The sequence below is a fragment of the Citrus sinensis genome, chromosome 9, assembly GCF_022201045.2.
Source record: "Citrus sinensis cultivar Valencia sweet orange chromosome 9, DVS_A1.0, whole genome shotgun sequence".
Lineage (NCBI taxonomy): Eukaryota > Viridiplantae > Streptophyta > Magnoliopsida > Sapindales > Rutaceae > Citrus > Citrus sinensis.
In genome coordinates, this window is record NC_068564.1 from 22678283 (window position 1) to 22741010 (window position 62728).

At 34.5% G+C, this 62728-nt stretch overlaps 5 protein-coding genes and 1 non-coding gene across 21 annotated transcripts; 2 read left to right on the forward strand and 4 right to left on the reverse strand.

The window, feature by feature from the left end:
• Nucleotides 1–540: 540 nt before the first annotated feature.
• Nucleotides 541–7022, reverse strand: LOC102627009 (protein SPA1-RELATED 3). Of its 11 annotated transcripts, none has more exons than XM_052433511.1 (10): nucleotides 6855–7021; nucleotides 6315–6493; nucleotides 6133–6195; nucleotides 4765–5827; nucleotides 4409–4566; nucleotides 2742–3720; nucleotides 2518–2664; nucleotides 2074–2385; nucleotides 1336–1395; nucleotides 541–1090 (listed from the first exon to the last, which is right to left on the reverse strand). In XM_052433511.1, the coding sequence occupies exons 4-10, from the start codon at nucleotides 5671–5673 to the stop codon at nucleotides 899–901; spliced, it is 2757 nt and encodes a 918-aa protein (XP_052289471.1). In that variant the 5' UTR covers nucleotides 5674–5827; nucleotides 6133–6195; nucleotides 6315–6493; nucleotides 6855–7021; the 3' UTR covers nucleotides 541–898. The 11 variants fall into 11 exon arrangements, with proteins under 11 accessions (XP_052289471.1, XP_024951381.2, XP_006464755.2 ...); XM_025095613.2 differs by having other exon boundaries at nucleotides 4765–5830; XM_006464692.4 differs by having other exon boundaries at nucleotides 4765–5830; nucleotides 6816–7008.
• Nucleotides 7023–10864: 3842 nt separating this feature from the next.
• Nucleotides 10865–11969, reverse strand: LOC107175847 (lectin-like protein LEC). Its single transcript, XM_015527626.3, has 2 exons — nucleotides 11441–11969; nucleotides 10865–11297 (listed from the first exon to the last, which is right to left on the reverse strand). The coding sequence occupies exons 1-2, from the start codon at nucleotides 11817–11819 to the stop codon at nucleotides 11284–11286; spliced, it is 393 nt and encodes a 130-aa protein (XP_015383112.1). The 5' UTR covers nucleotides 11820–11969; the 3' UTR covers nucleotides 10865–11283.
• Nucleotides 11970–12941: 972 nt separating this feature from the next.
• On the reverse strand, nucleotides 12942–20794 carry LOC102628272 (lectin-like protein). Its single transcript, XM_052434091.1, has 6 exons — nucleotides 20100–20794; nucleotides 15384–15492; nucleotides 14196–14319; nucleotides 14019–14120; nucleotides 13521–13600; nucleotides 12942–13028 (listed from the first exon to the last, which is right to left on the reverse strand). The coding sequence occupies exons 1-6, from the start codon at nucleotides 20792–20794 to the stop codon at nucleotides 12942–12944; spliced, it is 1197 nt and encodes a 398-aa protein (XP_052290051.1).
• LOC102626724 (probable serine/threonine-protein kinase At1g54610) lies at nucleotides 15384–29104 on the reverse strand. Of its 4 annotated transcripts, none has more exons than XM_025095598.2 (10): nucleotides 28874–29104; nucleotides 28003–28762; nucleotides 26751–27035; nucleotides 26257–26574; nucleotides 25079–25306; nucleotides 23704–23804; nucleotides 23322–23430; nucleotides 21787–22257; nucleotides 19076–21597; nucleotides 15384–15492 (listed from the first exon to the last, which is right to left on the reverse strand). In XM_025095598.2, the coding sequence occupies exons 2-9, from the start codon at nucleotides 28411–28413 to the stop codon at nucleotides 21391–21393; spliced, it is 2130 nt and encodes a 709-aa protein (XP_024951366.2). In that variant the 5' UTR covers nucleotides 28414–28762; nucleotides 28874–29104; the 3' UTR covers nucleotides 15384–15492; nucleotides 19076–21390. The 4 variants fall into 4 exon arrangements, with proteins under 4 accessions (XP_024951366.2, XP_052290440.1, XP_052290439.1 ...); XM_052434480.1 differs by adding an exon at nucleotides 16823–16847 and having other exon boundaries at nucleotides 28003–29104; XM_052434479.1 differs by adding an exon at nucleotides 16728–16847 and having other exon boundaries at nucleotides 28003–29104.
• A 7380-nt stretch (nucleotides 29105–36484) lies between these two features.
• On the forward strand, nucleotides 36485–41739 carry LOC102625940 (probable hexosyltransferase MUCI70). Of its 3 annotated transcripts, none has more exons than XM_025101724.2 (10): nucleotides 36485–36645; nucleotides 36817–37621; nucleotides 38026–38301; nucleotides 38645–38858; nucleotides 39040–39149; nucleotides 39230–39429; nucleotides 39987–40090; nucleotides 40641–40828; nucleotides 40907–41009; nucleotides 41277–41739. In XM_025101724.2, exons 2-10 carry the CDS (start codon nucleotides 37354–37356, stop codon nucleotides 41362–41364), a joined length of 1551 nt encoding a protein of 516 aa, XP_024957492.2. In that variant the 5' UTR covers nucleotides 36485–36645; nucleotides 36817–37353; the 3' UTR covers nucleotides 41365–41739. The 3 variants fall into 3 exon arrangements, with proteins under 3 accessions (XP_024957492.2, XP_006464750.2, XP_024957490.2); XM_006464687.4 differs by having other exon boundaries at nucleotides 36486–36645; nucleotides 40907–41106; XM_025101722.2 differs by having other exon boundaries at nucleotides 36486–36645; nucleotides 38059–38301; nucleotides 40907–41106.
• Nucleotides 41740–60690: 18951 nt separating this feature from the next.
• LOC127900175 (small nucleolar RNA R71) lies at nucleotides 60691–60794 on the forward strand. Its single transcript, XR_008052191.1, has one exon. It is a non-coding gene; the product is annotated as a small nucleolar RNA R71 (small nucleolar RNA).
• Nucleotides 60795–62728: the final 1934 nt, after the last annotated feature.

Sequence of the window (62728 nt, forward strand, 5' to 3'; positions counted from 1 at the left end):
CTGACATGATATGTCAGAATAACTTTGATAATAAAATCATTATATCCCTATTATTCATACCACTATTAAGTGTCAAAAATTATTACTTATAAAAGATACTATTATTCTTCATAAACTACTGCGTGTAACAATTTCACATTTTATTCAATCCAACCTATCAATGCATCAAATGCATAATAGTCGCAGTCTGCTTATTGCCTAGCAAAGAGCTACATAAGTTGCTGCCTGATGGAGATTTCTAATTCACTTTGGCTCATCTATATTATCCACTAGCTTATTTATCCAATCCAGTAATCATTGACCCTAGCCATTACTAAAAACTGACCCAGAAATCAAAAACTTTACTTGCAGGCTTGCAGCTGCAGATTCCTCGTCCATGTTTCCATTAACTACAAAATATAACATCAAAAGCTCGCACCCAGATTTGCCATCATATAAGTTTTTATCATGGAAACCTAACCTAACTTGAAATAGACTCGTTGAATCTTCTCAAACTAGACTGATGGAATTTTCATCAAAGACACTAATGATAGACAGATATTTCCATAACAGCAAGTGTTTTCACTTCAAGCTTAGCATGAAATGCATGTTACACGATATACAATATAAGTGATTTAACTTCTTTTATTTTTTTTTTTCCGCCCCCCTCATTCGCAGTAAGTAATATCTACATACATCTTGTTCAAGATCATTTTCTCTTTTCATTGTTTGCATCCGCTATTTAACTAGTACAAAAAAATTGTTTTGTTGCGATCCCTATACCCGTAAACCTATATCATTAGCCAAACAAATCTTCTTCGGTTTCAGACTCTGTCCTCATTCCGTTTTCATGACCCAATACCAATATCTTCTATTATCCTTGCTAAAATCAAGAATAATTTGGAGAACACAGGTAAAATTAAACCATCTCCAAAATTTTTATATTCCCAGAGGAATTTGCAGCAACTAAAGTGTTGGAGGACTGGCCACACCAACAGACAGATGAGATAAACTGCGCAGCATCATCCGTTTCGGGGCCAGACAACGGGTCCGCATGGTTAAAGTTGAATGATAAAGCTGGCATGGGGAAGGCTTTGTGATACACAAAAACCTGTTCCAAGGAGAATATTTAACATCAATATTTGAATGAAATCAGCTGACACAAAAAGTGGGAAGCATATAGGGAACTGATGTTTTGATTAGTTCAGCTCCACATCAATTTGTGAATTCTACTACTTATCCCACAGATTTTGCAAAACAAGTTTCTGAGCCTAACAAATTGTTATCTCAAATCAGCCGCAACTACCGCTCCAGAGGATGTATGTTAAGTGGACAACTGAGATGATACAGACATACCTCATTAGTTTCTGAGCCTGTAGCTACGTAACCATCCCATACTGACAAACCGACAAAGTTCTGCAACAGAAAGAACATGCATATCATCAAAAAGTACTCAACTATAGTTTCCTTTTCCACTAGCAGCTAATATAATACATGAACGTTGGGTTAGGATAAATGTCACATGGATTAATCACCTAATCCGACACAACAAATTTATCATAAAGATGGTTCATTATGTAATTATGAGGAAGTAGAAGGAAGTCATTTACAAAGGGGAGTGAACCCTGCCGCAGGGCAAAAATTCCAAAGTACAAGGAAAAGATCGAATTATAACATATGAAAATCATTCTTCCTTCTATAAGCTTATTTTGAAGCTATTTTCAATAACTAAATGGCCAGTGACAGGTATCAAAAATTTATCTTTAAGCATTAAAGAATGAGATTAAACCCTTCAATGATTGCATGATAACCATTCTCTCCAAATCCATGTCCATCTTGAAGGCATTCAGGCATTTCCAACCAAGCACATATGTTTTTACCATCATTTGACTGGTTTATGTTCTTTTATGTTCAACAAATTCTTATTTTCTCCTTAAAGAAAAAATAAAAAATAAATTAACAACTTAGTAATACACCCAGTTTAAAAGAAATACATCAATACAATGTAAAGACAAATAAATATTTACACTAAATAAACTTCATTAATAAAGTTCAATTTTACGCATTAAAACAATCAGCAAAAAGTAAATGTACCTTTACATTTGTGTGACCTGTGAATGAATGAAGTGGAGTATCAATAACCCGAGACGTGCACATTGACAAATCCCAAAGCTTCAGTGTGTTATCTGTGGATGCAGAAACAAGAGTAGTTGCGTCTACAAACTTGACATAACTCACAGTTTTGTTGTGTCCAATCAATGTGCACAGGGGAATTTTTGAATTACGGAGATCATAGTAATAAATTCTATGATCTGCTGAACCAAATGCAAGGGAACGACCAGAATCCAAGGGAAACTGAACACAGCAAACATTGGCCTTTGTTTTGATGGTACCGATACTTACGCCCTGCAGTAGCAACCCATGTAAGAGGAAAACCTTATTACACATCCAGAATTAAATATACGTGGTAAGAAATTAGATGACTGTAGTACGTTTAGTTTCAAAGCTGACATCCACCAAGTGCAAAAGTAGAATTGCCTGATTGATACTCCATAGCTTAACGGAACCATCATCGCTCCCACTAGCAAGCAATGTTGGATCTGCTGATGAAAAGTCAATGGACCAAACACGCCTCTCGTGCTCTCTCATTTCTGTAAGTACTTGACTTCTTGAAACATCCCATACCTGAAAATAATGAGTAACTTGTTTAAAACAATGCAGTATAAAGCTGAAAAGTAAATCAAATGTAAGACTTGACCTACCTGCACCACACCTTCAAAGTTACTTGAAGCAATCTGGCTTTTGATATAACTGTTCCAACATATACTGCTTAGTTTTGACCTACTAGCCATTTCCACCACCGGATAGTGGATATCACGATTTTCATTTATGATTGCATCACATTCAAATACTTTAATCTTCTTATTTACACCAGCAGCAGCAAATAATTCTCCATCACGATCAAAGCTGAGAGAGCATACTAGGTTGGAAGAGTTTAATAAATCTCCTTGGTTCAGGTCTGCCTTGACCCTCAACTTACTGAAAGACAGATACTTGCACAAACCCTCAAGAAATGGATTTATCCATCCACTTCTTCGACCTTCACTATACCCCTCTTTTGATCCTAAATTGTTTATGGAACTTCTTTCATTTACAAGTGGTTTAGATGTTCTACCATCACTACTTAATTGAGAATGTCTAACCAGTGGTCTCCCTGATGGCTTGACTGGTCTACATCTTGTCAAAAAATATGCTGACTCCAACTTTTTGAAGTTCTTCATCAATCGAGAGCTTTTAAAAAGACTTCTTTCTTCATTTCCAGTGAGGTTGTGTTTCTGATTGTCATCAAGATTATCATCACATTCCTCTAAGTGATGGAGCTGAAGTTCCGGTCTAAATCGTTTTCTCGAACCCATGGTAGCAGAACAATCGTTATCAATAATATTTAAAGAAGGGATGTTTAAACCAGAGAGATCATCATTCGCCAACTCTGCAAATGAACCTAAGCCTCCTTTTTTCCTAAGAATTGCTTGCTGCTTTGATACTTCTTCAATATCTGAACATATAAAAGAAACAATGTCCTGCAACTTTTTAGCGGATTCCTGTTTTCTTTGTTGTACCAGCAACAGGAACTCCAGCAGCAACTCCTCCTCATCTATTTGCTCCCTGAGTTCTATTGCCGCTTCACGCTCTTCCATACTATCTCTTGGTTCGTTAAGAAACTCGCTCTGTAACAACTCACTGGTATGCACGGCACAAAAATGTAAGTTTCCCATGACTGAAAGTAACAGGGCATTCTTAAGTGCAATATCATCACACGTGAAGATAATGTGGACAAAGATCTTGTAATTTAATACTACTTCAAGGAGAAAAGAATTCAATGCGGAAACAGAATTAATCAATCACACCGGAAATACAAATAAATCAACATCAAAACCAATTATGACTGATCAGTTGGTGTGTTCCAGGATTCCTTCGCTCGCATACCAAGTCATTTGCACAGCAGTCGAAAAACTGTTGATGTCATGTAACTAAAATAGAAAGATGTTTAAATGTAAATCATCACATATTTGATTTTTGTATTCTAAGTTAAAACAAAATTTACTTTTGTGATTTGGACCATTTTCACATTGCCACCCTAAGACTTTCTCATTTGATACAGTGATCATTTGTGGTTAGATAGGTATGGAAAACAAATTTCTTAAATGGAAAATATAGAGGTGTAAAGCACTATTCTTTAAGTAATGGTTCAGACTATAAAGCAATGTAATGAATGCCAAACGAGGGTGATAGGTGGCAGAACTAAATTTCAAAAAGATAGATATGTTGGGCAATGAATGCAACGAAGATAAAAATAGACATGCCAGACAATGGATCCAATGAAGATAAAAGCTAGAAATTATAGAGGTGTGTTGTTAGGAGGAATCACCCCATCTTTGGACGACCACTAGGCTCGGGGTGCAGCAACCATAAGCAAAAAGAAGCTTCCTTGGGAAACTTCAGCAGCAATTGAGGAGGAAGAACTCGATGTCTCAAACTAGACATAGTTCTGGTCTTCTCTTCTCCAGTGCTAAACGGGCAGAATAACTATTAGGAAAACAGAATAGATCTATCAGTGCACTAAGACAACCAAGCATACAGTTTTTTTTTTTGGGGGGGGGGGGGGGGGGGGGGAATGATGCAGCTTCATGAATTGTAAGGAAAACAAGATACTTCAAGAATATAACAAAGAAAACCCAACTCAAGTTATGATGAATCAATGAATTGTTGCATAAAGTTACAAACCTCAAAAAGTAGAACGCCCAGTCGATAAATGTCCGAAGCACAGGAGACGGGAGCACCAGCTAATTCTTCAGGACTGGCATACCAGTTTGTCTCCATTAGCAATATCTGTTTCATTGGAAATGGCTGCTTCTTTTCTTCAACTTGTTCGACATTCACTCTATTATCTAAAATTTTATGTTCTTGCATCCCTTCTACCAACACGACATGTGTTCCATAAGCTGAGCTTGATTGCATACAACTAGCTTCTGATAAATCATTTGTTGGAGCTGTCACTAGTTGGAGATCTTCCCTTCTCAACCTAGTTCTCCGCTGAAGCATGTCAAGGGGCAAGGGAGAAGATAAATCCTTAGTCTCCATGTTTTGGGTATTTAATCCTTCTTCATGAGAATCAGACCCAGAATCCGAACAAGAGGCAGATTCAATAAAGGAAACATGGTTAAATGAGGACATGACAAAGCAAGATGGCCGAACATTATGAACAACAATTCCTTGTGAATGTGCTGCATATACAATCTCCACTATTTGCCTAAATATGTGCAAGCATTCATAGACATCTACAGAACGTTTTGGCTTATCCAACCACTGCCTCAAGCTAACATCGCCCCATTCTATGGCATGAACAAAAGGGTCAATTGCTGCCTCATTCTCACAAACCCCAGATAAACCTCCTTGGTTTCTAAGGTGATCACCATGAGTCAGCTCAACCCCGTCACTATGCTTTCTCAACTCAAAATCATTTGAATCATCACCACGAACCCCGAATCTTTCACCGCGAAGAAGTCTAGGGTTCCTGTCAGAGACACCAGAAATATTCAAAGCCCTAGAACTATCGGAATCTTGCCAAGCAGAATCAGAAGAACCTTCCATTATTATCCGCCTAGTGCTGCATGAAGACCAGAACACGCACATCCAGAAAATGGAGGAAATCTCTGGCTTTGATCGCACTCCCTCACTTCCACCATCACCACTTTATCTCAAGAAGTCATTCCAAAAACACAAATGAAAACACCATAACTTCTCATCGAGGGAAAATTATCGGCTTCACGAACAGAAAAATATAATCCTGCTGGTTACACACAGGAGCAAACAACATGAGATTTGAGTGTCTTATTATTATTATTATTTTTTCAAAAAAAAAGGGAGACAACAGCAACAGCAAACAACATGAGGCTTGCAGCTACAACATGCAAAACAGTAAAAGCACCACCAATCACAGAAAAGTTAACAAAAACCCCAACAAGTAAATAGCCTCCAACACTTGCATGCAATTTTCAAAACCAAACATCAAAAGCATCACCACCATCAAAATCCCATCAACATAATAAAATAATACTAAGATAGGTTCTAAAGAAGGAGAGAGACAAATACCAGCACAAAGAAGAACGGATCTTTAATTGTGTTCTTAGGATCATGTGACCTTGCTAAGGCAACCTAGAAACATAACCACACAGCCAAAATTACTAACAGGTTTTTTAGTTTACACTCTACACACCAAAAGCTTCACAGCCTCATAATAAAATCCAACAATAAAACAAAAACGAAAAAATTACCCATAAAGAAACCCAACCGTCCGTTGAATAAAAAAAAACAGTATCTTGATTGTAAAACAGCAACTCATTATTTAACATTTCTTTTTGGAACATAAGCCACTTCTTTAGCACCTCTTCGTTATCTTCCCGCTTTATTCCAAATGAGCAACGTGGCACAATTACAACCTGTAGGTAGTTTCCTGGGAATTGGCAAAAAACATAAATTAAGAAAAGCTGTGGGCCACGAAATGCAAAATGTAAAAAATATGATATCAGTTGGACTAATAAAAATATTAAAATAGCTACCACTGCGAATTTTTTTTTTTTTTAAAAAAAGAATCTTGGGGTGATTATTAAAATAATTAACGTGTGTTTAAGAAAATGATTAAGTTAGCTAATGACAAAAGATTCAGTGAAAGAATATTATTAAATTAAATTTATGATGATGAACTGAATATGAACAACTTAAAAGGAAACAAAGAAGAGAATATAAAGCCAACAAGAACTTAAATTTTTTCTTACAAAGATTGATTTCAAGACGCACAGATGATGGGAACCCACCTTGGAATCATCTTCAAGATTTGATCTTTGTGATGAATCATGAACAGGTATTAACAAACAAGAGTACCCAGTTCAGCCTTTTTTGGGTTTGGAGGATATCTTCTCAAACTTGGCTCGTCAATTCATTAGGGAAAGAAAGCGATATTTTTTATTTGAAAAAAGTTAACTTTCATCATGTAAATTCAAAAGTGAATAGTGTTTAATTGTCAATTGATTGAACAGAGCTGTGAGTCAGCTAAATTACTCAAAATTTCCATTGCAATGATTATTAATTTATTAATATTTGTATATGGGCAGTTGTGAGGAATCTAGAAGTAAACAAACAAAGAACAAATACATAAAAACTTTTGGGCATGAAATTAAATTTTTCAAAATAAATGAAGCAAGCAATGTGTAAAATAGGCCCCCCAAGCATTTATGAAAGAAATCTAACATTTGGAGAAAAGATGGAACGTTCAAAAGGGTTCCACGGTTTGTCTCAATTTCTAGTCACATGATTCAAACAACTTAGGGCCACACATTTGAGCAACTGCACCATTTGTTTCCCTTCCCACCTATTAATTTTGATTTTGATTTTTTTTTTTGGGTAATATGAACTCCATTCATGGTGTTGGTGTTGGTAGTTGATCCTGGGGATCATTAACTAATACGTCATTGCAGAATTGTAGTTTGGAAATGTAATGCCTCTGTACTTTGAACATTGTCTTATTTTTTTATTATTAAAATCTACTTATATATTACAACTAGAAAATAGAACCGCACTTCGTGCAGCTTTAAAAAAAGAATTTAGTATTATTTTTTTATTACTTTACACTTGATAAAACTGATAAAAAATATAAATTAATTTTTTTTAAAGATGACGCAGCCTTAAAAAACTAATGTTATTTATGAAAGTTAATTATTTTTTTGTTAATTTTAAAAATATATATTAATGTGTATAGTTAAGTGTACACAACTTTTTCATCAATAAAAATTATGTTCACACTAATCAACTCTCCATTCTTCTTGGTATTAACAGACTCCCACATTTTACAAAGTCTAACACTTATCATCTAACTATCTTTATTATTGTTTAACTCATGAAGAAAAGAATACTTCATGAAGCACACAATACAAAAAATTTAAATAAGTCAAAAAATAAAAACACAAGAACATTTATAAAGAAGATGTTAGTTAAATAATAAAAAAAAAAACCAAACATAACAAATCTTAAATACTTAATATTTATATAGTTTGAAGAAGCCAAAAGACACTAAATAAAATATTGTATAATTAAATATGAAATTATGACATTAAAATTAGGTCCTAGTGGTATTGGTGAGGGAAGATGAAAGAACATTTCTTCTTATATTAATTAGTTGATGTATTTTAAACCACTAAAGTTTAGTTGTTGGCTTAATAAAATAAATGAATTTTTCAAAACTATAATTAATTTATTATTAATGGTTACATATTGTTGAATTTAAATAGAAAGAAAAAGAGACATGTAATCTTTTATAATCTACTAATTATTTTCTATTTTTAATATTTTGTAATGTAATTATTTTTTAATCTCAACCAATATATTAGATTATAGAGAATATAAAAATATGAGAAATAATAATGCCACAAATCTTAACTACTTAATATTTATAGAGTTTGAAGGAGCCAAAAGGCACTAAAGAAAATGTTGCATAATTAAATATGAGATTATAGCATTAAAATTAGACCCTAATGGCATTGTTGAGGGAAGATGAAGGAACATTTCTTCATATATTAATTAATTGATATATTTAAGCCACTAAAGTTTAATTGTTGGCATAATAAAATAAATTAATATTTGAAGACTTATAATTAATTATTATTAATGGTTACATATTATTGAATTTAAATAGAAAGAGGAAGAGACATATAATCTTTTATAATCTAATAATTATTTTTTATTTTAATATTTTGTAATGTAATTATTTTTTTAATATCAACCAATTTATTAGATAATAGAGAATACAAGAAGATGAGAAATAGTGATGCCACATCACTTCCTCTAGTCCCAACTTTATATATATATATATAGATATAGATTTTTAATATTTTGTAATGTAATTATTTTTTAATCTCAACCAATATATTAGATAATAGAGAATATAAAAATATGAGAAATAATGATGCCACAAATCTTAAATATTTAATATTTATGGAGTTTGAAGAAGCCAAAATGCACTAAACAAAAGATTGAATAATTAAATATGGAATTATGACATTAAAATTAGGCTCTAATGGCATTGTTGAGGAAAGATGAAGGAACATTCCTTCATATATTAATATTAATTAATTGATGTATTTTAAGCAACTAAAATTAATTGTTGGCATAATAAAATAAATGAATGTTTCAAGACTTATAATTAATTATTATTAATGGTTACATATTGTTGAATTTAAATAGAAAGAGGAAAAGACATGTAATCATTTATAATCTAATAATTATTTTCTATTTTAATATTTTGTAATGTAATTATTTTTTAATTTCAACCAATTTATTAGATAATAGAGAATATGAGATGATGAGAAATGGTGATGCCACATCACCTCCTCAAGTCTCAGCTTTATATATATATATATATATAGATACGAAATTTATCAAACATAAGTCAAGAAAATTTACTCTCTCACTAATATTAAGAAGATTATTAAATAATTAACTAATGTTTCGTACTTTTGCGGAGACATAAATAACCCACATGGATCTCAAATTAGTGCCAGATAATAAGCCATCATTAGATTAGATGGAATCAAAAGAGATATTTTTTAGGGAAATTTTTAACATACCCCCAAATAAATTGATATTTTACACCCCGTCCTTAACAAATTTAACTTATTGCATTGCGCCCCCAATTCCATTATTTTCTCAGTTAAGTTTAACGGTGGATGGGTAAAATTGAAAGTTCATTTCTTAAATTAATTTTAATGGGAATTCTCTTTATTGCAATTGAAATAAAAATCTTTAAAAAATTAAAGGAAAAATAATAGTGGTGACAATGTACATGTAACAAGAAATTTTTTTATTGCAATTGAAAAAAAAAAGCCTTAAAAAAATTAAATGAGCTAAAAATTTTGGTTTTTTTCATATAAAGGGGCATTTTTTGTCATTCAATTAAAAGTTAGACGGAGCCGTTAGAAATAACTGAAAAATTAACAGAATTGGGGGCGCGGTGCAACAAGTCAATTTTTTTGAGTGCGCGGTGCAAAATATCAATTTATTTGGGGTAGGTTAAAAATTTTCCTATTTTTTATGCTCATTTTGATTGCCCCCACTATCATTGTCAATTCTCCTAATTGATACAGTAACAAGTGTTCTACACAAATAGACTTTTAAAAAGCTTTCTAATTAAAAAGCAAAAGTCCCCCAGAATAATTAAAACAAATATACAGCCTTGTAGATCTAGATTGAGTGTAAGAAAACGTTTAATATATAATGTTAACAATATAATCTAGCTGAACCCTAAATCAACATACCCGGGACTAAGTATTATGCTTGTCTCTTGAGCTCTTAATTATGTCATGTCTTATTCTATAAATCTTTATCAACTCTTAGCTGTAGATTTCATCTCATTTCTAACATGTGTGGGTGTGAAAGTAAATTGTGAGAGTCCTAAAATAAGTAGAAAGTCAAACAGATAAAGCCATAATGTTGATAGTTTGGTGAAAATGGATTAGCAATCCAGTGTGTTGTGTAAAATATGTGAGTCTTGTTTAGATCATGGACGGTGAATTTATCAGCAAACATTTGAGGTCAGTCAATGGGCACATGAAGTTGCATAACTGCTTTTCATTGTGATATATGACTAAGCGATAGACAGCTAGGGACCATTCTCATGACTTTTACTAGAGACAATAATGGTTTCATTGATAAGTTGCTTAGATAATCAACATACAATCTTGTCCACATTTTTTTGAATCTGCCTTATCTCTCTGATTTTTAGATTGGGATAAGAATAGTTGTAAAAGCAAAAAATAGGGTTAAAAAAAAGAAATGAAACAAAGGACCCTCACTTATAGATTAGTTTGTGAAGAATAAGTAAATACTACACGAACAAGTGCACTTGGTAAACCATTTATGCTTATTCTAATATTCGCTTTAATCCAACAAAAAGGATTCTTATTCTCACATACATTTTCAAGAAAATGATCAAAGGAAAATTAGTTAGAGAAGCTCCAACTCAGGATTTTATGGTTTCCAATGAGTTGCCCAGTGGCGGCGCAGAAACCGGCATACATTTCATCAAGAAAAAAGTCTGAGAGATCAATAAAAACGTTCAACAATGGCCACAAAGGCTTCTTCATTTTTGCAGGAGCTATACTTACACCAAGAAAAGAATCTTTGTAATCAATCCATACCCGATAAATCTTGCCATTGTTCAGCTTCAACGCATGGAAATGCCACCAGTTAGTTTTATTCTGATTGTCCTGAAACCAATACCCAGCCTTGTAAGCAGTCACAGAAATGATAGAATTCACGTTCAGACCAACATGGTTATTGTTGATATCATAGAATTCTTGATTTTGAACTATGTCGAATTCGATGCCAAAAACATTGTTGTTCCTATTACCATCATTTGTTCTATTCAGGAAGCCGAGATATTGAGATGCAGCAGCGCCTTGGATGTCTGCGGAAGGCACGAAGATGAAGACCAGACCATGGCCTGGACGCTGGCCATTGTATGGGGTGATGGAGAAGGTGAAAGAGGTTTCAAATGATCTAATGGTTGATGAGTTTGTATGTTTTAAGGGGATCTTAGCATGATAGAGAGCTCTTCCGATGGAGAAGGTGGTATCTTGGGTGAGTGAAATGGCACCGGAATCCAGTTTTGCGTTGCCATAAAGCAACAGTTTTGAAGTGTTGAAGCCATCGAAGGCAAACTTCAAAGCACCGGTTGACTGAACCAAGCCTATGGTCAGAAACAACAGTAGCAGTTTGACGAAGTTCATTTTCAGCCAAACAGCTCTGCAATTCTAAGTTGGCTAGCAGGCTGGCAATATATAGCTGCTGCTGCAACAATAAATCGAAATTTTCTTCAAACATTAAATCCCAAACTAGAGAGTTAAGGCCCCATTTGCCCCAGTTTCTAACTTGGCGGCTGCATGGGAAGAAATCAAAGTTGACTGGTAGACAATTAAATACGTTTTGAATGGCAAGAGAATACCTAAGGATGGCCAACGGGCCGTGCCGTGCCGGCCCAGGCCCATCAAAGGAAGCCCACGCGTGTTCGTGCTCATGCCGTGCCGTGCTCACTATTCATTTCGTGCCGTGCCGTGCCGTGCTAACCCGGCACACGTGCCGTGCCCACACGTGCTCGTGCTCGTGCCCACTCGTGCCGTGCCCACACGTGCCGTGCCATGGGCCGTGCCGTGCCGTGCCTAGGAAAAATAGCCCACTAAGTGTTTTTATTTTTTTATTTTTTTAAGAGCGTATGCCAAGTTGTTGTCTTATTTTTTTCAAGCTTATGTATTTTTTTTTTATCCATATGCCTTTATTTTTATTTAATAGAATAAAAAATTCAAAACTCAAGTCCATATTCAATAATAATAAATTAATAATAATAAGAGAATATAATATTAGTTGCTAAGTTTGACTCTATGGTATTATAATTTTTTTTTAGCACATAACAATAACAATAATAATAATTTTTTTTAAGGGTTAACTTAATTGTTAACTTGGAGTTACGTAGAGTCATATATCATAATTTATAATAATATTAATACATATTTATAAAATCATTATATTTATAATTTTATTTATTAAAATCATGATATCAGTTATTTATTTAATAAATTATAAACATAAATCAATTATAATTTTTTTGAAACTAAGAATTAAATAAATTTAAAAAACTTGAGCCAATAAAAGATATTAAAAGATTCAATTTCAAGTTATTTATAAAATCATAAAATTTTAAGTTTACTTTCATTAAAAAATGAAACGTGCTTATTGCGTGCTTTTTCGCGTGCCGTGCTTTGGTCCATCTTTAATTGTGCCGTGCTTTTAAGGCCCGCGTGCCTAAAATCTAAGCCCGGCACGGCCCATGTACGTGCCGTGCCGTGCCGCGTGCTCTACCGAGACGTGCTCGTGCCGTGCCGTGCTGTACGGACACGTGCCGTGCCCGTGCCGTGCCTCGTGCCGTCCGGCCCATTGGCCACCTTTAAGAATACCAAAACTAAAATTGTCAGCATGATAAAGTATGCATCAAGCTTAAAGGCTCGTAGGGATCAACACGATACTTGGCAACTTCAGCAAGGGATATCCAACACATTCCTCCTATTAATCACATAATAAGATACTGTCGTTTCTCCAAAATAATAGTGAGCTCCACAAGAATGGCCCATAACTTAGAAATTACAGTTGCCGAGTGGAAAGAAAAATACAAGTGATGAATTGCAAAGAGATTTTTCAGTAAGCTATAAACATAGCTAATTGTGAGCACTGGCCATCTTTCAAAAACACCACCTCTACAAAAACCCTGACTAATGACAAACTATATTTCAAAAGAGAGAAAATCACCAGCCAAATTATTCTGCAGTGATCTTCCTGACAAGGCTGGGCCTCATTGGGTTACTTGAGCCAGAGTAACAGCTAGAAACAAATAATAAATTTGTTGTCAATTGGTTTCCTTCCATGTCAACTTTTCTGACCTTTGCCTTGTCAACATGTCCTCGTCTAACAGCTTCTTGAACCTGGAGATCCTGATCCTTAAGCATCTGGTACACATTGCCTGAAAGGACAATCAATGGGCCAGAGTAATGAATTTTGTGACTTGACCCATAGTCAAGGTGGACCAAAATGCAAATAATAATAGAGTCAGGGCGTCTGGCAATCAAGATAGTGTGGATAATAAGCAGGCAGTCAAATCCCTAAGAAATAGGATCCGTCCTATTAGTCAAGAGATTGGTCAAGAAAACAATATTCAGAAAACCTCTAAACCTATACATAGGATGGAAAATAAGGCACAGCAAATACTAACAAGATTTCGATCTTTGTTGCCAATTCTTCCATCTTCCTTATGATAAGAACCTGCAACACCTTGAGAGTGATGCTTCTGACAATGCTTGATAAAAGATTCGGAGGCCTCTTTAAAGGATCCTGGAAACCTTAAAATTCGTTTCAGAACTTCTGGTTGAGCTGAACCAGACCTTTCTCTATGATCTCAGATAGTAAACTCCTCCTTGCAGCCACTAGAACTGATGAAAAGTCAGCACCAGTTGAAATCTTTGGGGCATCATCTGTGTTTTTTCCTGCCTTTGCCCATGCAGCACGCTAAGCCAGTGGCCCTGAATGGGAGGCTCTTTTATTATTACGCCCCTGGGGACCTGAGCTTGATTCCGCCACTTGTGATTCTCTAGGTGGATCAATAGGGAAGCCAGATGCAACTTCTTCTGGATGAGGATTAAACTTCTCACTCCGGCTCTTAGAGTTGTACTGACTTTTTCTTTTCTGAAATAATAAAGGAGTCATATTAGTGTGTTCATCAAATTAAAGTAAAGGCATATAAAAAAAATAGCACTTAATATTTGAAAAGTTATTAAAACTGTATAAACTTGGGGTAGCAGGCTATTCCTATTGAACAGCAAAAGCTTGACAAACGGACGCACACTCAAAAAATATATTGTTCGCCAATTATTGTCACAGATAACTAATCCAATTAGTTCCATTAACAAATATCAAAATTGCTTTCAACCGAAACTTCAGATGCAGTGCCAAATTGTCAGCTTTTGTATAATACTGCAGCATAGTGACATCATCCAAATGAAGATCCATAATCAACCCTTAAAATGCAATGTTGGATTGGGGAAAAAGATCATACATCTTTCATGTTATTATCTCAAAACTCCGTTGAAAATTGAAGCAAAGGTGGTTATAGATTTGTTAACTGACAAGAATGACATTTGGAGGCTTGTCAAATGAAGACAAATGGAGTAATGAGCCTTGGTCGTAGCAGGAAGGTTTTGCATGGGATGTATTGGGAGATAATGAGATAGTCTTGCATGAAACCAAATGGAGAAAAGGTGGTTAGGCCAAAACGGGCAGTAACTGCTGGCTAGCTGCAAAGTAAGGCTTAAAAGGTACCGGAAAAGTGCAGACTAAAGAACTCTCCGATCATGTTATTTGCTAAGTCAGTCACATTTGAAAATAATATAGCTTCCTTAAATTAGCTTTAAGCTTTATATTTCAGGAATGAGCTTCTGCTTTTCGTATACTTGCATTCATTTTTCTTCAGTTTAGTGGTTGCTCTTCATACTTAATACCTCCATTGCAGGAAGACTGCAATTATGTAATAAAGAAAATTCATGCCAAACTGTAATTAAGAAATAAATTGCAGTACTTTCTTGTTACTTTCTTTACATACACCTCATAAATGTAAATTTGACATGAGTGAGCAAAAGCCTAAAGATCAGATGACATAGAACTACACCATGGTAATTAAGGCATGCATTGACAATAAGTTATAAGAGAAAGAATGACGGTACAAAAGGACATTAACAATAGAAAATAATTACCTGCATAGACAACACCAATTCAGCATTAGCATCAGGGGCTGGGATGGCTTGGGACTCTCTTGTTCCTCTCCTTTCAAGGTCCACTCTCTGGCTCTTGCTTCCTCCTTGCCTACAAGATTTAAAAAATATATATATACATTATTTATCACCTAGCATGATATGAATTGGGAAGAACAGAAAAATATCACATTGAGCTGTCCACCAAATGAAAGCCCCGAAAATAAAAAATAAAACAAATAAAAATTTCCAACAATGATCTCATTATGCGATTACCCAACTAAAATGTAATCATAACCCAATAATCAAATCCAGCAAGCAATCAATTTTGATATGAAGCACTATTTCCAACAAAGTCAAACTGAAACTATAAAATTTCTTTACTGATACTGAAAAACATGCTTTAATTGTGACAATATGCACTTTCTGGCTTCTTCATCCCGTATTTTTGCATCAAATTCTTTGGTGGGAGGATACTTTTGGCAAACTGGAAGGATCACAAGGCAGGGGAGAAAGTTATCATGGTAAAGAGCTGGATAAGATAAAGCAAAAGATGTCACAAACAGTAGGGAGAAAGTTATTCACTAATTACCAAGAGAGAATTTTTTTTTTTTGAGAAATAAGGAAAATAATGCAAAAGGGGAGGGGTGGTTTGAAGAGTAGACCAAACTACTAGGGCACATTAGATATCTTCGAGCAGTATTCATGGATTCTCATTAATTCAACTCTGCTCCAAATGAGCAATGACAAAGTACTCATTGCCGATTGATAAATACATAATACCTTACAAATAAGATTTGTAGAGGTAGGTGCCATTTAGTTGAGATGGTAAAATCTCGAGTTGAAAAAAAGAGATTTGACGTTTCAACTCTGCCCACTTGAGGTGGGAGGAGATTGAGCTGCCGTTAGACTAAATGTAGATAAAATTTGTAGACAAATCAATCTAGCCAAAATTTTTCAAATTTTATCATATTGCTTTGATGTACTGAATATAAATTGTATTGTTCTTGATGTATCATTAAAATTTTTTTAATAATAATTTAGACAAATCAAATTAATTTATTGCCTACATTAGCAGGACCTGAACTATTTTCCTAATTGCTAAGAGCATGGTTGAATTTGTACTAGAGACGATATCTAGGAAAATAAAATAAGAACGCAAAGGCTAGTCTGATTTTACAGAAATTCTAACTCCATTTTCACGTACTATGTATGTTTTAGTGTACTGAATGTATTCCAAATGCAATCACTGCAACCCTTATAATCATTAACAAAACTGACCAAATAAGTTTGCTAGTATGGTTAAAGAGGAAAACATATTCCTATATGACCCGTGAATGAAATTACCATTGAAACAGGTTAAATGAATGCTTCGCGATGATAGAAAAATTCTTGCGTATTGCGAAAATATAAGCTCTCAAAGTGCATATGTAAACAATCACCTCAAAGCACTATGGTTGAAGGATTCTGTAACCAAAGCAAAAACATACAAGTTGACTTGTTAGATCATGGACAGTGAATTTATCAGCAAACATTTGAGATCAGTGAATGGGCAATGAATGAACAAGAAAAATGAAGTTGCATAACTGCTTTTTCATTGTGATATATGACGAAGCGATAGAGAGCTAGTTACCATTCGTATCTATCTGGATTTTCAGTTTGGGATAAGAATAGTTATAAAACCGAGAAAATGGCCAAAAAAATGAAACAAAAGACTCCCCTTTTAGATTTAGGTACCTCCCCCGAGATTTGGCGTATTGACATTTAGATAGAAAGTATCATCATAATCACAGAGACCTCCCTTGCCGTCTGTGCTCAGTTTCCTTGACCGTTAGTTGATCAGTGATATGTCAAAAATACCCTTGGTTCTAGAAAAAGAATTAAACACCCTTGGTGCTAAATATTAAATTAATCATTACACTTAACACCCTTGGGAAATAAAAATTTGACATCAAATATTCATCAATTGTAAAAAGAAAATAAATATATTGCTGGAAAACTAGGGCTAGTGATACTATACAGTGAAATAAATTTTAAAAATTGAACATAATACAACAGTTCAAAAGCAAATTTGGTATTTCTAATGCACAACATCCCATTGTTAACATTTGTTCAGTTCCATTGATCTTTAAAGTGATCTTAGTTGCATGATATTTTTCAACCATCTTCTTTAGCTTCAGAATTTATTCTTAATCACTAACTTCAACCATTGCCTTTCCTCTTCTACTTCTTTGTGATATGTAGCTACGTTATTTTTCATATTTTCAGCATATTCTACCTTCTTCCTTTCCAGTTATTCTTGCCAATTAGTGAATGAGCTGAAGATGAAATGGGAAGTAGAACAAAGAAAGAAAAAAGAATCTAGAACAAGAAGAGTCAGGTTACCTTAATCCTTTTCAGTTGGGCTTACAAAATTCCTACTTGCTATTTTCGAATGTAATGAAGGCTGAAAGCCTTTTTTTTTTTTTTGCTTTGATCAAAATTTTCAATGCAGTTGATTCAATTCACATACGATCAGTAGGAAAAGTATTAAATTTTTACTTGTTCATGGTTAAATTATTTAGTCAATAAAGGTGAGTTGTGCACACTAGTCCTGATATACATGTCAAAAGAAAGACAATTAGAGAAAGGCATAATTGTTCTCTGCTTTTGTTTTTTCACAAAGACTCTCTTTTCCTTTTTGACCTCCACAAGAGCATCATCTAAAAAAATAACATGAGACCACAAGTTATTCACTTAGGAACTTTCGCATATTCGATGAAAATTGAATCATTTCACCGTGCTTAACAAAAGATTTTGACAAAAACCAACACCAACTTTCATTTGAAGCATTATCATAGTCACTTAAAAATGGAAATGATGTGTTTTTAAATCTTTAAAGAAAAATTAAGTTTCTTTTTAGAAGACATAGGGATTGTAGTCACTTCGATTTAAAGCGAAAACATGATTAAAAGGTCATACATTCCCATCTTAGCATCTCATTACCCCATCAGGAATGCCACTACTGCTTCCTTCATAAAAAGAGCACATGCAGCCTCTAATCAATGTTACATAGTCATTTTAATGGTTAAGTCGCAAATAAAAACACAGGACAGCTTCAATAAGACAAATAATTTAAATCTTTTACACAAACATCATCCAAAATTTCTTCATTTTATTTGTCACTAATGCTTTTCTTATCAAGCAACAAAAAATTCTTCATTTAAGGAGCACAAGCAATATCCTTTTCAACTTCTTCAAAGCATCACAACACAAACAACAACTTCACTAATTTCTAATGTGCATTGGTATATTTAGTTCAAGCACATATTAAGAAGTCAATTCTCCCAAATAGCATCCATATCCTTCATAACAGTGCTAATCCATTTTTATTTGACAAAGAACTCACCTAAAAATCACTAATTTCTAACATCATATGTTTTGATTAGCTCATAACTTGACAAATCAGATAGCTAAAGTCTGAAAGTAACAAACAACACGCATCTTCTTCAATACATCCACAAACTAGTATCATTTTTTAATGAACAACAACACAATGCCAAAAATTTCTCTAACACTTCAACAAGCCCATTTTCATTTTCAACCAATAAAAAAAGCCCGATCTGTGATTGAACAAAATAAAATTCTAATTAATTTAAAAATATAATACATATTAAAACAAAAAAATTAAATCTAAATTTTTTTCAAAGACTAACCTTCTTTCAATTCAAGTTAATGACAGTCACGTATGACGCCGAACGCCAGTGATTTTCACCTGACACCACAATTAAGCCACCACCGATGCTTTTGTTGTTAATAAATCTAAGAAGCTAAATTTGCGGGACTTGGCAATTAAAATTTGATTTTTTTTTTTCCATCTTCAAAGCATTTAGAGATGAGGAATGTGCGTATGCTTCGGTTGATTGAAAGAGAAAATGGTATTGAGATGAGTTAGCTTAATGAAAGAGAACAACAAGCATTCTCCCATCCGTTGGCTAATGGCTTACTGATTTTCATCCGGATTTTTTTAGTGTTTCAGTGGGTTTATCATCTTTAAAGCGGCTTTTTGTTTATTTCAATTTTAAATGAGCTTTTACTAATTTACCCTCCTATATTGGCTAATCTATATACGAAATTAAATACAGACGATACAGGAGGTATATGTAACCACGATCATACTTTTTATCTAAGTGTTAATACGCCTAATCTTAGAAGAGATCCCTAAAAACTACCCTTTTAGATTAGTCTACGAAGAATAAGTATGTGCTAATTAGTTTTCTTTTCAGAAAGCATTTTGACATGTTTACTTTGTATATACTGCTAAAATAAATATACTTCTTTTCGGTTTTAAAATTATAATTCTTAATTACTTTGTTGTTGGGTGTTCTTTAACTTAAGCTTGACCCTTGAGCATTGTCCTATATATTATACCTAAGACTAACCTTATTTTTGTACCTTTATGATGGTGTATTGTTGTTCTTTCTTGACCCTAATAATAGATGTTATTATTTTTTTTTAAAAAAAAAATAACAAGTGCAGTTAGTAAACCATGAGAGAAGAAGATTATATATATGGAAAGAATACTTCTTATTCTAATATTCATCATGATCCAACAAAAAGGATTCTTATTCGCACATATTTTTAAGAAAATGATCAAAGGAAAATTAATTGGAGAAGCTCCAACTCAGGATTTTATGATTTTCAACAAGTTGTCCGGTGGCGGCGCAGAAACCGGCATACATTTCATCAAGAAAAAAGTCCGAGAGATCAATAAAAACGTTCAACAATGGCCACAAAGGCTTCTTCATTTTTGCAGGAGCTATACTTACACTAAGAAAAGAATCTTTGTAATCAATCCATACCCGATAAATCTTGCCATTGTTCAGCTTCAACTCATGGAAATGCCAGTTAGTCTTATTCTGATTGTCCTGAAACCAATATCCAGCCTCATAAGCAGCCAAAGAAGTGAGGGAATTCACGTTCAGACCAACATGGTTATTGTTGATATCATTGAATTCTTGATTTTGAAATACGTCGAATTCAATACCAAAAACATTGTTGTTCGGATTACCATCATTTGTTCTATTCAGGAAGCCAAGATGTTGAGATGCAGCAGCTCCTTGTATGCCAGCGGAAGGCACGAGGATGAAGACCAGCCCATGGCCGGGAAGTTGGCCCTTGTATGGGGTGATGGAGAAGGTGAAAGAGGTTTCAAATGAGTTTGTACGTCTTAGGGGGATCTTAGCATGATAGAGGGCTCTTCCAATGGAGAAAGTAGTATCTTGGGTGAGTGAAATGGCACCGGAATCCAGTTTTGCGCTGCCGTAAAGCAACAGTTTTGAAGTGTTGAAGCCATCGAAGGCGAACTTCAAAGCACTGGTTGGCTCAACCAAGCCTATGGTCAGAAACAACAGTAGCAGTTTGACGAAGTTCATTTTCAGCTAAACAGCTCTGCATTCTAAGGTAGCTAGCCTGGCAATAAATAGCTGCTGCTGCAGCAATAAATCGGAATTTCCTTTAAACATTAAATCCCAGACTAGATAGTCAAGGCCCCATTTGCGTCTAACTTGGCTGCTGCATGGGAAGAAATCAAAGTTGACTAGTACTAGAACTAGAATTGTCAATGTAATATTGTAAGCATCAAGCTTAAAGATACAGTGGGATCAACTAAATTCTTGGCAACTTCAGCAAGGGACATTCGACACATTCCTCCTATTAATCACATAATAAGACATGGTCGTTTTTCCAAAATAATTTATGGCTAAATAAGCTCTATAAGAATGGCCCATAACTTAGAAATTACAGTTGCCGAGTGGAAAGAAAAATACAAGTGATGAATTGCAAAGAGATATTTCGGTAAGCTATGAACATAGCTAATTGCGAGCAGTGTGCATCTTTCTAAAACACCACCTATACAAAAACCTGACTAATGACTAAAATTATATTTCACAAGTGATTTTCACCGGCCAAGTTATTCTGCAGTGATCTTCCTGACAAGGTTCGTCTTCATTGGAGGATTACTTGGGCCAGCTTAACGGCCAGAAACAAATAATGAATTTGTTGATAATTGGTTCCCTTCCATCTGAACTTTTCTGACCTTTGCCTTGTCAACGCGTGCCCGTCTAACAGCTTCTTGAATCTGGCGATCATGATCCTTGAGCATCTGGTCCACATTGCCTGAAGGCACAATCAATGGGCCAGAGTAATGAATTTTGTGACCCTTCGACCCATAGCCAAGCTGGACCAAAATGCAAAACATAAGAGTCAGGGCGTCAGACAATCATGATAGCATGAATAATAAGCAGGCAGTCAAATCCCTAAGAAATAGGATTCATCCTATTGGTTAAGAGTTTGGTCAAGAAAACAATATTCAGAAAACTTGTAAACCTATACATAGGAAGAAAAATAAGGCACAGCAAATACTAACAAGAATTGGATCTTTGTTGCCAATTCTTCCATCTTCCTTTTGATGAGAACCTGCAACACCTTGAGCATGATGCTTCTGATCATGTTGGATAAAAGATTCTGATGCCTCTTTAAAGGATCCTGGAAACCTTGCAATTAGTTTCGGAACTTCTGGTTGAGCTGAACCAGACCTTTCTCTACGATCTTCAGATAATAAACTCCTCCTTGCAGCCACTAGTCCCGTTGACAAGTCAGCACCGGTTGAAATCTTAGGGGCATCATCTGTGTTTTTTCCTGCCTTTGCCCACGCAGCACGCTGAGCCAGTGGCCCTGAGTGGGAGGCTCTTTTATGATTATGCCCCTGGGGACCTGCACTTGATTCTGTCACTTGTGATTGTCTAGGTGGATCAATAGGGAAGCCAGATGCAACTTCTTCTGGATGAGGATTAAACTTCTCACTCCGGCTCTTAGAGTTGTACTGGCTTTGTCTTTTCTGAAATAATAAATAAGTCATATTAGTGTATTCGTAAAATTAAAGTAAAGGTATATCAAAAATTAAATAAATAAAAGCACTTGATATTTGCAAAGGTATTAAAACTGTACAAACTTGGGGCAACAGGCTATTCCTATTGAACAGAAAAAACTTGCAAACAGATGCACACTAACAAAATATATTGTTCACCAATGATTGTGATCGATAGCTAATCCAATTAGTTCCATTAACAAATATCAAAATTGCTTTCAGCCAAAACTTCAGATGCAGTACCAAATTGTCAGCTTTTGTATAATACGCGGCATAGTGACATCATCCAAATGAAGATCTATAATTAGCCCTTAAAATGCAACGTTGCATTGGGTAAAAAGATCATACATCTCACATGTTATTAACACAAAACTCTGTTGAAAATTGAAGCAAAGTGGTTATAGATATGTTAACTGACAAGGATGGTATTTGGAGGCTTGTTAAATGAAGACAAATGGAGTAATAACCCTTGGTTGTAGCAGAAAAGTTTTGCATGCAATGTACTGGGAGATAATGAGGTAGTCTTTTGGTGAAATCGAATGGAGAAAAGGTGGTTAGGCCAAAATGGGCAGTAACTGCAGCTTAGCTCTAAAGGTAGGCCTTAAAAGGTATTGGAAAATTGCTGACTAAAGAACTTTCCAATCATATCATCTGCTATGTCAGTCACATTTGAAAGTGATATAGCTTCTTTAAATTAGCTTTAAGCTTTATATTTCAGGAAATAGCTCTGCTTTTCATATACTTGCATTCCTTTTCCTTCAGTTTAGCCGTTGCTCTTCATACCTAATACCTCCTTTGCAGGAAGATTGTGCAAATACATAATTAAGAAAATTCATGCCAAACTGTAATTAAGAAACAAATTGCAGTACTTGTTACTTTCTTTATATTACAGCTCATAAATGAAAATTTAACATGAATAAGCAAACGCATAAAGATCAGATTACATAAAACTACACCATAATGATTAAGGCATGCATTGACAATAAGAGAAAGAATGACAGTACAAGAGGACATTAACAAAAGAAAATAACTACCTGCATAGACAACACCAATTCAGCATTAGCATCAGGTGCAGGGATGGCTCGGGACTCTCTTGTTCCTCTCCTTTCAAGGTCCATTCTCTGGCCCTTGCTTCCTCCTTGCCTACAGGATTAAAAAAAGTATACATTCTTTAGCACCTACCATACCTACAGCACTTCAGTGGTCTTATGAATTGAGAAGAACAGAAAAATATCACATTGGGCTGTCCAACAAATGAAAGCCCCTAAAATAAAAAATAAAACGGATGAAAAAAATTCCAATAGTGGGCTCATTATAAGATTACCCAACAAAAATGTAATCTTAACCCAATAATCAAATCCAGCAAGCAATCAATTTTGACATGAAAAAACATGATCTAATTATGACAATATGCACCTTCTCGCTTCTTCATCCCGTATTTTTGCATCAAATTCTTTGCTGGGAGGATACTTTGGCAAGCTGGATGGATCACAAGGCAGAGGCTTCATGGTAAAAAACTGGATAAGATAAAGCAAAAGAAACTCAGAATGTTGCAATGAGTAGGGAGCAAGTTATTCACTAATTACCAAGAGAATAATATCTATTTATTTTTTTAATAAGAAATAAGGAAGAGAGTGATGAATAATTCAATATCATGATTTAAAAAGCAACAAAATGTACAAGCCCAAAGTACTACACAGACTATTTTAAAAACTGTATGGGAATAAAAGACAAAAAACTTTTCTATTCCTGACTAATCTTCACATCAATCAAAAGATTTCCTAAAAGTTAGGAGATTTACTTACCAATGATCCCATCAGATGAAATTCCTCAATCTTAGAAACACATGACAGCAGTTTAATCTAAAATACTTGATGGTAGATTAAGTCCCCATATGAACTGCGGTTTCCAACCCTATATTGTATAAAATCTGTTATTGTACAAAAGTTTTACCAACTCATGCTGCCTTTTAACCTGTAGTGATCTACACCTGATGTCCTCTTTCATAACATAAAGGAGTTGAAACCAAAGTGAAATACTAGAGATAAAACAATGCCGTCTTTAAATATGCAAGCCTGTGTTAAATATCAAACCCTATCACAAACTACAACCACTGACCTCCATAGCCACAAATAAGAATAGTAACTCTAAGGTTAAACAATTCTTGACATGTAAGCTTCAATTTAGTACTCCAACTTTAGTTATCAAGAAATCCTACAATAGTTCCTTGAAGCTTAATTGCACCTGCCATCCAAACCACCAACTCCCAGCAAAATTCTTTCCTTATGATAAATTGCCACATAAGAATATATGTGTGACGATAATTGCATCATTAACAGCATTCAAGAAAATGTGCATTATTTAAACTTGACATAAAATTTACAGGTTAAGGAACTGGCTTCATATGGGAAATTTTGATGACCAATAAAAATTGGATAGCAAACACTCTAGTCAACAGTGTACTGATTATTTAAAATTCTACTTGAAGCATAATGAGTCACTGAGATGTACAGTATATAAGGCACAAGCTGAAGTTATCATTGGAAATCTTATATATATATAAAGAAAGTAAAATATCTGAGCACATATGAAGACAAAATAAACCCCTGCCAGACTAAAAATCTAGAGTTTTTGAAAAATTAGTACTTTGATTTGCAAACAAGAGAATGTCCAGCTGATCACCAATCAAGATTAATGGATTAACACCCCTTTATGAAAAAACACAATGCAAAAAGGGTCTAGGAATCATCGAAAACATAATATATGTGTTGATTTATCAAAAAATTCACACCTCACTCCTAAGAGCAGATGCTGCAGATCCACGATCAGCTGGATCAATAGAAAGAAGGGTCTCCATGAGCGCTAAAGCTGGTGCAGGAAAATCCTTAAATGTTTCAGCAACACAGCGTTTATAAGGCTGTTGGGGCTTAAAGATGGTTGCATGAGGCAGCTTAGACTTTCTCCAATAATCCTCAGAAGGTGAGCCACAAAGCTTAAAAATTTTATGTAACTGCTCCACCTACAAGACAAAAAGATGCAAACTTTTGAGTAATTAAACTAACTAATGGTGCTACTTAGAAAGAGCAAAATAAGACAAAACAAAACAGAAGAGAGACTATGCTAGGACAACTTGTATCAGAAAATCCCAAAGTTCCAATCATTTATTTGGTAGGGGATAAATACGAAATAATATCCTAGGTGCGAGATTGCTACTCAGAAGAAGTATAAACAAATACATATAAACTGATATACAACTGACTGATTTTTATTTTTTTTTTCAAGCTCAAGCAAGGAACCAACTAAGTATGGAACTTCTCCCAGCTTAAAGGAATCATACAGGAGAAAAATTAGCTTCATTGATTCATGACATTCTTCAAGTGGTTGTCACTAATTGTAAAAGAGGCCCCAGGACTCATCTTCAACAGATAATTTCTACTAAAACAATCTAGAGAAATAAAACTGAAGATATATGCGATATCAATAATTTCTGAAAAACAGGTACAACTTAGTTGGCTACTAGAATTACTCGAAGCTACATTTTACTGTCAACTCCAGCGTATTTAGGTCAACTGTAATAATTTTAAGTCCGACTAGCCTGAAACCAGATCAAACCACATCCATCCGTAACAGCCGAGCATGAAATAAAGCAGTAAACTAAAGTCTCCAAAATATAAGCCACATAGTTACATGCATTTCTGAATAGAATTATTCTCTTATAAAAGTCATGAACTTATGTATGAATCAGGCAGATACAACAGAAAAATCTAATCACTATCTAAATCAAATCAGGACTGTTATCTCACAAAATTTTGGGTCCAACTATTATTAGGAACTTTAACCATGGGCATTATTCCTAACAGGAAAACCTTGCAGCAGAAATATCCTGTTAGGACCATAAGAAGTTAAAGAAAGTAGATTTCTAAATGTAGGCAGAAAATCCCATAATTTTCCCATTCTATTTAAAAATACCTCAGTTCTTCCAGGCATTATAGGCTTGCCAGCATACAATTCTGCAAGTATGCAACCTGTACTCCATAAATCCACAGCAGTGCCATAGTAAGTTGCTCCCAATAAAAGCTCTGGTGGCCGGTACCAAAGAGTTACAACACGGCTTGTCAAAGGCTGATTTTGATCGGGATCATAAAAACTAGCCAGGCCAAAGTCTGCGATTTTCAGGATGCCATTGTTGTCAATTAAAAGGTTGGATCCCTTTATATCACGATGAAGGACTCCACGGCTATGACAATGATCAAGCCCGCACAAAAGTTGTTGCATGTAACATTTAACCTGCCCAAAAAAATAAACACTTGATACCTAAATGTATCTGCATTTAATAATCTAGCTTCCATGTAATTGATATATCAAGCTTAGGTACACAATTAACATCATTTTCAGAAATGAAATTTAAATACACAGTTCTAGCTATGGAAAATAAAAAATTGGGGAAAAATAATCAAAAACACCTGTGCTTCTGAAAATTTCAGTCCCGGATGTGAGGCAAGCCCAGCCAGATCATGTTCCATGTACTCAAAAACAAGATACAAGCTGCAAGACATCCTTGATGTAACGAGGCCTTCCAGCTTTATTACATTTATGTGATCAAGTCTGCGGAGAATATGGATTTCCCTTGCCATAAAGCGAACACTCTCGGGCTCCAGGTTATCAAACCTTACTTTTTTCAGAGCAACAATTTTCTTTTGATCAAGATCACGAGCCCTATAAACATTACTGTAAGTTCCCTGGCCAATCTGCATTGCAATATGTTGTCATCAAACTATAAATCAAAACCAGCCTCCAAGTGAAGTCAACCAAAGTGGGCATTGGAGAAGGACAAAAAATTGAAGATAAATCATGGTAACTACTCACTAAATAGAATGATCTGGAAAAAATAGAAAGGGACTCCCCAAAAACAAAAACAAAAACAAAAAATGTAAATATTAGCAAAATAGTAGTCAAAAAAGGGGAAGGAGAAAAGTAGTGATGGGCACAAAATTAGCTAAAATTCCAAAAGTGCAGTATCAGCTTAATTTTAAAGAGAAGTAGCATGCATAATCCAAGAGCTAGCAAGCAGTCAAATATTACACAAGCAAACATGCATGTATGCTTAAAACTGTTGATACGCATCATAATCCACAAATTTCAATCATCTAAAATCATGCGCATTAGTGTGCAATATCTTCAAGTTTCTTCATACCTAGTCAGTTACACTCAAATTACCCACCAAAGTTCAGTTCTCCCTAACATTAACTGGTTTTCTATAAGAACTAACTATTACTCTGAACATTATTTGAACTCTGCAGAAGTAGAATGGATAGTTCTATAAGAATCTGAATTCATGGTGATGCTTCTTGGATGTTTCCCAGGCTATACTTCACATTCTTGAACAAAATCCAAAAGTTAAAATCATAATTTCATCTAAGGATAGATTTGTATTATACACATGTACCATAAATAACTCCATAGATATATGACCAGAAATAATTTTTTTTTTTAGGAAACCTTGAGAGCTTATGACACAAAGTTAGAGCTGTTTGGTAAATGTTCCCTCTCAAGATAACTTATTATCATTCGTTATCCAGATACAAAACTGATAATAAAACTATCAAGCAATTACTAATTCATCACAACAGCAAATTCAAAAAGGACAATATCGATGTGCAAATAAACACTATATGACAATATTTATGCACCACAATAATCAGTGAAGGAACATACTTTATCCAGCTTCTCAAAGGAATCTGCACGCCGTGGCACCCATCCCCGGATAGCTTCTCCAGCCACTGCAGCTAACCAGGCTGGCCACCCAGCAGCAACCTGCTCCCCTTCCGAAGCTTTTGGAATACTACCCATCCCTGGATGATGTTGGGCAACAACATATTCCATCTTCTCCCTCTTCCGATCAAAATTCTCGCCATGCAACCGAACAGAGCCATTAACCTGCTTATCAATTAACATTGCTCTTCCATCGTTACTATCAAATCGATCTTTCACTCGATACACTTCCTCTCTCCTTGAGGAGGTTGCCCTGGATCCTCTTAAGTCTGACGAGGCCTTGCTTGAGAGACGCTCTCTTGGGCTCTCTTTACTATCTTCAATAGCAGAGGGTTTAAAACAAATGCAACCCATTATTGACCAACACCACCCCCAACACAACCTTCCTTCAAAATCAATAGTTACCCTTCAAATATCGCATTTTCACTATACTACAATCCTCTTCTTCTATACCCATATTTAGTAAACTCTATATCACTAACAACTTTTTCAACTAAATAAAGGAGCAAATCCAACTCAAGTTCAAGATTCACTGAATGCAGCCCAACTCTCACACCATCAAGTAAACTCTTTCCACTAATAAGCAAAAATACTTGCAACCATATTCAGTGCATAATAGCTTGAAAATGACAGTTCCAGAGCATCAACAGACATCTTCACTACCAAAATCCAATAAATTCACAGCTCAAGAAACTCAAAATCACTGCTTCAGCACAACCCAAAAATTTAAAAAAAAAAAAAAAAAAACCCTAAAAACTCACAAGCCCAATTCTGAAAACACGAAAATGTTCATCTTTGAACGCAAAGTGTGTACCTTTTGAGCATGCTTAATCTTCTTGCCCCTGATTCAAGCAAACAATTGCAAAAAGATCAAAACTTTGAAACTCGAAAAACAAAAAATGAATGATCCTGGGTTTACAGATCTAGGGCACTCATAGAGAGAGACTTTGGATTTTGGTGAGAAGCCTTTAACAAACGTATAGTAAAGAGTGTAGTAGTTATTTCACAGAAGCTGAAAAAAAAAAAATTTGTTATTTTTATTTATTGTTTGCGTGTGTGGAAGTGGAATTATTGTTTGCTGTTTATGATAATAATAATTAAAAATAATAACAATAATAATAAATAAATAAAATATGTATAAATAATGCGCAGAGGCGCAGCTTTCAGTAAAAAAGACATTCTTATTTTATGTGATTTTGTAGCCACGCGCTCTATGTTGACGGCAGTTCTTCTTCTTCTTCTTATTTTTTTTTGAATATTTATTTTTAAAATATATTTCTTAATTAAAAAAATCTTTTTTGTACTCTTACATATTTGGAGGAGAATTAATTAGATTGGGCTTTGTAAATTTAGTTGAAAATTCATTAGTGCACAAAAATGAGACTAACATATTTTACAATATTTTTGTTATATATTTTAAGAGTCATTTATAATGATATTAATAAAACGATTTTAGTAAATGAATAGATTTAATTGATAATTTTGTTAAATCATCTGATAAGCCAAAAAAAAAAAAAACACAAATCTCTTTTGAAAACACAAGAATTTTTCGAGTAACAAATAAGAACGAAGATAGTATTGAATAAGCGGAGACGCGTGATTTAAAAGTCCTTTTAAATTACATTCATCAGTTAAGCCGTGACTCCTCAAACTTAGTTAAGATGATCCAAAAAATATGATTTTTTATATAAAATTTATTATTATTTTGCCCCATACATATTAAATTTATTATTATTTTTATTCTTAATATCCTTAACTAGAATAAAATTATATTACAACTATTGTATGGTACCTCTCTTTTATCTTTTATGATTGGACCCGTTGCTTTTGTTCTTGTTAACAATTTATTGTAATATGATAATTTCATATTTTCCCATTCTTCTCTCGTCCATATTCTAGCCTTAACCAATGCCACAAGTAAAGTCCATAATATGAAAAACAAAAAATAATTAAATTGGCCCATCTCACAACCTCTTGGGCGCGTGTGGTCCACGTGCCTTCTGAGAAAAGTGCAATTACCAACCCTCAAGAAATTTCACTCAAAGGAGTCAAGTGCTTTCTAAAAGTTGAATGAAGGTCGTTGGATTTTCTTTTGCTATTTTCAGTTTTATTTTTTATTTAATAGTTATAATGTTAGGTGGGAGAGAAATTACCCTCCACCTCGCTCACACAGTACGCAACACACTGTGCCTTTTAGCCGGCCCCACGCTAATTAAATCTGATTTTTTTTTTTGCCATGATTATCATAAAGTTTTCGATAATGCCATGGCCTAATATTCTATATAATTAATCATTACCATGCCATTAGTTTTTTTTTTTTTTTGAATACTGTTTATACAGGACTGTAGGTATTACAATTAATATTTACACACAGATTCTACAATTGGGACCTTCATCGTGGCATGTACTCCTCTGAAGCGCTGCCCAAATTCTTCAAACCCTCTCAAATATTCGAGGGTTGTCCACTCTACTCACATTTCGTGAGGAATAGACTGGCTCCACTCAATTATGTGATAATTGAGGAAGGATTGTAAATAAGCCTCATAAATACTTTTATGGAGGCTCGAACCCTTGCACTCATTATTCTAAGTGCAAGGGCTCTCCCACTGGACCAAAGGCCCATTGGTTACCATGCCATTAGTTGATGATGCTGTTTTAGTCTCACTTGCTCTTAATCGTTATTCATTCACATGTTTCAACATCTAACAAATGGCAATACAATAACTATATCCGTACTGTTTATATCGTTGGGATGAAATTAGTTTTATTATTACGAAAAGATTATAATTTAATAGAGGTATAATTATTAAAATTATTATTTTATAATATATAGATAAATATTATTATATGGAGACGAGTTCCTTAAGACGAAATCTAAAAATAAAATAATTGATTAAAATATAAAGTTTATTCTTATTTATAACTATAAGAAAATTATTCCTATAAATAACATCACTATAAAAAAAAAATATTGTATTAGTATCTTTTATTTTTCTATTAGTGTATCTCCTAATAACACATAAAAGAAATTGGTTCAATCCATGTGAGTTCATAAATAACTACTATTAAAAATGTACATAATCTTTTCAAACCACCTGAGGGGGAGTGGGGGAGTCCAATAATACAAATCATGGAGGTAAATAGATCTTTTTTGTAATTATTTGAGAGGTAAATAGATCTGGCCATAATCAAAAATATTTGGACGTGATATCATAGATTTAATCTAAAATGCCCCCCTCCATAATTCTGTCATTCTACTCATCATCGATCTATAGAATTGTAATTAAAAACAATCATATGTTCTATTATTATTTTTTTTAAAAGATTTGGCCGGACAAAACCAAACTTTTGCATGAACTAAGAAAAAGCAAATGGGATGGAAAGGAGACGCGTGGGGCGAAGAATGAATAAGAAAAAATAGCAACTTAGACCAACAAAGTGTTGGCTCCACTGGCAATGGAGTCCGCTTAAGTGGTTTGATTGAGTTTGCTCCCCAGTTCGAGTCGCAGTGAAGTCGCCTTTGTTGGGAGAACTTGTACCTCTCGATTCGAGCAGAAACTTCTAATCTGAGTTGTAGTACGAGTTTAAAGATGTCTCCCACAGTTGGGGTCCTCCCCAACATACTTCATGGTTAAGACCAAAAAAAAAATAGCAACTTAGAAACGAGCCATTGTCGTCTTCACAAAACCACCACCATCCGGCAACAATAATGGCTGTCCGTTTTCCATTAAACTCCATCCACATGACAATGCATGCGATTTTTATACATGAAATTTATGGTAAGGTGTCTGTCTTCACTCTTTCAGACAATTTATTAACAACTCAATAATGGGGCCTCATTTTTGTTTGTGGTCCACGTTTTGGCTCACTCCACTGCGTGCCTCTCTGTCTCTCCCCTTTCAGATCAGCAAATGGGCAGGGTATCGCAACTTATATCATTACTTACAAAATTAACTTAATATTATTTATAAAATTTAAGTCATACTTAGTTGATCTCTACTAATATTATGATTTGAAATTAAATTTATTTATTATTAACCATGTGATTAAACAAAATTAATGGGCATGACACTTGAGTCATGACCCCTCTATTTTTTATCTTATAGATAATTACTTAGTTACATGGTTCAAAAATAGTGTAAAAGAATTATACAAAAAAAAAAAAAGAGTGACAAAAGTAGTAGTAGTACATTTATGCATATTTTGCAATCTGAGTAAATTATTTAATCAAATCATGGACCCCCATAGTTTTTATTACAATACTTTTTCAAGCATGTATTAATAAATATGTGGCAGCTGACCTAACATAAACACAATGGACCACCATACCGTTGTGTCCCAAAATTAAACGCTCCATAATTTCTATTACCATATTTGTCAACAAAATTGCTCATTGTTAAATCATAGCATCTTTTCTTCATCTTTTGACTTGCTCATAATCACAGACACACACAAAAAAAGATGACTCCTTTTTTCCTTTTTGTAACTGAATAGATTGCTGACATTTTTGCACGCATCTTTTCTTTTTTATTCAAGGTCTGGGTTTTCTTTTTTCAACTTTTAGATTCTTTTAGAAATAATTGGATCAATTTTTTTTTTTAAAAAAAGATAATGTCAATTAATTTTAGAATTCAGAATTTTGTAATTTCAGATTTTTGAGATTTCTTTGGGGTTCAGGTTCGTGTTTGTTTTTTCTGGTATTTGGTTTTTAGGGCTATGAATTAATCAAATCGTAATTCAAAGTTTGGAACCAATACATAGTCTATCCCCTATCCATTATGGGAATATCTAAATTAGGAAAGGAAAAGTAATCATTGATCAATTTTGAAAGAATTTCTTCAACTTCACTATTAGAAATTTATAATGATAGCTGTCATTCCCAAAACATCTTTTTAAGTAATTTTGAATTTGTGATATTCACTGGATTCCACATTAAAACGAATTTGAATTCCTTCCCTATCCCTAGTCCCATTAAGCTCTGAACAGGCCCCATCAAACTCCGAGTAAACCCCACTCATGTCTATAAAAATATGCATCAGGATATTTGCCAATGACCCAGATATAAAAGTGTTTCACATAATCATAAGCCTGTAGAGATCAAATGCATGCGAGAGGGGATAAAAAGAAAAGCGGTAAATTATCAATCATATACCTTTAAATGACACATATATTAAATGTGTGTGAACACTTTTCAAGTGTATCACTCGTATACTCTAAGTTGACAAAACACTTCTGTCGTCCATAAATCCGTTAACTTCCGTTAGAAAGTTAACAAAATTGTAGCAAATTAACTATTTTACCCTTAAAACTCAAAATAAGGTAAAAATATAAATTTACTCAAAAAATTAACGTAAATTTTCAATACACAATTTTTTTTATTTTGTTATCAACAATACATTTTTTTATTAAAAAAATAAATTATTAATGGTACATATTATTAACAATTATCCATAAAAAATATTCATATTATACCTAAAACATTATTAACAACATATTATTTATAATTATACATATTATACCATAAAAATTTCTAGTTAGAGCTTGGAGGAGTAGATTTTCAAAAATTTAGATTAAATTTTGAAGGAGTAGATTCAGTTGTAAAGTATTTTTTTAACAATTATTAACAATTATCCGATAAATGGGATGACATGTCATTTTTATCAATATATATCATATGACATGTCATTTTTTACTAGGTAAATGGGATGACATGTCTTTTTTTATCAAAGTTTCGTCAATCTTAAAAGACTAAATTACCCTTATGATGTCAGCGCTTGCAAATGGAAGTTAACAGATTGGTGGACGGTAGAAGTGTTTTGTCAACTTAGGGTATACGAGTGATACACTTGAAAAGTATTCGCACACGTTTGATACGGGTGTCATTTAAGGGTGTATGGCTGATAATTTCAAAAAAAAAAAACCATCAAGGATCACACAAGATAGCAGGCATTTTCTTCTTCTAGTTCACAAACTAAAGCAATTAAGCCCCCCTTAGAATAGTGACATGAAGTGCTTTCTGATTTACATCTCCCTTTCTTGCAAACCAAGCAAGCAGATGGTAAGAGAAAATCTACCATTATGGTTAATTATTTGTATAATCACTCTATTTGCTTCTAATTAACCATCTTCCACGACCAAACAAGACAATGTGATGATTGCGGATTTTGAAGAACTAGGCTTCAAGGTTTAGCAGAAGAGCAATAACGAACATCAGAATAAGAGTTTTTTGGTAAGCGTAAAATCCATGCAGCTAATGATAAGTGGATAAACTCATTGTATAGTCAGAGGGTGTAAAATTTTTGTTTCAAAATCATCAATCCCTTCAGCAAAGAGCAAAAATTTATGCTCTCATACTCGAGCGTGAAGATGCCATGAATAGGTGATGTGTGACACCATCTAATTTTATGGCGGATGGCAACGTTGTGCTTCATCTTGTAGTTGATACATTTCAAAATCATCAATACTATAGCCTGCGTTTTCTTCACCATCAAGCAATTGCAAAATGATAGTTCTTGAATTCTCATTTTGCCTTCGAGAAAGGACACCGACATTCCCAAAGTTTAAGGAAATTGTCACAAAGACCCCCAAATTTTCAATAAGGGACACCAAGACTCATTTTTTAATTATAATGCCCTTTGATCCCCAAAAACAATAACCCCAAACTTTTATAATAAATGGAAATATGGCATTAAAATAAATTTAATAATATATACATTTCAAATTAATTTTAATATTTAAAAATATTTTAATATTTTTCAATCTATTAGACCAATTTTATTATATTAAAGTAATTTTTAATAATAGATAGAAACATAATATTAAAATTAAAATTACTTTGAATATTATGTAAAGGTTAATTTTAATATTATTAATATGGAGTTTTTTAATTGTAAAATCTATTTAACCCAAAGATTTATTTAAATTTTTTATAATATTACAAATATATTATTAAAATAGATATGACAATTTAAAATTTTAATTTTATTTTAAACGTCAAAAATAATTTAATATTATTAATCTACTAGATAAATTATATTATTTATATTAAATTTGTGTTAATTAAACGTCTTTAAAGTTAATTTTCTAATTATTATAGTCAAAGGGTATTATAGGTTAAAAAAAGGTCTTGGACTCTTGGTGTTCATTTTTTAAAACTTAAGAGTTCTTATGATTATTTTTTCAAACCTTAAACATGTAGGTATCCTTTTCTGTTTTGCTCCGATATCGTTTCGTGTCATCTCATAAAAATACACTCAATTGATCTAAATATACCAAATGCTGGCAAAATTGATGAGAACATGAATGAAACTACTAAAAATAAATTGAGAAAATTGATTGCTTGAGGTTGTAGAAGTTTATTTATTTTTAAATCCTTGTTAAAGAAAACAAATATTTTATCAGCATAATTTTATGTACCATTGTTCTTGTTTTAATCAATTATCACCATCATGATAGCTTATGGTGACAACCAAACCACCAACATTAACACAAATTCCCATTCTAGTCCACAAAATCTTGGCTTATTCATAAAAATTTCAAATTTACTCCATTCTTTTTCCAATTCAACATCTCAAAGCATTTCTATAGAAGAAAAATATTGATGAGTCAAATTCTATTTGAATGAGGACCAAAAATATTTGGACATAAATATATTTTATTGAAGTAATTCGTTGCAAAATCCATAAACAACCAAAAAATAGTGTCAAAGATAAGGTTATTACACAAACTTACCTTAAGATAGGATAACTTGAAGATTATATTCTTTAAAAGAAAAATTATTATCAAAGGAAATTGGAAACATATCAAGTGCATCATCCATTCCTCTGTGATCTTTCTTACTTATTTTTCATGTAAGATAAATTTAATGTACCGAAAAAAATAAATACAATAATAAAATATTATTATGAAGAGTAATTATATAGTTACAAACTCTTGTATAAACGTATTTTGTACAAATTGATGTAGCATGATAAGATTGATTGAATTAAATATCACTTGACCAACATGATTGTTTTTATTATTTTATATTTTCATTCAACTAATGAATTAATGCTACGCCAGTTTCTATAAAATAAGTTTGTACAAGAGTTTGTGACTGTATCATTACTCATGTTATGAATAATTTGACATATTCCAAAATCTGTTCTAAAAGATTTTTTAAATAAGGTGATCTCATCATGTGAATTATAAAATTATACCATAAATTATTTTATAAATTGTAAAAAAGAAGAAAAAAGGAAACTCAAACACTTACCCCCTTTTCTTGAGATAAATGTTTTAGGATTCAATTCAATATATAAATATTATGTGAATTGGGACTGAACTGTTAGAATTATTTAAATGTTAAATGATTATAAATTATAAATAAATACGGTATGTGACATGATTAATGAATGGATATGCATGGTTTCTATTTTTGTGAGATTTGTGAAAACAATAAAAGAGAAAAAAACAAAAAAACAGATGTCATGCTTTTGTTGACAACCAACTCTCTCAATCAAAATCTGAAGTTTCTATAAAGACCCATTCATGGGGCGAGGTTTTTAACAAAACCCACATTAAAATCTTCATTAAATCCATTCAAAGGTACGCACTCTGTTGCTTTTTTTTTTTTTTTCTCCCTAGGCTTCTGGGTTTTTTTTTTTTTTTTTTAACTGAATTGTGAAATCAGTTTGTTCTTGTGTCTCAGAGGAAAAATGTGCGTTTTAACTTTTAAGGAAATTGAATCGTAATTGTGATGTGATTGTTGTTTTGCAGGCGGTTCTTTGTGCGTGTATATATTATAATGTAGTAGTGCATTGTCTTTTTGCGTCAAGTTTAGTGAGACTGTTCAATGGTTTGATTTAGTGGCGACTCCCATGATTCAAATTTGGTCGCGTTTTTTAGGATTTCAGTGACATTTCGTCAATTGTGTTGTTGAATTCTAGTTTGATTATTGATCAGTTAGATCCATTTCACTGTCCTGGTAAAGTTTCAAGGATTGGGTCATTGGATTTAGTTGGGTTTTTTGATCAGTTGATATCTATCTGAGCAATCTACTAAAGTTTGAAGAATTTGATCGGCAGTGAAGTTTTGAGAATTGAGTTATTGATCTTTGCTGAGGTTTTGATCAGTTTGGGGAGTTTGGCAAAGTTTGAGGATTGAGTTTTTTCTTTTGTTGGCTTTTTGGTTTTGATTCGAGAATATATATCTGTTTCTGTTTTTGGGAGTAAGGTTTGGCAGGGCAATTGTGAGCTAGAGGGAATTTAAAAAGAAGGCGATGAGACTAGAATTGATAAGGGGCATTCAGAGACAATGACTGGAGGGTCATTGGGTCAACGCACAGCCAGTTATGGGTCATTGCAGCTACTCAACAACAATGGTATTGTTGGAAAACCAACATCATCTATCTTCACCAGGAAGCCTTCTCCAAAGATGCTGCTTGCAGGTTCCAGAGATAGAGAGAAGCAGTTTCTTCTACTTGTGTTTTGCAAATTTTTAGGCCGTAGAAGGGTAGCAATGCTGCTCCTTGTTGGCCTTCCTCTCTTGATCTTTACATTAGGTTCCTATGTTCTTGATAAAGGTTTGTATTTCTTGTCTTTTTTTTTGTATTTTCGTTTACTATGAATTTGAGCAGTTCTTGCTCTGGATTATTATTTAAGCAGTCATATTGTCTTGATCGGATGATGACATTAGGTACGGATAGCAAGCATTAAGAACTACGAGATTTCTTTTTACTGGGTTCTGGCCTAATTTGATGTTGGTTTTATTTAAATTCAAAGTGTTAAGACTGTCAATATTATCATTAAATCTCAATGTCTTATGAATGCAATGATTGCTTGTCGAAATATATATTTAAGCTTTATTTGGATCTCGAGCATTAAAAAAATGTAATATTTGTTTCTGTTTACTGCTTTTTTGTTTATTTTTATTTTTGAGCTAATAATTTGTATTCTGGTATTGGCTCTTTTATGATTGGTGCTCCAGAAAATACTAGTTTGAATATTGATGAACATATAGGAAGCTTGGTTCCGTATGTCAGCCAAGCTGCAGATGATCCTGCAGCTTTAATGATTTCTAGAGTAAAAGATACCCAGAAGGATAGAGATTCTTCTACTGAGAAAGATGGAAATAAAACCCAGCGTCCTTCTCCTCCTGCTGCTGCTTCCTTGATCAAAAGAGTTGTTCCTCTGCACCATCCATGCGAGAATTTTGCATTTCCTCCTCCCCCTCCTCCTGGTTTACGGCGTCCTGGACCACGGCGTAAGTTTAATGTGCTATCCTATCGCTGTTTTTATTACCATCGTCAGTGTTGATTAGGGATTGGAATGTCCCTCATAATGTAATCAAAACAAAAGATAACTCTGCAATTTCTTAGCATGCACTTATAAAATGCCGTGTTAGAAGTTAGCTATATATATTATTTTGATTCCATTGTCTTTTATACCATACTGATTTAAACTAACATATAATTGTGATAATACGTAACTCTTCGAAACCGTGTATAGCAAGAATTCTAATTTTTATTGATGTACAAAATATGATCCTCTGATATGTATCTTGTTTTCTTGATTTTGATTGTGTTCTTGTTCATCTATGTATGCAGCATGTCCAGTATGTTACGTTCCTGTAGAGCAGGCAATAGCTAGTATGCCAAGTTCCCCATCAGAATCCCCAGTGCTTCAAAACTTGACATATATTCATGATGAAAATCCAGTTAAAACTGAAACACATGGAGGTTCTGATTTTGGAGGATATCCTTTCCTAAAACAGAGAAATGGTTCTTATGAGATAAAAGAGTCCATGACAGTGCACTGTGGGTAGGTTCATTTTGTTAGATGTTTGAGATGACACTCTTGTAACTCTTTAAGGAAGATTGTTGTCCTGAATGAATTTTTATTTAAAATTATATCTTAAGAGTAATAAACTGATTTCTTTCTTCATGTAAACTGAATCTAAAGCTTCTTGTGCTATTTTCCTGGCTCCTTTGTTCTTTATTAGATTTGTCAAAGGAAGTAGACCCGGTCGTCAAAGTGGGTTTGATTTGGATGAATTTGATCTCACAGAGTTGGAGCAATTCCACGATGTCATTGTTGCATCAGCAATATTTGGTAATGCTGTGTAGATCAACTTCTATATGGAGAATATTTTGCTTTTATGCTGGTTTCTATCTAATCTGGCAATTTGGCAGGGAACTATGACCTAATACAACAGCCCAAAAAAATCAGTCAAGCAGCAAGACAAAATGTTCCTTTCTATATGTTTGTAGATGAAGAGACAGAAGCATATATGAAGAACTCTAGCATCTTGGACAGCAATAAAAGGGTTGGGTTGTGGAGAATTATTGTTGTTCGCAACATCCCTTACAATGATTCTAGACGTAATGGAAAGGTCAGTTTGCTTTGCTTCTATCTTCATTAACTCTAAACCAGGATTTCGTCCAAATTACTTTAATTTTTTTTTAATTTCTTTATTAATATTAATGAGTCATTTGATCATCACCATTTATATAGTTTTTACTTTCTTTGATGTGAAAAAGATCTTTAACACAGTAGCACATGGAAGATTCGATGCAAATTATTAAACAGCAGTTCAATGTATCTTTTCGGTAACCTAGACCTCCAGAAACTTTTATTTATAAAGTGACTAGGTGGAGTAACCTTCTACTGTTGGCTAGTCAAACATGTGGCTGGGGTCTTGGCTGCAATAGAAGAATAAATGGTTCGTTAAAACCACACTTTGAACAATTAAAGTTATGCTGTATCCAGAGTCAATTTGTGCTTCTTAATTATTAAATTTACACTACAGGTCGATGCCTGTGATTTTGAAAATGAACTTAGATACAAAACTCGTAGCCGTTGTTAGACAATGTGGATTTTGATTGTGTTTAGTGTTGTTTCTAAATCTTAGGTGTTTTGGATTTATTACATTTTATGTACATGTGACAGGTGCCAAAGCTTCTTTTGCATAGGATCTTCCCCAATGTTCGATATTCTATATGGATTGATGGAAAGCTCCAGCTTGTGGTGGATCCATATCAAATTCTTGAGAGGTACAAGCATTTTCTTATGTTATCTTTTTTAGGTATTGTCATAGTCTGAATCATGTATTTAACAAAATAGGATTATCTGCTTCAATTGCTGGAGAAAGACAAGAAATTTGAGCTTCTATATATCAGAAATTGGTCACCATTTCCCTATTTTACTTCAATGCGCGTTTTGGTTATACTTGACTTCTGGAAATGTCAGTGGCTGTATTCGTTCTTATGCTATAAAGCTGTGTCACATTGATGTTCATTCATGGATCAATTGTCTAGGCATTAGTGCTAGGGACTAAAATTTAGGGATGGCAATATTCTGAGTATGGATATCCATATCATACCCTAATCTGGAAAATTGTCATCCAAATCCCTTACTACTCTCAAAGTTTTGATGAAACATGGGAATAGAGATGGGTTATGGGAAGAGTTATGGGTAATGGATATCCATTACCATATCTAAATCTGGAAATTTGCCAGCCGCAGAAAATGGTTTTCTGATTGGAGATTATTTTGACCATCCTAGCTCTTTTCCACTCATTAGTTCAAACTATTCCCCTTTCAGATTTTTGTGGCGTGAAAATGCTACTTTTGCTATCTCGAGACACTACAGACGCTTTGACGTATTTGTGGAGGCTGAAGCAAATAAAGCTGCAGGAAAGTATGATAATGCCTCTATTGATTACCAGGTTGAATTCTATAAGAATGAAGGTCTAACGCCATATTCTGAGGCCAAGCTCCCTATAACTAGTGGTAAGTTAATTATATTGTATCTCATGGATTGTTTTGTTATGGAACTGGGATTGATGATTTGTGATTGAACTTTTGCAGATGTCCCAGAAGGTTGTGTCATCATAAGGGAACACATTCCCATCACAAACTTATTCTCCTGCCTATGGTTCAACGAAGTGGATCGTTTTACTGCTAGGGATCAGTTAAGCTTTTCCACTGTTAGAGACAAGATAATGGCAAAAGTTAATTGGACTGTCAATATGTTTTTGGATTGTGAAAGGCGAAATTTTGTGATACAGGTATATATTGTGTATTGCCATATTATGTTCATGGGAAGACAAGTTCTAAACATTAACCCAATCACTTCGTTGTTTATAATTTAATGTCTCAAATGTCAACAATATTGCTTCTCTTAAATGGTTAGTTTCTTGCTATAGTCTTTGCTTATTGTGTGATCTTTTACGGACAGGCATACCACAGAGACCTTTTGGTGCATAAGGTTTCTCCAGGTGCTGCGACAATGCATCATCAACTGGTTCTACCGGGTACAAGTTTAGCCGGAAAAAATCCAGGGAAAAGATCTTCTAAGCGTGGCAAAGGAGAAAAACGATCCGGTTCTAAGCGGCACCGGAAGGTTGCTGCTGGTAATAAAGACAGCAGCTCATTTTAAATGTATTCTTTTTTCTTTTTTTTTGACCCGGAAAAGAAATGAAAAAAAGAAAAGAAGAGTTCGGTGTAACTTTTATATTTTAAACATTTCTAATTTCTAATTATACATCAAGGAGTAGGAGAATATAATAGACAGGTTTAGGATGATTAAAAATCAAAATTTATTTGTTTACAGATTGTCAATGTCCATTATTTTAATGTTGTAAATACTCGTCACATAGCTTTCATATACAAAGCTGAGGCTGATACCATTTCTTTTGTGACTTCCTCAACCTTTTTAACACCATGTAACTGAGTATCCAGGGATGTGGAATACGCCCTATGGAACAATTAGCTGTTAGCACATTATTATTACCATTATTTGAAAATACACAGAAACATTTCTAATTATTTCAATTAACCTAATAGAAGGCAAAGACAAGACTTAGCAGCTTAAGGTCCGATTTTCTTATTCTTAAATTAATGGCAAATTGCCCAGTTATAAGGCAAAGACTTATTATGTTATTATGTATGTTATCATAGAGTATTAGTTAGCAATTTAACTGATGGGTTTACTATTTGTTTCAGCCATTTTGTATCCAGTCTTATTCCTTACTACTCATGTTGTCGCAATGAAATTATTTCTACGGGAATCATACCAACGAAGCTTCTTATTTTCGATTGTTTTGATTCTGTGCGGTGGCGAACCCAGGAACTTAGACTAGCAGGGTTGGTTATTCAGATATTAAATTCAATTTGGGAGGGCTTGCTTTTTCTATTTGTTCACTCTGACTACATTTGAAGTCTTAAAAAGTCAAATTTTATTCTTTTCTTTTAAAAATATAAAATTAATAATAATAACCATAATTATTTATTTTAAATGGTGGGCTCAATGTGTCCCGGCTGTTTGCTACACTCGTGAAAGTAGTTTGCCTCTCTTTAATTTGTGATTCAATCCTTTCTTTTCTTCTAAAATACTTCCTTTAATCTAGTTTACCATGATCGGGCATATTAATTCCCCATATAACCAATTAATTTGTTTATATTAGAACCCATTTAGTTTTTGTATTCACAACAAATACTAGAATGATAGAATCCAAGCAGTACCATACGTTGAAAAATCATAGCTTATTCCGTTATTTCTGCTAGTAATATAAGATAACATGCACAAATATCTAAAAAGTTATATTACTAGTAATATAATTATGCCCCATGGGCCATGGCAGCACAGTGTAATTCTTATAAGTAAATTACCTTCGTTTATTTAAATTGTGTCCAAGTTTTTTTTATGTCTCTCTCAGAAAAAGCTTAATTAAAGTATACTTAAAAAGACAAATATTTTGGGCTTATAGCATACTTAAAAGTTATATATTATTGATTGCAAACTGAAAGATAAGTTTTACTTCTAGATTGATTGTGGTTCAATTGAAGGTGTGTCTTGAAAGCTTCATATCATAATCGATAAAAAAACGATTTTTGTTCCTTTAAAGAAAGTAAAGTCCAAGTTGGGAGATATTTGTAGTTTTTTGTTTCTTTACTTGACTTTATGCCAAGCATAGAGTGTGAAATCTTATTGAAAGATTAATAAGTTATCAAAAAAATTTCATTTTGATTTTTGAAGTATCTTTTTTTATTATATTGATAAATTCTTATTAAAATAGAAGTTTATGTTGTATATTTTTGGTGGCATACACCTGGGCCACTATAGCTCCCCCCCACCCTCCAAAACAAAATTCAAATAATTAACACCACCCTTATCTTATTGTATTTATACTCATTTTTAGTATTAGAAATATACAAATTTGCAAGTACAATAATAATTGTAAACAATTGAGCAGGAGGCCTGCACTAAATAGTCATTACAATAGATTTGCTACATATTGTCAGATGTGGCATAGTCTCATGTGCGCAGGACGTGAGTGCACATGAGTCAAGCTAGGACTTGCAACCCCTTGTATGGGCTCGTGTAAGTAGGGGTGGGTATTCGGATTGAGTTAACCTGTGCAACTCGAACAGATTCAAATTATCAATCCGTTCGAAACTCGAACCGAATTTTAACCCGAACAAGTTGATTTTTTTTAAAGTTTTGGCTTTTAAAAATTAATATATATATATATATATATATTAAACAAAAAAAATCTCTTATCTCTCACTGTCTCACACTCTCGTTACCTCCATGTTCTCACTTCTCACACTCTCGGTCTCGTTACCTAGTAGCAAGCCTCGAAAGCAAATCCCTAAACAGTGAAGACGAGGCCACGACGACGGCAGCAGGAAGCCCGCTGCCTGCAGCTGTCTAGCTCCAGCAGACGCCCTATTGCAGCCGTTCACCGCAGCCCACTCATCGTCAGCCAGCACACCTTCAATAATCAAGTCGCCTGCAGCTGCGCCATGCCGTTCACCTCGCGTCTCACTCAGCCCCACACAATCATGCTTTGCCGACGCTGTAGCTTCCCATCGATCAAGGTTTGTAGTTTAGTCCATACTAGGTACTGATATTTGGATTTTCGAGAGGGTTTGTTGTTGACTTGCTGTTGACTGTTGTTATAAATTAAATTGGAGATTGTTAATTAATTAATTAACAATTGTTCAATTATTTGGTGAGGGTTTGTTGCTGTTGATTGATAATTGAACAATTGGAGACTGTTTTTAATTAAATTGGAGTGGGTTTGTAACGTTTGTTACTATTAACTGATAATTGAACAATTGGAGACTGTTATTAATTAAATTGGAGTGGATTTGTTGCCATTGATTGATAATTGAACAATTGGAGATTGTTATTAATTAAATTGGAGTGGGCTTGTTGCTGTTATTATTAATTAAATTGGAGATTGTTAATTAATTACTTTGTGCTTTTTTTTAAATTTAGAATATGGCAATATACTGAATGCTGATTCGTAGTTATTATTACTATTATTATTATTGTTTGTTTAACTTAATTATTGTTCGGCAAAGTTATATTAATTCCCAAATGTTGTTGTTGTTATTATTAATTAAATTGTGATATTTGTTCAATTTAGGATATATAACATTATGAAATTCTGAGTTTTTGTAATGAGAACTCATTTTTTTACTGCAAAATCATAAGTGGGTGTCGAAATAGGATTCACATTCGCTAGAGCGTCCAAATCCGCAATAGATTCTCATTATTATATTAAATTGTGATGTTTTGTTCTAGATTTCTTTGTTTTGTTATGTTTATGCTATAGATTGACTTTGATCACTGACGCGATCATGCTATGAGTTTATGATTCAGATGTCTGAGACAAATGGCTCAAGAGTTCGTGACAACATCCAATCCACTGAATCTAATGAAGTTAGTGATATGTCACCAATGACTACGGAAGCCCAATCTGGATCGAAGAGGAAGAGGTCATCAAGGACATAATCAAAACCATCTTAGCCAAGAAAAGTGATGGTTCCGAGATCAAAGGTGTGGAAGGATTTCACTAAATTGTCAGAAGATTATAATCGGTGTAAGTGCAATTATTGCAGCCAAGAATATTCATGTAAATCTATTGACGGGACTAGCAATTTGTTGAGCCACTTGAAAATGTGTTTTGAATATGAAAGTTATCTACAAAATCAAGCAACTTTAACTCAAGAACCCACTGGTGCCGGTAATGAAGAGATTGGTCAGTTGTGGTTAGGGGATTTAATTAGGAGGCTATGAAAAGGGCAACGACTAAAATGATTATTCTTCATGAGTTGCCATTTCAGCATGTAGAGATTTCTGGATTTAGACATTTTTGCAGTGGTACATGTCCTAGATTTGTGGTCCCATCTTGTAGAATCATTACTAAGGATATCCTTGACTTATTTCTTGCTGAAAAGGCTTCGTTGAAGAGTTTATTATGTGATAAGAAGCAAAGAGTCTTGCTCACTACAGATATTTGGACTTCCATCACGACGACAAGTTATATGGTAATAACAACTCACTTTATTTACCAAGATTGGCAGTTATGTAGGAGGATCATCAATTTTAACACAATTTTTGAACATAAAAGGGAGACGATTGGTAAGCAGCTCGAGAAATGTTTGCTTGACTGGGGTATAGAAAGGGTGTTCACAGTCGTCGTGGACAATGTAAGTGCAAATAAGGTTGCCATTAGCTATTTGACGAATAAATTGAAGACTTGAAGAGATGATGCATTGGTGTTGAATGGTAACTTTATGCATGTGTGTTGTTGCGCATATATTATGAATCTTATTGCTAATGAGGGGTTGAAATAACTAGACGACAATATTATTAGTATCCGCAATGCTGTGAAGTATGTGAGATCATCTTCTGCGAGATTGAAAACATTTCAAATTCGTGTAGAGCAAGAAAAGATTTTGGGGAAGAATGGTCAGCCTTTTAGAGGAAGTGTGGTTTTAGATTGTCCAACTAGGTGGAATTCCATATATACTAAGCTGGCGACAACATTGAAGTTTAGATCGACATTTGATCGAATGGCAAATGATGATAAGCTTTATAATGAAGGTGGGAAGAAAAATGTGGGACCACCAGGAAGTTATGATTGGGATAATGCTCGTCGGATGGTTAGGCTTTTGAGGATTTTTTATGATGCCACACTGGCATTTTCTTTTTCTCTGAGGGTGACATATAGTACGTGCTACAATGAGATATGCAAAGTTGAAAAGACTCTGAATACAATAGCGGATGGCCTTGACCCATACATTAGTATGATAACAAGTAGCATGAAGGAGAAATTTGAGGAGTATTAGGAGGGGCCTTTGAAGACAAATAAGTTGTTGATTGTTGCTTTTGTATTAGATCCACGGGGGAAAATGAATTTTGCAACACTTTGTTTTGAGACTTTATATGGTAAGGATAATGCAAAATGTGCTGAGATGAAAAACGTGGTGAAAGATGTGTTAAACAAGCTTTTTGAAGCATACAGTGCTCAACACTTAAAACCAAGTGCTACTGCAAGTGCAAGTGCGAGTGTGTTTCCAAGTGCAAGTGCTGGTGTTAGTGTTAATAGTGGGCTGACTTTTATGGATGAAGACAATGAGGTATTTGAGGACCCTTTCTCCAAATACACCGATATGGTTGCTGTCACTAGAGATCACATAAAATTATCTAATGAGCTAGATCTTTACTTGATGGAGTCGGTTGAATATCAAGCACCTAATGCATTGGGTGCTCCATTTGTTATTTTGCTATGGTGGAAAGCTAATAGTTTGAAATACCCAATTTTATCGCATATAGCAAGAGATGTGTTTGTCATTCCAATATCTACAGTTGCATCTGAGTCCACTTTTAGCATGAGAGGTCGTATTTTAGATGAATATAGGAGTTCTATGACTCCTGATATGGTGGAAGCATTGATACTGACGCAAAATTGATTGCGATCTTCACTTTTTGTTGATTCAACAACAAACCTTCAAGCGTTGGTTGAGGAAAATGAGTTTATGGATGCTCTTACAGAAGGTATAAATATTAATGGTTACTTATTTATTTTTAAGATTTGTTTACTTTAAGAGTTATTTACTTCAAGTCTTTTTATTTCATGTAGAACTTCATAAATCGAGACAAGCGGACCATCCAAGTGTTCTAAAATGAAGATTTTTTGTTGCAATAGTAAGTATGTAACTATGTATATTGATTTGGATCAAGCATAATAATCAATTACAAAATCAGGGCGTAGTCATAATACAAACATACTACTAGTAATATTGAGAATTGCATAATAATCAATTACACAATCAGGCATAGGGATGGCAAAATCCGGGTCCGGGTCCGGGTTTAGCCTTCCCGATTCCGGACCCGGACGTCATTTTCTTTTTCCCGAACCCGGATTAAAACCCTGTTTTTTCCATCCGGGTCCGGGCCCGGGTTCAACCCGGAAAAATCCGGGTTCCCGGATTCCGGGTTTTGAACCCGGATCAATAATAAAATTTCAATTTTCACTTTCATTATTAGTGATAGAACCAAAACGCAACTAATGTAACTAAAGGAAATATTAACAGAAACAAAAAGATGAGATTTAACTGGACAAACAGCCCCTGCAACATATATAATTGTCTACCACATGAAGTTTCTAAACCTATATAATTGTCTACCACCAACATCATCAAGATAACCATACAGTCCATACTTTGCACAATGTTTCAACATCATCTCTACCACATGAAGTTTCTAAACCTATCTCAAATTCTCAATGTTTCAAATGCCATCCCAGCACTTAATAATTAAGACTTAAACAACAAATCACAATTAATGGCATAATAATCCAGTACTCACAAATCACAATTAATCAACTCTTTGCAAACTCTACAATTCAAACAGCTAGTGTGCAAACTCTACAATTCAAACGGTTGTTTCAAGTAATAAAACAGCCACAAATATAAATCCATAACAATTACACAAGTTCAAATTAAAAACCACAAATCCAAAGTTTAAACTTTTCTCCATCATTTTCTATTCTTCTTCACTTGATTCATTGTTGTTCACAACTCACTTATCAAACTTTCATCAATAAGCTGTTCTGCAGAAAGTATTGCTTCCTCTGGAATTCCATCTATAAAACATGAATAAATCATAAAAATAAGAAACAAAACAGCTAGTTAGCAATAAATTGATACTATAACAAATTAATTTATTTTATGTAATAAATAAAATTTCCATACCTTTTAGGTTGTGGTCAAGCCAAAATCAATTTTGAGTACACACCAACGCTTCCACTGTAGATGGCTGAAGTCTACTGTGATGAGGACTCAAATGTCTACCTCCAGTGCTAAAGGCGGACTCGGAAGCAACTGTTGATACAAGAATGGCCAAAAAGTCTCTCGCAATCTTTGCAAGTATAGGATATTTGCCTTGATTATTCTTCCACCATGACAAAATATCAAATTGACTAGTTGAAGGCAAAGTGCTTTCCTCAAGATAAAGCTCAAATTCTGTTTTGAAATGATTATTTTATGAGTTCTGATTTCTAAATGATTCCCACTCATCAGCCATCTCATCTAAGTCTAAGTCTACCATAATAGAATCATCTGCTGCAGCACCTTCAGAACTAGCTGAACCATTAACCCCCCAATTTGCATTTGATGAATATTTGACTTCATACTCATGAACTAAATCAACAAATAATTTGTGCACCCTTTCAATTTCAAATTCAGCTCTTTCTCCATAGATTTTGGGAAATAGAAAGTTAATTAACAACATTTTACGCCTAGGATCTAACAAAGTACCCACAGCAAGAACTCCATGAATAACATCCCAATATTTTTCATACTTCGCAATCATCTTAGTGGCCATATTTTTTACCCCCTCAATTGGTGATTGTAACCATGCATTCATTGACAATCTAATTTCACAAATCTTGCTAAAAAATAAATTAGATGTCGGATATCGTGTCCCTGAAAAAAATTCTGTTAACTTATAAAAACTCTTCAAATAATCACACATAAGTTTTGAAAAATTCCACTCCAACTCACTAGGCAAAGATGTATAATTTCTATCACGCTCCTTTAAACGAATAAATACATCTTTATACAACAAAGTTGTACTAAGCATCAAATAAGTGGAATTCCACCTAGTTTTACAATCAAGTGCTAAGTTTTTAGTTTCTGTAACACCTAATTGTTTTTTGGCAGCCTCAAAATTTTCAAATCTAGAAGGTGTTGCTGTCCAGTAATGGACACTCTCTCTAATCTTTTCAACTTCTTTGTGGATTACAGATAAACCATCCTTAACTATCAAGTTTAATATATGTGCACAGCAGCGCATGTGAAGGAATTTCCCACCCATAATCATTGAACTAGCTGAAAATTTCCCCAACAACAAATCAATCATGGACTCGTTTGCAGAACAATTATCAACAGTTACAATAGACAATTTCCTATCTATATTCCACTCCATCAAACACTCATACAACTCATTGCACATAACTTTACCACTATATGGAGCTGGCACATATATAAACCTAAAAATGTAAAAAAATAATCAAAATATTAAATAATGCAAACATTCATTTATGTTGAAACAAAAAAAAAAGTCTTGAGAATATTACCTCATAATACGACTTCGCAACACCCACGAGTTATCAATGTAATGTGCCGTAACAACCATATACCCTTTCTTTTGGTTACCAGCAGTCCACATATCCGTAGGCACTGCAATTCTACTGTCACAAGCTTCCAAAACACTCATTGCCTTCGTCTTCTCAATATCGTAAAGTTTCAAAATTTCAGCCTTGATAGTGTTTCTACTTATAGTCTCAATTGAAGGTTGGAGAAGCTTTAACAGTTCGTAAAACCCAATATACTCAACAAATGATAGCGGAAGCTCATGCATTACAATCATTCTAGCTATAAAAATCCTCACTGTTGCCATATCCCACTTTGGTTCAGTAGTATAATTACTAAGAACAGTAGTTCCATCTGCTTTAAAAGAAAAAGAAAGGTGCATTTGCTGCACATTCTTGATTGACCTTCTAGGACAACGTTTCGCATGATTAATCAAGTGATTAGTGCCCTGAGAATAATGCCCTTGCATAACTAATCCACAATAATTACAAATCGCTTGAACTTCCTTGCCTAACTTAACTTTTTAAAAATGATTCCAAGCATCAGAAACTAATCTACCTGAACTACTCCCTTCGTTGCCAGCGCCTCATTTTTTTGAAGCGCCAACAGTAATATTACCCTTACCCCTACGGCCACGGCCACGGCCACTCCCACCCCCCTGCTCTACTGTTGTTGAATCAGGTTCTAATTCAGCAGCTGTATCATTATTTTCTGCTGCCATATCCATGCCAACCCTCACACCCACACTTTCATCAGTCTCGGAAACATCTAAATCAACTCTTTGTTCATTTTCCATTACGAATTTAACACCCTACAAGAATTATGTCAAAACAAATTAAACTAACCCACCATTCCTCCAATTTCTTCCATTTTATATTATTTTTTACTGTAACAATGTTCTAAGTTCTAACATTTCAAAAATACATTTTTGAATCTATTAACAGCAACAAATCCATTAACAACAACAATTTATTTTTAACTGTAACAGCTTCCTAACATTTGAAATATACAATTTCGAATCTATTAACACCAATGTTGTGCAAATTTTAATGTACTCGCAAGCGCACGAATCTATTGTAGTATAGACTAATGGTGACGAGTGTCGATCCCACGAGGAGGTGGATTTTAATTATAAATAGAATTAATTTTGTAAATGGGTAGTTGGATTTATGGTGGAAATAATTTGGAATATGCTAATACTTAAATTAAAATGGCAAGAATAAATTCTAAAATTGGAATTGCAATGGAGAGAATAAATTGAAGAGAAAATCTATTAAATTGACGTACTTGGGTATCTGGATCCGTATCAACATGCATCATGGGCTAAATAATCCGTATTAATGCCAATTAAATCATGAGGGGGGAATCCACACCTCATGAACCACGCTCTAATCAATATGGTGCTAAGGGCTTATCGTGCCAAATAATAATAACCTTATACTAGAGAGCCGGTGTAACCAAGGCGGTATCTAGACAAGACTATTATTATCTGTCGACGAGAAGTCAAAACATCCACAAAAATTAGAGGGGAAGAGAAAATAAATTTACCAAATTAAGCCCATGACACATGTTAAGACTTCACTTTCAACCCAAGCTTGAAAGAAAATTAACCACTCATAATTGAACTAGGGGCAAAATGGAAATTTATTAAAATACGAAGAAAATATAAGATGGAGAGGGAATTACAGAAAACAGAGTCCAAAAATGGATTCAGAGGTATCAAATTAGGGGGGGGAGGCCCCCTTTTTATAGATACATGGAGTAAATCATGGCCATCGGATTAAAAACAGTTTGGACGCTCAGGATTGCGCTACGTCATCAGTCAACAATACGCGGTTTGACCACGCGGATGAACAGTAACACGGTTTGACTCGGATGAACAGTAACGCGGTTTGGTTGAAAATAATCCTGTGTGATGCATGTACCGTACGCGAGATTTTTCATCCACTGATATGCTGCCACGTCACCATCAACAGTACATAGGAATTTTAGCCCAACAGGATCGTGACACCTCATCAGTCAATGCCACATCATCGGTCAATGCCACATCATTGGTCAATGCCACGTCATCGATCCGTCTATGTGAACAGTGTCGTGAACAGTAACGTAGTTAGTACCGTACACGTGAATAGTACCGTACATATGAATAGTGCCATTTTTCCTTTTATGCTCCTCCTAAGGTTTTCGACCGTCCTGAGTTCAAAAGTGATGTCCGTTTTGCCGTCTGATCTCTCCTTTATTGTGAAATGACTATAATACCCCTAAAATACATAAAATATTTAATTAAAATAAAACACATGTAATTAAATCACAAGAAGGTTAAATACATAAAAGTAAGGGTTGTTAGTAAGACTTGAAATGTAAAATGATGGTTTTCTCCTTTATAAATATGCATTTTCTAACACTCAACACACCCCCCAACCAGCTTATTGCTAGTCCCTAGCAAATGAAGCGAAAATAAAATTCAAATTCAAAATGATTTTTTTTTTTTAAATTTAGAAACACTCGTGTTTATTCAATCAGATTAATGATAGCAATCAAATAAAAGTATAAGCATTATCTCCAGTCTAAAGTAACATCACACCCACATCAACCATCCACATGAATCAACCCAGTAGACTTTGTTATAGCTACTTTCTAGAATGACATGTCAAACCCCAAAATCTCACTGGAAGTAGTGACACTCTCACAAAGAAATTAAACCCAATAAAAATAGTCACTCCAATGAATGATAATTGAGAGAAAATAATGAAGAAGTGATATCACATGCTCTCACCAAGATGAAATAAATATGCCCTCAGCTTAAAAACAATACGATCTCAAGTCAAATAAAAACTGTTAGTCAACCCAATTTATTTATTTATTTTTTTTATATGCACCACTACATCTTTTTAGCCCATATAACTAGTTTCTACTTCAGATTATAGTTCCCTAAAATCAGGAAGGACTTTTATTAGGATGTAACGTAGGCTAGGGACATGGTTAACAAAGAAAGGAAATAAGGAAAACAAAGTGTATGTTTGAGAAAAATGCAGAGAATTTTTTTTTTGGAAATTGCAAGGTGGATTTCACCTATTATTATTATTTTTATTCTTTTAAAACAACAACTTTTGTTTTGTTGTTTTTTTTTTTTGCTTTTTGGCATAACTTCACTGAACAAAATAATTATTTACACTTTCTCAAACATAAATAGGTGATGGAACTTATAAGGCATCGGGTAGTACTCCAAATCAGAGTGGGTCAAGATGATAAGTTGATAAAGAATATATATATATATATATATATTTTAAAGGCTCAAAAGGGTTAACTATGGATATTTAATAAAAGGGATGGCTAGAAAGGCTCAAACGGATCAAAGATGGCATTTCCATCGTCTTTTAGGGCTCTAAATAATCATCCATATCTACTAGTTAGATGGGCCTCCCAATGTAGCAACACACTTTTTTTTTCTTTTTTTTTTTAAGGGTTAACTCAAAAGAAATCTAGAGATCGTGTATACAATAATAAACTGTTAAGCTGTATAAAGAATGGGCAAAAGGGTTACTCTCCAAGAAAAATAATAGGTTCAAAAACTCACTTGGTACTTATTATGACATGTTCATTCCTTCAAGCAACTCATATTTGTCTCCGACATCAACATGTAGAGTAGCAAACATAGCGTAACATCACTTAAGACCAAAAATAATACAAATACTAAAATTTGAAATTAATCATGTCATCCAATGTTAAAACAAATCACACAATTTTTTTTTAAACAACATTCGACCCCCCAACCTATTCTAAACATGAAAGGAAAATATGCATGCAGAAATGTGAAAATGATGCATAAAAACTAATTAGAAAAGTTACACGTAAAATGATAGAAAACGAAAATGATTTTTTTTTTTTTAAGAAGATGCGTTTCTAGAGGAACTACACTCCATATTCAGCCATCTTCGACTCAAAAGTTGGAAAATGTATATTTATAGAGGAGAAATTAAAAAGAAGAAAAAAAACATAAACACATAATAAAGAAAAAGAAAATGTCTGAATTTTTTTTTTAATTTTTTTTAATAATTTTTTTTATTAAAACGATGAAGATGCATTTCTAGAGTCACTACACTCTATATTCAGCCATCTTCAACACAAAAAGTTAGCAACAGTTAGTTTCTACAACAAAAAATTAGTAAAAACTTAACCAAAATTCCACAATTGTCGACTATTCTCTCCCCCCAACCAAATGAAACATTGTCCTCAATGTTTGAAATGAAAGAAGTAGAGTTTAGAAGACATCACCTGGGTGGTGCAACACAGAAGAAAATATTTACAGGCGGAGAGTTAAATCTAATTTGTACTTCTTACTGCTGCTACTGTTACCATCATTATTTGGACGCTCCAACACAAAGGTCCAGGGGTCTGGCTCCGGTCTATAAGCTTGTAACAGATCAAGTAGCTCATTAGCAGTGTGAGCACAAATAAAGAGTTTTTTCACATTAGCGGGAATGAAATAGTTTTTTATTGCATGGTTAAGAATTGCGATAAAGCCATCATAAAAGTTATTGACATTTAACAAACCGATGGGTTTCTGGTGGATGTGCAGATGAGCCCAAGATGCTAGTGTGATAAGTGCCTCTAGTGTTGCAAGATCTCCTGGAAGGAAAATAAAAGCATCAGCATGATTAAGCATTTCAGTTATTCTTTCTTACATACCTGAGACGACTAACTCTTCTCCAGTTGATGAGTCAGACGAACTGCCCAATGGTTTTAAGACTCTTGGGATGATGCCTAACACTTGACTTCCTCTGATAAAAGCTGCTTCTGAGACCATTTTTGATAACCCTCGATTACCTCCTCCATACACCAAGTGTAATTTTCTCGTTGCTATGCTTCGACCAAGATCTATGGCTGCCTCAACGAACTCTTTATGTTTGCCATATGTAAATCCAGAAAGCACACAAATGTTCTTGAATTGTCTATTGGGAGTAGCTGACATTGTGATACTTCTCAAAAATAATTTGTGAGTGCTTGACAAAAAAGAAATCACATTTAAGAGTCTTGGTGATAGTGGGTCATGGTTGTGTATGAGGTAATATGTCAGTGTCAAATAACGCGTAAAGCACGTGGCTCGCAAGTAAAAAAGAAAACAGTAAAAAGGAAAAAGCAAACAGTAATAAGAAAAAAACAAACAGTAATAAAATTATTAAGGACAATAATACACACAATAAAACAATAGTGAAATAAAATAACAGTAAAGTGAAAGGATATTTACAGGTAGTTGCGACTGTGGCTCACATCTTCCTCTGGTTTTACGTCCAGAAACGGCTTGAACGCCCTCTATGGGTCGAGGATAAGCTTCCTATCCAGTTTTCTTATAAGCTGGCAAACAGGGTCGTTTATAGTCAGATTCCCGAGACTATATCGTGCACGCTCTTTCTCGAATAATGGCCATAACTGGAGAATCGCTCCTTGCACATATCCACTGGGATGCGTTTCAAGAGACAAAAGGATATCATCCAATGACTCCTTATTCAAGCCATCCCTAATGAATTGAATCTTATCTTCCCTGTTATCAGACATCATTCCTAAAGAACATGGGTTTTTATTGCAACTCATTCTGGCACACTTATGACAAGCAACAGAAATTCTTCGAGCTCGTCGTTTTCTTGCATAATTTCCTTTACCACAACCAGGCATGTATGCAATAAATTTTGGAGGTAACTCACCTGCCGATCGTACTTTCGCTTCGATTAACCAACGGATGTCAGCAGGTATGTTATTCCTCATGAGTAATCGCATGCGTTCGGACCGAGCTTTATAAATCGTAAGGAGGGCATTCTGAGGAAGTGAAGGGAATCGCTTGTGAAGCTTCGCTAGAATCTCGTTTCTGTCCATACCTTCGCCTTAGAATATCAGTTATTATGGGAAACTGAAGTAACCGACTTGATTGTCACGGAGTATCGTTATCCGCCACTTCACCGGGGTAACAAACTAAAGCACACAAATAGAAAAACAAATTAAAACACACAAAGAAAATTAAAATCGTCCTCTTATTGAATTTACCTCAAGCTCCAACTGGATGTCGTAAACACTTCTCTCAATGTCTCTGAGTTGGCGTTCTAAACCCTCAACATAGGCTACTAACTCTGGTGGTTGTAGAGCCCAAATGCGTTGTGTTTTACAAAATTGAATCTGCCTTTTGAGATGAGTTTTGACACGTTGAAGTGATTTAAGAATGTTCAGGAGGAACGGTCTAAGTATGAGACTCATGATTAAAAATGATAAGAGAAAACTTAATGGTAAAATAAACACACTTATGCAAAAACAATTTCAATTAGCAAAAGAATAATAATAAAAAGAAAGAAAGAAAAATCAAATCAACGAAAAGAAAAAAAAAATCAATTCAAATTTGGTGGGTCACTCAAATTTATTTCGGTGTCTTCTTCATGTGGTTGGTACTCTAGATATGGCTTTAATCTTTGACCATTAACTTTAAACGTGACACCGTTCTTTGGGTCTTTAATTTCAATTGCCCCATGTGGAAAAACAGTATGAACAATAAATAGGCCAGACCAACGAGAGCGTAACTTACATGGGAATAGGTGCAAGCGAGAATTGAATAAAAGCACTTTTTGACATGGAGTGAACGATTTTCTCATAATTTGCTTATCATGGAAGACTTTCATTCGTTGCTTGTAAATCTTGGCATTTTCGTATGCATCATTGCGAATTTCTTCAAGTTCTGCCAGCTGTAATCTTCTTTCTGAGCTGGCTTGCTGCATGTCAAAATTGAATTTCTTGATGGCCCAATACGCACGATGCTCGAGTTCCACAGGTAGGTGGCAAGCTTTTCCATACACTAGCCTGTAGGGTGACATCCCAATCGGGGTCTTGAAAGCCGTTCTATATGCCTATAAGGCATCATCAAGTCTTAATGACCAATCTTTTCTGTCCGACCTCACCATCTTTTCTAATATGTGCTTTATTTCTCGATTCGAGATCTCAACTTGGCCATTGGTTTGCGGATGATACGGGGTCGCCACTTTGTGTGTGATTGAATACTTTGTCAAAAGAGCTTTGAATGCTTTGTCAAAAGAGCTTTGAATGCTTTGTTACAAAAGTGGGCACCACCATCACTGATTATTGCTCGAGGGAATCCAAAGCGTGAGACAATATTGCTTTTCAAAAATCCTATCACCACCTTGTGATCATTGGTTCTACATGGAATTGCTTCTACCCATTTCGATACGTAGTCAACAGCAACCAATATGTATTGATGGCCAAAAGACGGGGGAAAGGGTCCCATGAAGTCGATACCCTATACGTCAAAAATCTCGACCACTAAAATTGGATTTAGTGGCATCATGTTCCTTCGTGTAATGCTTCCCATTCGTTGACACCTATCACATGAAGAACAGAAAGTGTAAACGTCTCGAAATATAGATGGCCAATAGAAACCACATTGTAAAACTTTAGTCGCTGTTTTCTTAGCACTGAAATGGTCTCCACAAGCTTGTTCATGGCAGAATGAAAGGATATTCTGAATTTCACTTTCTGGGACACATCGTCTAACAATTTGGTCTGCACAATACTTGAACAAATACGGGTCATCCCAAAAGAAATTCTTTATCTCTGCAAAGAATTTAGCCTTGTCTTGCTTAGTCCAATGCTCTGGAAGTTTACCTGTAACAAGATAATTAACTATATCAGCATACCAAGGTAATACTTCCACATTCATTAATTGTTCATCTGGAAATGACTCATTCAATGGTAATGATTCTGTAATTGTGTCAAAATGGAGACGAGAGAGGTGGTCCGCCACAACATTTTCTGTCCCTTTTTTATCTTTGAACTCCAAGTCAAATTCCTGCAAAAGTAACACCCAACGAATTAGTCTAGCTTTTGCATCTTTCTTTGTGAGAAGATATTTAAGAGCAGCATGATCTGTGAACACGATTATTTTACAACCAATGAGATAAGATCGAAATTTCTCCAATGCAAACACTACTGCTAGCATTTCTTTTTCAGTAGTTGAATAGTTCAACTGTGCATCATTCAATGTCATACTAGCATAATAAATAACATGGGAAATTCGATCAACTCTTTGTCCTAATACTGCTCCTACTGCATAATCAGATGCATCACACATGAGTTCAAATGGTAAGCTCCAGTTCGGGGCCTGAATGATGAGTGATGATGTCAACAACTGCTTTAATTTTTCAAAAGCCACAAGACATGAATCATTAAAGATAAAAGGTACATCCTTAGCAAGTAAATTGCATAAGGGTCTAGAAACTTTGCTAAAATCTTTAATGAAACGTCTATAAAAACCAGCATACCCAAGGAAAGATCTTACTTCTCTGATTGTTTTAGGTGGAGGAAGATTAGAAATGAGATCCACCTTGGCTTTGTCAACCTCAATACCTTTACTCGAAATGATGTGACCGAGAACAATACCTTGTTTTACCACAAAATGGCATTTCTCCCAATTTAAGATCAAGTTCTTCTCGATACATCTCTGCAGAACTAGTGTTAGATGATGTAAACATTGATCAAACGAGTCACCAAAGACAGAAAAGTCATCCATAAAGACTTCAAGGAATCGTTCAACCATATCAGAAAAAATGCTCAACATGCATCGTTGAAATGTAACAAGTGCATTACATAATCCAAATGGCATTCTCCTATATGCAAATGTGCCAAAATGGCAAGTGAAAGTAGTTTTCTCTTGATCTTTTGGTGCTATGGGAATCTGATTATATCCTGAGTAGCCATCTAGAAAGCAATAAAATTCATGGCCTGCTAATCTATCAAACATTTGATCAATAAATGGTAAAGAAAAATGGTCTTTACGTGTGACAGAATTCAACTTCCTATAATCAATACATACACGCCATCCTGTAGTTACTCTAGTGGGTATCAATTCATTATCAGCATTCGTAACTACTGTGACTCCTGACTTTTTGGGGACAACTTGCACAAGACTGACCCATGAACTATCAGAAATGGGGTAAATGATACCTGCGTCTAATAGCTTAAGGACTTCAGTTCTAACAACTTCTTTCATGTTAGGATTTAACCGACGTTGCATTTCCCTAGTAGATTTAGCATTTTCATCAAGGTGAATGTAATGCATGCAGTCTACTGGGTTTATACCTTTTATGTCTGCTATGGTCCATCCTAATGCTCCTTTGTGCTCTTTTAAAACATCCAACAACTTACCTTTTTGTTTGTCATTGAGGGATGATGAGATGATTACCGGCAGAGTACTTTCTTCTCCCAAAAATGCATATTCCAAAGTGTTGGGTAATGGTTTGAGCTCGAGTTTTGGTGGTGATTCTGATGATGGGATGAGTTTCTTCTCTAATGGTGCTAGTTGTTCAACTTTTGACTTCCATTTATTAGTGTCCATAGATGGTGTTGAGTCAAGCAGGGCGTTGACCTCATCAACCGATCTGTCAATATCAAAATCAAAACCAAAGTGAGTTAAACATGTTTGTAAAGGATCATCACTAAGGTTTGAAACAAAAGTATCATCAACTAATGCTTCAATTAAATCCACATCAATAATTCCATCATCTGCACTGTGAGGTTGTTTGGCAATGTTGAAGATGTTCAGCTCCATAGTCATGTTGCCGAAGGACAACTGCATATTTTCGGTCCTACATTGAATGTGAGCATCCGCAGTTGCCAAGAAAGGTCAGCCTAGAATAATGGGGATGTGCTTCCTTGAATCCTGTATTGGTTGAGTGTCAATTACAATGAAATCAACAGGAAAATAAAACTTGTCTACCTGGATAAGCACGTCCTCCACAATACCACGAGGTATTTTTGTGGACCGATCTGCAAGCTGTAACACCACTGGAGTTGGGTGTAATTCTCCCAGTCCAAGTTTCACAAATACTGAATAAGGCAACAAATTTACACTAGCTCCTAAATCCAACAAAGCATTCTCAATTGTGTGGTTCCCTATACTACATGAGATAGTGGGGGAGCCTGGGTCTTTGCATTTTAAAGAAATTTTATGTTGGAGTATAGAACTAACGTTTTCTGTTAAAAATGTCTTCTTTTGCACATGCATATTTCTCTTTTTAGTACAAAGGTCTTTAAGAAACTTGGCATAAGATGGAACTTGCTTAATAGCATCAAGTAAAGGGATGTTAACACTTACCTGTTTGAAGATTTCGAGAATCTCACCTGTGGATTTTCCCTTTTTGCCTTTTGTTAACCTCTGAGGAAATGGAGCTTTCGGAACGTATTCTCGTGGGTTGGTTTCTTCTTTCTCCTCCGGTGGTAAGTCCTCAACACTCACAGGAACAATTTGATTTTCTTTTGTCACCGGCATCTCCACTTTGTTGTCGACTTCTTTTCCTTTTCGCAAGGTCATTACTGCTTTGACCTCTCCATGCTGCTGTGGTGAACTGGTACTTGCTTCATGCACTCCTTTAGGATTAGGTACTGGTTGACTTGGAAATTTGCCTTTCTCAACAATCATTGCCAATGTCTGAACTGAAGAAGCAAGTTGTCCCATCATCTTTTCGAGGCTTGAAACAGATTGAGCTTGTGAGTTGAAGCCTGCTCTCAACTCATTTCGTAGTCCATCAATGGTGCGGTTCTGTTGCTCAATCGTGGAGTGAGTAACATTCCTGAAATTCTGGAATGCATCCTCCCATGGTCTAGGTTGAAAGTGGTTCTGGTTCTGATTGTATGGTCTAAATGGTGGCTGAGAGGCTTGAGGATTTTGTGGAATTGGTGGAGCTGGAGCTGCTGGTCCGTTCTGTTGGAATCCTTGAGACCATGAAAAATTAGGGTGGTCTCTCCATCCAGGGTTATATGTGTTGGAGTATGGGTTGTAATTTGATGGCTTTCTCATTACACCTATGGCATTGGCTTGATCTGAGTATGAGTCATGGTCATGTGGCTCTGTTGATTTAGCAGTCGATAACGATGCTATTTGTCGAGAGAGACCTTCAATTATCGCTTTGACTTCTTTAATTTCTGAACTTGACTCGCCAATGTGAACCTCATTTACTCCCTTAATTCTTCTAGTATTCCTGAGTGATCGACTCCGTTGTTGGGAATTGTCCGCTTGTCGCTGGAAGAATTTCCAAATCTCTGATGCACTTTTTGACATTAGCTCTCCTCCACTTGTTGCCATTAGCCATTCTTGTACATTCGGCAATAATCCCTCCAAAAAGTATTGGCATTGGTGCCATTTCTCGTACCCATGATGTGGACACTTCAAGAGTAGCCCATTGAATCGCTCCCATGTTTCGAAAAATTGCTCGTCCTCTCTCTGGGTAAACTCCGAGATTTCCCTGCGAATAGCATTGGTTTTATGCACTGGGAAATATTTATTCAAACATTTAGTTACCATTTGTTCCCATGATGTGATGCTATTAGCAGGTAAAGTATTTAACCATGAACGAGCTCTATCCTTTAAAGAAAATGGGAATAATCTAAGTTTAACATCATCGTCTGAAAAATTCTCGTATTTAAAAGTTTGACAAATAGCATGAAAATCATTCAGATGATTATATGGGCCCTCATTTTCTAGGCCATAAAATGTGGGGAGACAATTTAGCACACTAGGTTTTAGTTCAAAGCTCCTAGCAGCTACATTTGGGTATCTTATGCATGATGTGCTCAAATTAGCTAAAGGACTGAAGTAGTCCTTAAATGGCCTCTCCTGTTGTTGCAAATCCATTTTATTTTTAATTTGTTTGTGTGTGCGAAGTGTTTTTTCTAATTCAATGTCTATAGGTTCAAGATTATGTAATAATGACCTACGACCATGCATGCAAAACAAATAAAATAAAAATAAAGATGAGAACAAAACAAATAAAAATAAAGAAGAGGGAGAAATTACGATACTAACCTTATTGCGCTATTACAACCTTTCTATAAAAATACACAAAAATAAATACGTGAAATAAATTAACTAAAAATTAAATTAATAAAATAAAATAAAAATTACAAAGAAAAATAAATTGAAAATTAAATTACAAAATGTTAAAGAAGAGAAAAAGAAAAGAAATACTAACCTTTATATGTAGATTCACTTTTTTTTCTTTTTTTTTTAATTAAAAAAATACAAGAAAACAAATAAAAGAAATTATTCACAAAAATTAATTCTATTAATTAAAATTACTTACCTCCCCGGCAACGGCGCCAAAAACTTGTTGTGCAAATTTTAATGTACTCGCAAGCGCACGAATCTATTGTAGTATAGACTAATGGTAACGAGTGTCGATCCCACGAGGAGGTGGATTTTAATTATAAATAGAATTAATTTTGTAAATGGGTAGTTGGATTTATGGTGGAAATGATTTGGAATATGCTAATACTTAAATTAAAATGGCGAGAATAAATTGTAAAATTGGAATTGCAATGGAGAGAATAAATTGAAGAGAAAATCTATTAAATTGACGTACTTGGGTATCTGGATCCGTATCAACATGCATCATGGGCTAAATAATCCGTATTAATGCCAATTAAATCATGAGGGGGGAATCCACACCTCATGAACCACGCTCTAATCAATATGGTGCTAAGGGCTTATCGTGCCAAATAATAATAACCTTATACTAGAGAGCCGGTGTAACCAAGGCGGTATCTAGACAAGACTATTATTATTTGTCGACGAGAAGTCAAAACATCCACAAAAATTAGAGGGGAAGAGAAAATAAATTTACCAAATTAAGCCCATTACACATGTTGAGACTTCACCTTCAACCCAAGCTTGAAAGAAAATTAGCCACTCATAATTAAACTAGGGGCAAAATGGAAATTTATTAAAATACGAAGAAAATACAAGATGGAGAGGGAATTACAGAAAACAGAGTCCAAAAATGGATTCAGAGGTATCAAATTAGGGGGGGGAGGCCCCCTTTTTATAGATACATGGAGTAAATCATGGTCATCGGATTAAAAACAGTTTGGACGCTCAGGATTGCGCCACGTCATCAGTCAACAATACGCGGTTTGACCACGCGGATGAACAGTAACACGGTTTGACTCGGATGAACAGTAACGCGGTTTGACTCGGATGAACAGTAACGCGGTTTGGTTGAAAATAATCCTGTGTGATGCATGTACCGTACGCGAGATTTTTCATCCACTGATATGCTGCCACATCACCATCAACAGTACATAAGAATTTTAGCCCAACAGGATCGTGACACCTCATCAGTCAATGCCACATCATCGGTCAATGCCACATCATCGGTCAATGCCACGTCATCGATCCGTCTATGTGAA

Excerpts from the sequence above, each read along its gene's own strand:
- LOC102627009 (XM_025095626.2), bottom strand. The coding sequence starts at position 5,673 with ATGTGCGTGTTCTGGTCTTCATGCAGCACTAGGCGGATAATAATGGAA. Across the intron at positions 4,567-4,764 it reads TGGGCGTTCTACTTTTTGAG|TTATTCTGCCCGTTTAGCAC; the intron begins GTTTGTAACTTT and ends TTTTCCTAATAG. Across the intron at positions 1,396-2,073 it reads CAGGTCACACAAATGTAAAG|AACTTTGTCGGTTTGTCAGT; the intron begins GTACATTTACTT and ends TTTCTGTTGCAG.
- LOC107175847 (XM_015527626.3), bottom strand. The coding sequence starts at position 11,819 with ATGAACTTCGTCAAACTGCTACTGTTGTTTCTGACCATAGGCTTGGTT.
- LOC102628272 (XM_052434091.1), bottom strand. The coding sequence starts at position 20,794 with ATGAACTTCGTCAAACTGCTACTGTTGTTTCTGACCATAGGCTTGGTT. Across the intron at positions 14,320-15,383 it reads AATTGGTGTTGTCTATGCAG|AAAAGAAAAAGTCAGTACAA; the intron begins GTAATTATTTTC and ends TTATTATTTCAG. Across the intron at positions 14,121-14,195 it reads AGTGGCGGAATCAAGCTCAG|GAAAAAACACAGATGATGCC; the intron begins GTCCCCAGGGGC and ends GGGCAAAGGCAG.
- LOC102626724 (XM_025095598.2), bottom strand. The coding sequence starts at position 28,413 with ATGGGTTGCATTTGTTTTAAACCCTCTGCTATTGAAGATAGTAAAGAG. Across the intron at positions 23,805-25,078 it reads CATCTGCTCTTAGGAGTGAG|TTTTTTACCATGAAGCCTCT; the intron begins GTGTGAATTTTT and ends TATCTTATCCAG. Across the intron at positions 21,598-21,786 it reads GCAACAAAGATCCAATTCTT|CTTGGCTATGGGTCGAAGGG; the intron begins GTTAGTATTTGC and ends ATTTTGGTCCAG.
- LOC102625940 (XM_006464687.4), top strand. The coding sequence starts at position 37,354 with ATGACTGGAGGGTCATTGGGTCAACGCACAGCCAGTTATGGGTCATTG. Across the intron at positions 38,859-39,039 it reads TCCATGACAGTGCACTGTGG|ATTTGTCAAAGGAAGTAGAC; the intron begins GTAGGTTCATTT and ends GTTCTTTATTAG. Across the intron at positions 39,430-39,986 it reads ATTCTAGACGTAATGGAAAG|GTGCCAAAGCTTCTTTTGCA; the intron begins GTCAGTTTGCTT and ends TACATGTGACAG.